This window comes from Saccopteryx leptura, chromosome 6 (assembly GCF_036850995.1).
Source record: "Saccopteryx leptura isolate mSacLep1 chromosome 6, mSacLep1_pri_phased_curated, whole genome shotgun sequence".
NCBI lineage: Eukaryota > Metazoa > Chordata > Mammalia > Chiroptera > Emballonuridae > Saccopteryx > Saccopteryx leptura.
Window position 1 is genome coordinate 156,835,567 of NC_089508.1, and position 71,029 is coordinate 156,906,595.

The window sequence follows — 71,029 nt, forward strand, 5'->3', positions numbered from 1 at the left end:
GAGTCTAACCTCATTGGCTGTTAACGTATACCACATACAGCACACTAGAGAAAGCAGGGTATGACTTGTAATTGCAATGGCGAAGACCTGAGAATGCAGCTACTAATTAGCATCTACATGGGAGTTGGACATAAGGTTCATGTTAAGGGTGTCACATCTGCTGGAGCTCACAAACTTTAGAATCAAAGGTCCCATACCAAGTCTATGGAAATACTCATTGTGGTAAATTTCAACAGAATGAGTCCCCAGACTTGCTTCAAGTAACTGACATTTCAACTTAAAAGAGACATTGGCAAGGTTGTTAGGCCCCCAAGTTCCCTTCTGTTCCAAATCTTTGTGTGATGGCACTGGTGTCTCTGATGTGGTGAGTTTTAGTTTCTCTTCATTTTCTTTCTAAATGATCCCTGGAGTAAAAAAGAGTTAAATAGACATGACCTGTGACCCCTTGCATGACCTCCATAGGTAACAAACCAGGGCTAGCATGTTTGACAAGTGTCCTTTCCTAAGATGAAGTTAATGAAAGTTCTGAAAATAATGGTTACTTACTGACATTGATAAGATTTAGGAAATCTTTGGATTCATCGAATAGTCATGTTTTTATGGTTTTGCTCTAGAAAAAAGAAGTAGCATGTATGTTTTTTTTTTTTTTCTGAAGCTGGAAACGGGGAGAGACAGTCAGACTCCTGCATGCGCCCGACCGGGATCCACCCGGCACACCCACCAGGGGCGACGCTCTGCCCACCAGGGGGCAATGCTCTGCCCCTCCGGGGTGTTGTTCTGCTGTGACCAGAGCCACTCTAGCACCTGGGGCAGAGGCCAAGGAGCCATCCCCAGCGCCCGGGCCGTCTTTGCTCCAGTGGAGCCTTGGCTGCGGGAGGGGAAGAGAGAGACAGAGAGGAAGGAGGGGAGGGGGTGGAGAAGCAAATAGGCACTTCTCCTATGTGCCCTGGCCGGGAATCGAACCCGGGTCCCCCGCATGCCAGGCCGACGCTCTACCGCTGAGCCAACCAGCCAGGGCCGCATGTATATTTTTGAGCATAAACCTGACCTTTATTAGTGTATTGACGTATCTAGTGTTGGTATGAGGCAGCCTTTGTACTGATTTAGCATTAAAAAAGATACTAATTGAACTTAATAACTTTCAGTTTTATAAAATTTCCTGCAAAACAGCAAGAGCTGTAATAGAGTTTGGCTATAATATGTGAGCTTTGTGTTTCAGGGCCGGTTACTTGGGACTAGTAAAGGAATGACTCTTGGCCAAAAGACGGGTCACCAAGCTGCTGCACCTGCGGACTGATGACTCCCTGCCTGTGCAGCTGAGGTGGAGCTGCTCAAGTCGGGCAGAGTGTGAGTTGCTGCTGAGGGGCAGGAGGTGCCCCTCTGGCTTCTCATCCCAGGATGCTCACGTCTCTATGAAAGGATCTGGATGACAGCAGAGCCTGATAAACTCATCACATCTGATTCTACTCACCAGCCAGAGTTCCAGTCCCAGATGAGAGATCTTCATCAGTAACTTCAGAAACCACATTTAGCTGTGGTTGGCTGTGCTGACACAGTGCACTCTGGGCAGCTGGGCTCTACTCTGCTGCTCTCAGCTGGACATCTTTCCTTATGCCTCCGAGCATTGTGGAGCATTCTTTACTTTCTCATTCTCTTCTCCATCTCTCCCCCAAAGCGTTGCTTGGGTGCTGAAAGAGGCAAGGCATAGAAGTGTACCATTGGGTCCCTGGGTATGGAATTCACTGTGCTCAGCTACTCAAGTGAGCATAAGGATCCCTGGTGCCATTCATTTGTATATTGATATAGCACAGACTTTCTGAGGGCTGTCTAGATGCCCCCAGTGGGATTTGGCATATTGATAGATTGGGGCAGGTGGAAACAGAACTGATTCAGGCTCTCTCTGCGCAGCTGCTCTAGGCCAATGTGGGGATGTTGGGCAGGAGCCCAGAAGGCGTTAGGGCAGGGGTCTCAAACTCAACTCAGCATGTGGGCCGCAGAGCAAGATCACAGCTGTTCGGCGGGCCGCACTAGGTCTACAAAAGGCAACTGTTACGCAACACTTTTCTCACTGCAGTTGAAAACAAAAAAAAATCAGTACAACAAGCACAATCGTACATGCAGTTTACTCAGTGTCACAAAACGACCAGAAACTGTAGTTTGCATCACAACTGCTGTTAACTAAGCTAATATCTAGCTAGGATGCTAGAGAAATGAAAAATACAAGTAGGCCCCTAGGCTTACTTAATTTTATCCAAAATATTTTGAACTTCGTGGATTAGTCTGCGGGCCGCACAAAATTGTTCGGCGGGCCGCATGCGGCCCGCGGGCCGCGAGTTTGAGACCCCTGCGTTAGGGGCATATGACCAAAGGGGGAGGAGGAGGGGCTAATCCCCAAGGGAGAGAATGTGGACTGAGAAGATGAGAGTGAAGTTTGAATTGGAGACATTAATCAAAGTGATTCTTGACGCTTGACTGTTGATGAGTTTAAATGGAGAAATTGAGTAAATAAAATGCTATTTCCCAGTTTTGCATATTGGTTGCCTACAAGAGTATTTTCCTGTGAGGAATGGTTGTATATACTTGTTTTAGAACACCCAGGACAGTGAAGTTGGTGGGTGATCACCTCCTTTTTTTGTGGCCCAAGAACTTCGGTTTCTAGGAATTTGACCAATTTAGCCACTAAAGATTTAGTGGCTACCCAGATGCCTCTGTTTTGATTTGCCTTAAAAACCAAAGGGGTAAGGAGAAGGAGAGCAAGGAGAATGTATTAATCCCAAGAATTGAACAAGACAAAAAAGTCCTATTGCTCTTGTACCTAAAACAACTGTGCCCCATGAGCTGATCCCTTACACTGTAGGTGGTTCATGCCCGTACACTCCATGCCCCCAGCTAGCCTTCTGTAATCTTCTAGCTTGCCCCTTCCAGTTGTTTCCAGTGCTGTGCCCTTGCTCTTAGAACCCCAGAGAGCTTCACTTTACCCTGTCCTATGACCCTTAACATATTGTAACATTAAGGGCCTTTGTCAAATGAGGGAACTACATGAAGAAGGGATTTTCATTTGGCCTATCTCTGGTATCTCCCAATTTTAGCCTGGAGCTTCACAATTGCTAGGTACTCATAAGCCTTTTACTGAACTGAGGTACCCAGTCTCCTTGGGAGGAGGATCTGTACGTAGGTCAGTAGGTGAGCGTGCCCCTCCCCCACTGGCGACCTGAGGAATAGTAATACCGGAATGCCCAAGAGTGATCTCATAAACAAGGATTCTTCTTGTGGACACTTCTGTGTGGCCTCTGGAGTCTAGACATTGAGGAAATCCCTAAGCAGAGATTTTCTGTTGAATGATAAAAGCAAGGATTAAAACTTGAAAATTTGGAAAGTGTCTCAACACAGATCCCCAGATTCACGCAAGAGTCATTTCTAGTAAATGAATTGATGATGTTTTTTGAGAGATTCAGAACATTTCAGTAAGTAGTCTTTATTTCTGTTGCTTGTTAAGAACTGTGCAGTGGCAGTGGGGGCAGGGTGCCAGTACTCTCCGCCTCTTCTCACAGCCAGTCCTCCATTTCTCAAAGTGGGGTGCATGTTCTCAACCTGATTTCTCTTGACTGGTGATGTTGGTGAAGGCTCAGCCAAACATGCACTTCTTTGGCTTTAGTATCATGACTGGCTGGTTAAGTCAAACATTCAGGCATGCTAGTGTCATTATCTAATTAAATTAAATTAATTAACTAATTTGAGAGGGAGAGAGATGAGAAGCATCAACTCATAGTTGCATCACTTTAGTTCATTTTTTTTCTTTTTTTTTAATAAATAAAATTTTATTTTAATGGGGTGACATCAATAAATCAGGGTACATATATTCAAAGAAAACATTTCCAGGTTATCTTGTCATTTAGTTCTGTTGCATACCCATCACCCGAAGAGAGATCGTCCTCCGTCACCCTCTATCCAGTTTTCTTTGTACTCCTCCCCCTCTCCCTCCTTCCCTCCCCCCACCCCCCGTAATCACCACACTCCTGTCCATGTCTCTTAGTCTTGCTTTTATGTCCCACCAATGTATGGAATCATGCAGTTCTTGTTTTTTTCTGATTCGCTTATTTCACTCTGCATAATGTTATCAAGATTCCACCATTCTGCTTTAAGTGATCCGATGTCATCATTTCTTCTAGCTGAATAGTATACCATAGTGTATATGTGCCCCATCTTCTTTATCCAGTCTTCTATTTTTTTTACAGTGATTAAAAGCCTTTAAGCAAACTCTTGGCCAATACAGCAAGAATCCATAAAAGAGTAGTGTCCTTAACATGTTCACCAAGTCCAAGTTGGCCCCATCACCATGCCAAATCCCTGAAAAATGCAACCCAACCACAGTTCAGTCTGTTAGGAGCTGTCACAGGGAGCAGGAGTCCAGGAAAAGTCCACATCCAGGAAAAGTCCACATGGCACTGGAATTGTCACCATTCTATACTTTGCAGCTCATGTTCAAGTCCCAGTGACCACTGCTTCTAGCTGGTAATGATTCAGGTAGACTGGAAAAGCCATCTGCAGCATGTGTGGATATGGAGCTTCTTTTCTCCTCTGCCTGGAGAGATGAGACCAGGTTGCTTTTCCCTGGAGCTCTGTGACTTTGGCATGGTAAAGAGAACCTTGGGATACACTAAGCTGGGTGGCAAAGGTAGATTCATAATAGAAGTTGGCAAAAGGGGGAAAGAGAGCTCTAAATTAGGAGTAGGTCCCAGCCTGAAATATGAGTGGGGCATTGAGGTAGGAGGGATAAAGGAAACACTATATATTAAGCAAAGCAGCAGAAAATAGGACTATCAACACCCACAACAGAGATCTTTGAGGGAAGAATAAAAAACCTGACTATTCAGGCAAAACATAGTTAAGTGGCCCTTGTGCAAATGAGATCAGTTACCTGCTTCTTGGAAGAAATACCCTAGGCTCGTCCACAGTGTCGTAGATGGGGCCGACGGCCCTGGGCACCTTCAGCCTTCAGTGGCCAACCCCAGCTTTCTGGGCAAGGTTAGGTCATAGGTGGCTGGAGCAGGGCTGGAAGAGACTGAACCCTCCCTTAGCGAGGGGGAAGCCTACCTTCCAGTGTCCCTGTTTCCTCACAGCAGAGGCATGTAAGTCTCGCAGGCTTTAGCTCAATGACCTTCCTTTCCACTATTGAAGCAGGACCCAGATGGCATCCTATGAGACCCCTTTGGGGCGTTGGAGCCTTTAAGGGCGTATCCTAAAATCTGGTAGTTCCCCTGATCTCTATTGGGCTTTTTCTGCCTCTAGGTATCTTAAAAGCCTTGCTCAGAAGATCTCGCTGAGGGGTTTGAGGATCCCCATCTGCCTATATAAATCTTTTCCATATATCTGGAGCTATTTGGAAAAAGACAAAACAATGTTACTAGCTGGATCTAATAAAGAAGGTAGTAGTTTGCAGGTGAAAAAGATTTGGTGTCTCCTGTTCATCAGCATTCAAAAGAAATGTAAATTTTTTTTTTTAAGTAAAAAGCATGATATGGTAGACCCTTAGGGGTTCCAGGATATGACTACCCCCTTTAAAATTTTTTTTTAATTGACCTTAAAATGTTTGCTGAGTATACTTTAATAATACCTTAACTTTAAAGATTGTAAGCATGACAAAATACAGTAAATGCTTTTGCTCCATATGCAGGAGCATTTTCAGTTTAGCCAGTTTAGGAAATCCAATAATAGAACAATGCATACAGACAATGAGCTATAACATGCTTAGCAGCCTCTCCTGTTCTGACAGAGGTTACTATAGATCCGGAATATGTATCCACTGTAATGTGGACATACGACTGTTTGCCAAATGAAGGTATATGAGTAACATCCATCTGCCAAAGTTGTCCTGGTAGGGGTCCTTGAGGTTAACTCCAAATGAAGGGGCAGTATAGGACCCCTTGGACAGGATTTCTCAATCTGCCGTGCTGCCTCCCGAGAAAGTTGAAAGTGTTTACACCGGGCTGCAACGTTCTGGTGATGAATAGTATGAGACTGACTTGCTTGGCCTGTCATGGTTGCTCCATATAATTTTCTTTTGGGTAGCTTGATCAACAAGGACATTCCTAGGCCCTGGCCAGTTGGCTCAGTGGTAGAGCATTGGCCTGGTGTGCAGGATTCCCGGGTTCGATTCCCAGCCAGAGCACACAGGAGAAGCGCCCATCTACTTCTCCACCCCTCCCCCTCTCCTTCCTCTCTGTCTCTCTCTTCCCCTCCCGCAGCCAAGGCTCCACCGGAGCAAAGCCACCCCGGGCACTAAGGATGGCCCCATGGCCTCTGCCTCAGTTGCTAGAATGGCTCTGGTTGCAACAGAGCAACACCCCAGATGGTCAGAGCATTCCCCCCTGATAGGCATGCCAGGTGGATCCCGGTCGGGTGCATGTGGGAGTCTGTCTGACTGCCTCCCCATTTCCATCTTCAGAAAAATACACAAAATAAATAAATAAAAGAAAAATACAACAACAACAACAAAAAAAAAAAGAAAAGAGGAAAAAAAAAAAGGGGGCATTCCCTTGTGTTAAAGCTCCAGGGAGCATGGAGTGAGCTTGAGTATGTCCTATGAAACATGGAGCTCTATGTTGACATATAAGTCTTTGAAGAAGGAGGAACTGCTGAAATAGTTCATCAGCATTTGTCCCTAAGACAGCAGTCTTTAGAGTGGAAACACCATAAGTAAATATTTGCTGTCTGTCTATAGATTAAAGGGGGAATATGGCAAATGCTGCAAAGCCATGATCTTTGTGCCCCTCCCCTCCCCCAACCCCCTCTCTCTCCTCCCCCCACCCTGTATCCCCAACACTGTTGTCCATGTCTCTGAGTCTCATCTTTATGTCCCACCTATGTATGGAATCATCTAGTTCTTAGTTTTTTCTGATTTACTTCTTTCGCTCAGTATAATGTTATCAAGGCCCATGCATGTTGTTGTAAAAGATCCTATGTCATCATTTCTTATGGCTGAGTAGTATTCCATAGTATATATATACCAAAGCTTTTTAATCCACTCATCCTCTGATGGACACTTGGGCTGTTTCCAGATCTTTGCTATTGTGAACAATGCTGCCATAAACATGGGGGTGCATTTCTTCTTTTCAAACAGTGCTATGGTGTTCTTGGGGTATATTCCTAACAGTGGTATAGCTGGGTCAAAAGGCAGTTCGATTTTTAATTTCTTGAGGAATCTCCATACTGTTTTCCACAGTGGCTGCACCAGTCTGCATTCCCACCAGCAGTGCAGGAGGGTTCCCTTTTCTCCACATCCTCGCCAGCACTTATTCTGTGTTGTTTTATTGATGAGCGCCATTCTGACTGGTGTGAGGTGATAGCTCATTGTGGTTTTAATTTGCATTTCTCTAATCATTAGTGAAGTTGAACATTTTTTCATATGCCTATTGGCCATCTGTGTGTCCTCTTTGGAGAAGTGTCTATTCATTTCTTTTGCCCATTTTTGGATTGGATTGTTTGTCTTCCTGGTATTACGTTTTAGAAGTTCTTTATAAATTTTGGTTATTAACCCCTTATCAGATGCAATGTCAAATATATTCTCCCATTGTGTAGTTTGTCTTTTTATTCTGTTCTTATTGTCTTTAGCTGTGCAGAAGCTTTTTAGTTTGATAAAGTCCCATTTGTTTATCCTGTCTTTTATTTCACTTGCTTGTGGAGACAAATCAGCATATATATTGCTGTGAGAGATGTCAGAGAGCTTACTGCCTATGTTTTCTTCTAAGATGCTTATGGTTTCACGGCTTACATTTAAGTCTTTTATCTGTTTTGAGTTTATTTTTGTGAGTGGTGTAAGTTGTTGGTCTAGTTTCATTTTTTTGCAGGTAGCTGTCCAATTTTCCCAACACCATTTGTTGAAGAGGCTGTCTTTACTCCATTGTATTTCCTTACCTCCTTTGTCAAATATCAGTTGTCCATAGAGCTGTGGGTTTATTTCTGGGTTCTCTGTTCTGTTCCATTGATCTATGTGCCTGTTCTTATGCCAGTACCATGCTGTTTTGAGTACAGTGGCCTTATAATATAACTTGATATCCGGAAGTGTGATCCCTCCCGCTTTATTCTTCCTTTTCAAGATTGCTGAGGCTATTCGTGTTCTCTTTTGGTTCCATATAAATTTTTGGAATATGTGTTCTATATCTTTGAAGTAAGTCATTGGTATTTTAATCGGTACTGCATTGAATTTATAAATTGCTTTGGGTAATATAGACATTTTAATGATATTTATTCTTCCTAACCATGAGCATGGTATATGCCTCCACTTATTCGTATCTTCCCTGATTTCTTTTATCAATGTTTTATAATTTTCTGAGTACAAGTCTTTAATCTCCTTGGTTAGATTTATTCCTAGGTACTTTATTTTTTTGGTTGTAATGGTAAAGGGAATTGATTCCTTGATTTCTCTTTCTGACAGTTCATTATTAGTGTATAAAAATGCCTCTGATTTCTGAGTATTGATTTTATATCCTGCCACCTTGCCGAATTCATTTATCAGGTCTAGTAGTTTTTTGACTGAGACTTCAGGGTTTTCTATATACAATATCATATCATCTGCAAATAATGGTAGTTTTACTTCTTCTTTTCCAATTTGGATGCCTTTTATTTCTTTTTCTTGTCTGATTGCTGTGGCTAGGACTTCCAGAACTATGTTGAATAAGAGTGGTGAAAGGGGGCACCCCTGCCTTGTTCCTGATCTTAAGGGGATTGCTTTTAAATTTTGCCCATTGAGTATGATGTTGGCTGTGGGTTTGTCATAGATGGCCTTTATCATGTTGAGGTATGTTCCCTGTATTCCCACTTTGCTGAGAGTTTTGATCATGAACGGGTGCTGGATTTTATCAAATGCTTTTTCTGCATCTATTGAAATTATCATGTGGTTTTTCTCCTTTCTTTTGTTTATGTGATGAATCACATTGATTGATTTGCGAATATTGTACCAGCCTTGCCTCCCAAGAATAAATCCCACTTGATCATGGTGTCTGATTTTTTTTTTTTTTTTTTCATATATTGCTGGATCCGGTTTGCTAATATTTTGTTGAGGATTTTTGCATCTAAGTTCATCAGGGATTTTGGCCTATAATTTTCTTTCTTTGTGTTGTCTTTGTCTGGTTTTGGAATCAGAATTATGCTCGCCTCATAAAAGGAGTTTGGAAGTCTTCCTTCCTCTTGAATTTTTTGAAATAGCTTGAGAAGGATAGGAGTTAGTTCTTCTTTGAATATTTGGTAGAATTCACTTGTGAAGCCAATAGGTCCAGGACTTTTCTTTTTGGGGAGTTTTTTGATAGCTGTTTCAATCTCATCTGTTGTAATTGGTCTGTTTAGGTTTTCTGATTCTTCCAGATTGATTTTTGGAAGATTATATGATTCAAGGAATTTGTCCATTTCATCTAGGTTGTCTAGTTTTTTGGCGTACAGTTCTTCATAGTATTTTCTTACAATATTTTGTATTTCTGTTGTGTCAGTTGTTATTTCTCCACTCTCGTTTCTAATTTTATTTATTTGAGTCCTCTCTCTTTTTTTCTTGGTGAGTCTCGTTAAAGGTTCATTGATCTTGTTTACCTTTTCAAAGAACCAGCTCCTGGTTTCATTGATCCTCTGTATTGTTTCTTTAGCCTCTATGTCACTTATTTCTGCTCTGATCTTTATTATTTCCTTCCTTCTACTAGCTCTGGGCTTTACTTGCTGTTCTTTTTTTAGTTCTTTTAGATGCAGGGTTAAGTTGTTTATTTGAGCTTTTTCTAGCTTCTTGAGGTATGCCTGTAATGCTATAAACTTCCCTCTCAGGACTGCTTTTGCTGTGTCCCATAAATTTTGAGTTGATGTATGCTCATTATCATTTGTTTCTAGGAATTTTTTAATTTCTTCTTTGATCTCAATGTTAACCCATTCATTATTTAATAACATGCTATTTAGTTTCCAAGTGTTTAAATGTTTTTCAATTTTTCTATTGTGGTTGATTTCTAGTTTAATGCCATTGTGATCAGAGAAAGTGCTCAATATGATTTCAATCTTCTTATATTTGTTGAGACCGCTTTTGTGCCCTAACATGTGGTCTATTCTAGAGAATGTACCATGAGCACTTGAAAAGAATGTATATTCTGCTGTTTTAGGGTGAAAGGTTCTGAAGATATCTATTAAATCGAGTTGATCTAATATGTCCTTTAAGTCTGCTGTTTCTTTGTTAATTTTCTTTCTTGAGGATCTATCTAATGATGTTAATGGGGTATTGAAATCCCCTACTATTATAGTATTGCTGTTGATCTCGCCCTTTAAGTCCATCAAAGTCTGCTTTATATATATATTTAGGTGCTCCTATATTAGGTGTGTAGATATTTATAATGGTCATATCTTCCTTTTGGATTGCTTCCTTTATCATTATGTAGTGACCTTCTTTATCTCTAACTATGGTCTTTGTTTTAAAGTCCATTTTGTCTGATATAAGTATTGCTACCCCAGCTTTTTTTTCATTTCCATTTGCATGAAATATTTTTTTCCATCCTTTTATCTTCAGTCTGTGTGCATCTTTTGATTTAAGGTGTGTCTCTTGTAGACAGCATATGTATGGGTCCTGTTTTCTTATCCACAGCTACCCTATGTCTCTTGATCGGATCATTTAATCCATTAACATTTAAGGTTATTACTGATATGTAATATGTAATTTTTTATTGCCATTTTTTTCTTTAAAACTGTATTCCTCTTTTGCTATATTCTTTTTTTCCTTTGATCTGTTTACAACAGGTCCCTTAGCATTTCTTGCAGCATTGGTTTGGTTGCAGTGAATTCCTTGAGTTTTTTTTGTCTGTAAAGCTTTTTATTTCTCCTTCAATTTTAAATGATAGCCTTGCTGGATAAAGTAGTCTTGGTTGTAGGTTCTTGTTCTGCATTACTTTGAATATTTCTTGCCATTCTCTTCTGGCCTCAAGTGTTTCTGTTGAGAAGTCAGAAGTCATCCTGATGGGGGCTCCTTTGTAGGTGATAGTCTTTTTTTCTCTAGCGGCTTTTAATATTTTCTCTTTATCATTTAGCTTTGGTATTTTAATTATGATGTGTCTTAGTGTTGGTTTCTTTGGGTTTCTCCTTAGTGGAGTTCTTGTGCTTCCTGAACGTGTGAAATGTTTTCCTGCCTTAATTGGGGGAAGTTTTCCACTATGATATGTTTGAACAAAGTCTCTATTTCTTGTTCTTTCTCTTCTTCTTCAGGAACCCCTATGATGCGGATGTTATTTCTCTTCATGTTGTCACAGAGCTCTCTTAGAGTTTCCTCAGACTTTTTGAGTCTCTTTTCTTTTTTCTGCTCTGCTTCCGTGCTTTTATTTATCGTGTCCTCTAACTCGCTGATTCGATTCTCTGCTTCATCCATCCTGCTTTTAATTCCTTCCATTGTATTCTTTATTTCAGATATTATATTTGTCATTTCTGACTGATTCTTTTTTATTATTTCAATGTCCTTTTTTATATTTGTTATCTCTTTATTTAGGTTTTCATAATGGCCATCTATGGTTGTTCTAATATCTTTGAGCATTCTAACAATCGTTATTTTAATCTCTGCATCTGGTAATTTGGTTATATCTGATTCACTTAGGTACTTTTCTAGGGATTTCTCTTGGTTTATTTGTGTTGTAATTCTCTGCCTCCGCATTTTCTCTTCACGGGAGTGGCTGTGATCACGTGCTCGGGTGCACAAGCGTTGGTGGCCTTGGCCTTTGCCCTGCCCCCGTGTGTGACGTTATGCTCGGTCCTGAGGGCACTGGCGAGCACCTTTGCTCAGCTGCGGGTCTCCGCCTGTTTCCGGGCTTTCGCCCTGCCCTTGCAGGAGGAATGGCTGCTAGCCTTGGCTCTACCGCCTGGCAGGACTGCGGGCCCAAGCTCAGCTCAGTAGCGGAACTCCGCCTCTTCTGGGCTTTTGGCTCCACCCCTGCGGGAGGAGCCGGCTACCAAGTCAGACCGCAAGCCTGGGTTGCACGGTCGGGGCAAGGCTGTGCTCCTGTGCCCTTGCTCAGGGGCTGGTCTCCACCCTTTCCTGGGTTCCCGCCCTTCTCCCACAGGCTGGATTACAGGCTGCTGGCAGCTGAGCTTGACCGCTTTTGCACACCCCCTTCTCCCCAGCCAGGCAAGATTGAGCTCACACCTGAGCCCAGTGGTGGCCAGCTGGCTTCCGCCCCTGCCAGCAGAACCGCGCTTTTGTCTCCTGCTGCCGCCCGCCCTCCGGCGCGCCCTCAGCCGCGTGGGTGGGGGCGTTGCAGCTCAGACCCTAAGACTCACTACTGTAGACCCAAAAGTTCCCTCCTTCTATGCGACTCTGCTCTGAGTGCCACGGGGGAGCTTGTTTGGCTGCTCTACTCCTTCCCTTTGCTGGTATTGCTGTTTCCGGGGGAAATATTCACTTCAGCTTTGGGGAGTGACTCGTCCCAGGGGTTAGGGTGGCTATCTCCCAAAATGTTTCTCCCTATGCCTCCTAGATTACACTCTCTTCTTGTTACTCTGGTCCTCTCCTCTCTCCCCGTCCCCAGGAGCCCCAGGTGAGTGGTTGTGAGAGAGATGTTCTGTGCAGTCCCTTTAAGAAGGATCCTGGGTCTGAGAAATCAGACTCTTTCTCACAAACAGTATCCTGACTTGTTTCCAGCTAAATACTGTCCTTACGCCTCTTCTGGGCTCTGGGGCTGCAGGCTGGGGCTTTGTTCCTGGGGCTCAGGACCCTTCTCCCTCTGCTAAACTCACTTTCCACCACGTGAGTCTCTCCCTGCTGCCGTTCGCTTGGGGGAGCTGGGCAGCCCTCTCCGCGTTTCCGCTTTTCCTACCAGTCTCGGTATGGCTTCTTCAGTGTTCCTTGGTTGAAGAGTCCTCTTAGTTTAGTCCCCTTTAGTTGTTCATTGATTGCTTTTCATACATGCCTTGACTTGGGGGCTCAAGTTGAACCAGTGACCACTTGCTCAAGCCATTGACCTTGGGCTTCAAGCCAGAAACCTTTGTGCTCAAGTCAGTGACCTTGGGATCATGTTGATGATCCCACGCTCAAGCTGGCAACCCCTGCTCAAGCTGGCAGCTTGCACTCAAACTGGATGAGCCTGCATTCAAGCCAGTGACCTTGGAGTTTCAAACCTGAGTCTTCAGCATCCAAGATCGATGCTCTATACATTGTGCTACCACCAGTCACGCAGGCATGCTAGTTTCTGACTTGTAGAATGAATCACTAGTTTGACTTCATTTTGTCCTTTTTTTGGAACTACTGTGTTAGATAATTGGACACTTTTAAAAATCAACCTTATCTCAAATCACATAATGAAAATTACACATCTTGTTTTATACATTATAAAAGAATATACATTCTGAATTTTTTACTTTTATGAGAATGTGTTCATTTGTTACGTATAATGGGGGAAAAGTAACACTGAGAAAAATTGCAAAGCACAGATAAGTATAAAGAAACAGGAAAAACAATTACCTACAACTTCATCACTATCAACATTTTGGCATGTTGCCTGCCAAGTTTTTTCTACCCATTTTTGCACAGTTGAGACGATTTTGAATGGAGAATTTTGTATCTTGTTTTGTTTTTTACTATCCAGAGAATCATAAACATTTTTCTAAATGATAAAAAATGCATAGGTGGCCCTGGCCGGTTGGCTCAGCGGTAGAGCGTCGGCCTGGCGTGCTGGGGACCCGGGTTCGATTCCCGGCCAGGGCACATAGGAGAAGCGTCCATTTGCTTCTCCACCCCCCTCTCCTTCCTCTCTGTCTCTCTCTTCCCCTCCTGCAGCCAAGGCTCCATTGGAGCAAAGATGGCCCGGGCGCTGGGGATGGCTCCTTGGCCTCTGCCCCAGGCACTAGAGTGGCTCTGGTCGCGGCAGAGCAATGCCCCGGAGGGGCAGAGCATTGCCCCCTGGTGGGCAGAGCGTCGCCCCTGGTGGGCGTGCCGGGTGGATCCCGGTCGGGCGCATGCGGGAGTCTGTCTGACTGTCTCTCCCCGTTTCCAGCTTCAGAAAAATACAAAAAAAAATGCATAGGCATATTTTAGTATCTGTATAATATTTTGCAATATGAGGTAGATATGCTATAATTCACTTACCCAGTCTTTTATACTTTTAAATCATTTCTAAGTTATCATTACTGTAAATAATGCTGGGATAAACACACTTGGCACATCACTGTTTGCGTTTCAGATTGTATTCTCTTGTGGTAGACTCCTTGGGTCAGAGGATACAAACAGTTCTAAGGCCAGAAAAGTGTCAATTTACATTCCCTTTGGCAATTTATGAGACTGCTCCATCACACTACACTCTTGCCAGCATCTATAAGCAAAAAGAATAATTTTACTTAATTTCCATCTCCCTGATTAGTAATGCTGCTGAACATTTGGGGGAAAGTTCATTGCCATTAGTATTTCTTTCATGAATTGACTGTGTTTGCTCATTGGTCCCTTAGAGCAGTGGTCCCCAACCCCTGGACCGCAGACCAGTACCGGTCCGTGGGCCATTTGGTACCGGTCTGCAGAGAAAGAATAAATAACTTACATTATTTCCATTTTATTTATATTTAAGTCTGAACGATGTTTTATTTTTTAAAAATGACCAGATTCCCTCTGTTACATCCGTCTAAGATTCACTCGTGATGCCTGTCTCGCAAGTTCAACAATTATATTTTAAAATACCACAGTTTTTACGCCGGTCGCATAATTTTATTTTGTGCATTTATCCGTCCCACCCTAAAGGCCTGTCCGTGAAAATATTTTCTGACATTAAACCGGTCCTTGGCCCAAGAAAGGTTGAGGACCACTGCCCTAGAGTGTTCAGTTTTTCATTGTTGATTTGTAAGCATTTATCTCTCGGTGATTATTTGATTATCCATTTTCCTTACTAGACAATATTTAGTTTTGCTCACATTATATCCCCAGTTCCCACTGTAATGTCTGGCATGTAATAGTCACTCAGAAATTTGTCAAATGAGTAAATAAAGATGATGCTTTGTTTTGGTTGAGGAGTGGTAATCATTCTGTTGCAGAGGTCTAGAGAGAAAGAACTGAAACACTGAATGAGGAGAAACCACTCAATGATCATTATACATATTTCAGTGGTCATTCAGTCAGTATTTCATTGCAATTTAAAAATGTATATAAACATACAGAATTGGGAAAGCAGACCCCAGTTCCTATAAAAAAGTATGCATCATTTGGCGATCTAGCTCTGTTGTGAGATAATCATACCTCTTATTCAACTTTTTGACAGGAGGAAAGATACTGAATTTCAGGCATTTGTGAAGAGAGTCACAGAGAGTTCTCTGTTCAAGATAATTATGATTATGACCATCTCACTGAATGCTTTTTTGTTTGCCTTGTTTACTGATTATAACATAAAATACAAGTTGTACAGACTTCATGAGGTAAGCAGACAGAGTAGATCTATTTTTTTTTTCTGTTTCACCTGTTTAATTCTGAAAATGTTATATAATTTTAAGGCCTTTTGTTCAAGAAAAGTTTCTGTAGAAAAATTCTAGGGGCTTTAAAATAATCTTTATAAAAATGTTTCCATTGAGAGAGAGAGAAGAAGGGAGAGAGAGGAGGTTGGGAGGAAAGAGAAAAAAGAGAAAGGAGCATCAATTTGTTCTACTTAGTTGTTCCATTTAGTTGTGTACTCATTGGTTGTTTCTCATTTCTGTCCTGATCAGGGATCAAACCCATAACTTTGGTGTGCTGGGACTACACTCCATCCACTGAGCCACCTGACTAGGACCTAAGGGCTTTAAAAATACACTCTAAAATATGGGAATATGGTGGCAGCAGTAACATGATTTTTTAATTTCCCTGAATCCCCTTTAAAAAAAAAAAGGTAGAGCAACCAAATAACAAAACCAAAAACTCACGAGCAGCATTTGCATCAAAACTAGTTAACAAGGTACCTTTACCAAGATCCACAACTGTGTAGTATTAGCCTTGGTGGGAGAGGAAGCAGTAAGAGACAAGCAACTTGTCACATACAGGGAATCCTCAATAACAGTCTCAATGACTGAGTTCTCAGAAATTCCAGGGACAGAAGGCAGTGAAATAACATTTTAAATATTGAAAGAAAAACATTATCAATTAAGAATTTTATATTCAGAGAAACTGTACTTTAAAAGTGAAGGAAAAGTCAAGATATTCCTAAATAAACAAAAGCTTAGGGAGTTTTCTGCTAGTAGATCTGTTCTACAAGAGTTCTAAAGGTAGTTCTTTAGGTAGAAATGAAACTAGACAGTAACTTAAGCCATATGAGGAAATAAAGAACACTGATAAAAGGAACTACATAGGTAAATATAAAAGCTGGCATTGTATTTTTGGTTTGTAACTCTTTTTTTCCTACATGGTTTAAAATATAAATGCATAAAACTAGTCACAGATTGTTAATGGGCAAACAATCATAAAGATGTATTTTGTGACAACAGAAACAAAGGTGGGGATGGAGTTGTATAGGAACAGTGTTGTTATATACTATTGAAGCTAAGGTTGTATTAGTTAAAAAATATTGTCCTAAATTCAAGAGGTTAATTGTAATCTCAAAGGTAACCACCAAGAAAACAGAAATATACAGAAAATAACAAATGACAACAGGATGAAAATGTTCCACTACAATAAAATAAAATTAAAAAGTCAAACACACAAAAAAGCCATAATGGAAGAACTGAGGAACAAAAAAGATGTGACATATATAAAACAAATACCAAAATAGCAGGAAAATTTTCTTATCAGTAATCACCTCAAATGCAAATGAATTAAAGTATGCAACTAAGACAGAATGGATCATCAAAAAGTACACATAGTCTTAGAGATTCACTTGAGATCCAAAGATAAAATATGTTAAAAGTGAAAGAATGAAAATTATCTTATGCAAATAGAAATAAAAAAAGAGCAGGGTTGGTTATATCAACATCAGACAAAATTCACATTAAGGCAAAAACTTACAAGAGGAAAGAAGGACATTGTATATTGAAGAGGGCCAATTCATCAAGAAGATATGAGTTTTTTTCAAGTACATATAGGGCATTCTTCAGAATAGACCATGTTAGGCTACAAAACAAGTCTCAATAAATAAAAGATATTAAAATCATAAAAGACTATTTTCTCTGACAATGGAATGAAACTAAAAATAAGAATAGGAACCCTGGAAAAAATTTGTCATATATGGAAATTAAACAACACGTTCTTAACTAAAAATCTAAAAAAAAAAAAAAAAAAAAAATCCCACCACAAAACAAAACCACACTCTTAAATAACCAACAGGTCAAAGAAGACTTGACAAGGGAGATTAGTAAATACTTTTAAGGCCCTGGTTAGTTGGCTCAGAACTTTGTCCTGGCGTGTGAAGGTCCCTGGTTCGATTCCCAGTCCAGGCACATAGGATAAGCGACCATCTGCTTATTCACTCCTCCCCCTTTTCTCTCTCTCTCCCTTCCACAGCCATGGCTCAAGTGGTTTGAGTAAGTTGGCCCTGGGCACTGAGGATGGCTCCATGGCCTCTGCCTCAGGTACCTCAGGTGCTAAAATGGCTCCATATCTGAACAATGGAGCAACGGCTCCAGATGGGCAGAGCATCGCCCCCTAGTGGGCTTGCCGGGTAGATCCCGGTCAGGGCACATGTGGGAGCCTGTCTCTGCCTCCCCGCCTCTCTCTTAATAAAAGAAAAGAAAATACTTTAAGTGAAAATGAAAACAACATAATAAAACTTACAGGATGCAGCAGAAGCAGTGCTCTGAGGAAATTTATACCTTTAAGTGCATGCATAGAAAAGAAGGAAGATCTCAAATGAATAACCTAACTTTACACCTTAAGAAACTAGAAAAAGAAGAGCAAACTAAACCCAAAGCTACCCAAAATAAGGAAGTAAAAAGATTAAAGTGAGATAAACAAAAATAGGGAATAGAGAAAAGTGAGATAAACAAAAATAGGGAATAGATTTTTCAATTGAGAAAAATCAAAATTTTGTTCTTTGGAAGGATCAACAAAATTGACAAGCCTTTACTTAGATTGACAAAGAAGAATAAGAAAAGATTCGATTTCTAAAAATAGAAATGAAAGTTGGGACATTACTACTGACCATATAGAAATAAAAAGGGTTATAGTTGAATACTATGAGCAATTATGCCAACAAATTAGATAACCTAGATGAAATAAACCAACAACTAAACTGACTCAAGAAGAAATAGAAAACAATACTGGAATAGAGCTATAACAAGTAAAAAGACTAAGTTAAAAATTAAAACCTCCCAAAAAGAAATGCCCAGGACCAGATTGCTTCACTAGTTAATTCTACTTTGCATTTAAAGAAGAATGAACACCATCCTTCTCAAACTTATTCAAAATATAGAAGAGGCAAGAATACGTTAGAACTCATTTCATCAGGCTAGCATACCCTAACATCGAAGACAAAGACATTTAAAATAAAAACAAACAAAAAACTACAGGCAAATATCCCTTCTGAACATAAATGCAAAAATCCTCATTGAGATACTAACCAACTGAATCCAACAGCATGAGCAAGTAGGATTTGTCCCAGAATGCAAGGTTCATGGTAAAAAAAATCAATGTAATACACCAATAGGATGAAAAGGAAAATCCACTGTTGAGGCTGAAAAAAATCCAACACCCTTTGATCCAAAGATACAAATAGGTTGAAAGTGAAAGAGTGAAAAGATATTCCATGCAAATAGAAACACCCCACCCCCACCAAAAAAAAAAAGCTTTGTTGGCTATACTAAACAAACTAACAAACTAGAACTAGAAGGGAGCTTATTTAGACTGGTAATGTATATTTATGAAAAAATCCACAGCTAATATTATATTCCATGGTGAAATACTGAAAGCTTTTCTAAGATCAAAAACAAGACAACAATCCCTGCTTTTACTATTATCCAGCACTGTACTGGAAGTTCTAACCAGAGCAGTTAGGTAAGGACAAGAAAAAAAAGGTATCCGAATAGCAATGAAAGAGCTGAAATTATCTTTGCAGATGACTTGACCTTATATATAGAAAATTCTGAAGAATACACAAAGACACACAACTATTAGAGCTATTCAACAAAGTCAGCAATGTTGTGGGATACAAGACCAACAACAAAAATCACTTGTATTTCTGTACACTAATAACGAACAATCTGAAAAGGAAATTAAGAAATTTCCATTTACAATACCATTCAAAATAATAACATAAGTTTATCCAAGGAGATGAAAGATGTGTATAATGAAAGTTATAAAATGTTGCTGAAAAATTAAATAAGACCTAGATAAGTGGGAAGACCCCTATATCCATGGATTAGAAGACAAGATTTAAAGCTTTCCAAAATAAACTACAAATTCAATGCAATCCCTATCACAATTTTAACAGCCTTTTTTGAAAAAAAAAAAAAAATCCGAAATTGAAAAGCAGGTTCTCAAATTCATATGGATGTGCCAGGGGCCCTAAGTGACCAAAACAATATGGAAAATGAAGAACGAAGTTAGAGGACTTGCACTTTCTGATTTCAAAATTTATTATGAAAGGCCTGACATGTGGTGGCGCAGTGAATAAAGCGTCGACCTGGAATGCTGAGGTTGTGGGTTCAAAACCCTGGGCTTGCCTGGTCAAGGCACATATGGGAGTTAATGTTTCCTGCTCCTCCCCCCTATCTCTCTCTCTCTCTCTCTCTCTCTCTCTCTCTCTCTCTCTCTCTCTCTCTCCTCTAACAGGAATTTAAAAAAACCAACCCCCCCCCAAAAAACGACTTACTATGAAAGATAAAGTAATCAAAACAGTGTGGTACCGACAAAAAGACAGACATAGACCCATGGGATAGAATTGAGATTCTAGACATAATTTCAACTACCTATGACTAATTGATTTTTTACAAGATTGCCAAGATCATTCAGTGGGAAGAAGAATAGTCTGTTCATCAAATGGTGCTGAGACAACTTGGTATACACATACAAAAGAGTAAAGTTGGACCCCTATCTCACACCATATAAAAAATTAACTCAAAATGGATCAGCATCCTAAATTTAAAGCTAGAACTCTTTTTTTTTTTTTTTTGTATTTTTCCGAAGCTGGAAATGGGGAGAGACAGTCAGACAGACTCCGGCATGTGCCCGACTGGGATCCACCCGGCACGCCCACCGGGGGGCGACGCTCTGCCCACCAGGGCCACTCTAGCGCCTGGGGCAGAGGCCAAGGAGCCATCCCCAGCACCCAGGCCATCTTTGCTCCAATGGAGCCTCGCTGCGGGAGGGGAAGAGAGAGACAGAGAGGAAGGAGAGGAGGAGGGGTGGAGAAGCAGATGGGCGCTTCTCCTGTGTGCCCTGGCTGGGAATCGAACCTGGGACCCCTTGCATGCCAGGCCGACGCTCCACCACTGAGCCAACTGGCCAGGGCCTTAAAGCTAGAACTCTTAAAAGAAAGCATAGGGGCCTGGCCTGTGTTGGTGCAGTGGCTAAAGTGATCTGGAATGCTGAGGTTGCTGGTTCAAAAACCCTGGGCTTGTCCAGTCCATGCACATATGACAGGCAATCAGTGAACAACTCAAGTGAAGCAACTATGAGTTGATACTTCTTGCTCCACCATCCCTCTCTCCTCTCTCTGTAAAATCAATGAGTAAAATCTTAAAAAAAAAGAAGAAAACATAGGGGTAAATCTTTATGACCTTGGATTTGGCAGTGGATTCTGACACCAAGAGCACAGGTAACAAAAGAAAGAAATGGATAATTAAAAACATTTGCGAATCTAAGAATACTATTAAGAGAGTATAAAGGTAACCTGCAGAATGGATGAAAATACTTGCAAATCATATATCATATGGGGTTAATATCCAGAATATTGAATGAACTTCCACAATTCAACAATCTAAACAACCCTAATTTTAAAAAATGGGCAAAGGACTTGAATAGGCATTTCTCCGAAGAAGATACAGAACTAACCAATAAGCACATGAAAATATGTTCAACATAACTAGGCATTAGAATAGGAAATGCAGCCTGACCAGGTGGTGGCGCAGTGGATGGAGCGTCGGACTGGGATGCGGGGGACCCAGGTTCGAGGCCCCGAGGTCACTAACTTCAGCGCAGGCTCATCCGGTTTGAGCAGAATCCCACCAGCTTGAGCCTGGGGTCGCTGGCTCAAGCAAGGGGTTGCTCAGTCTGCTGAAGACCCGCGGTCAGGGCACATATGAGAGAGCAATCAATGAACAACTAAGGTGTTGCAACGCGCAGTGAAAAACTGATGATTGATGCTTCTCATCTCTCTCCGTTCCTGTCTGTCTGTCCCTGTCTATCCCTCTCTCTGACTCTCTCACTGTCTCTGTCAAAAAAAAAAAAAAAGAATAGGAAATGCAAATCAAAACCACAGTGAGATACAACTTTATGTCCATTAGGACAGCTAGTATATAAAAAAAGGAAAGTACATGTTTGTGAGGATATGGAGAAATTAGGACCCTGTGCATTTCTTTATTTTTCTTCTTTTTTTTTTTTTTTTTTTTTTACAGAGACAGAGTTAGAAAGAGGGATAGACAGGGACAGACAGACAGGAATGGAGAGATGAGAAGCATCAATCATTAGTTTTTCGTTGTGACACCTTAGTTGTTCATTGATTGCTTTCTCATATGTGCCTTGACCGCGAACCTTCAGCAGACTGAGTGACCCCTTGCTCAAGCCAGCGACCTTGGGTCCAAGCTGGTGAGCTTTTTGCTCAGACCAGATGAGCCCACGCTCAAGCTGGTAACCTTGGGGTCTTGAACCTGGGTCCTTGGCATCCCAGTCCGACACTCTATCCACTGCGCCACTGCCTGGTCAGGCAGACCTTGTGCATTTCTAGTAGAAATATAAAATGTTTCAGCCAGTATAAAAAAGTTTGTCAGTTCCTCAAAAAATTAAAACATAGAATTACCATTTGACCCAGCAATTCCATTTCTAAGGTGTATACCCAAAAGAATTGAAAATAGGGAGTTGAACAGATACTTGTGCACCAATGCTTACAGCACCATTATTCACAGTAGCCAAAAGGTAGAAGCAACCCAGGTGTTCAAGTGTTGCATGGATAAAGGAAATGTGGTACACAAATGGAATAATATTCAGCCCTAAAAGGAATGAGATTGTGCTACATGCTACAATGTAGATGAATCTTGAAAACATGTTAAAAGAAATAAACCAGATCCAATAGGGCAAATATTGTATGGTTCTATTTATATGAAGTACCTAAAATAGGCAAATTCATACAGACAGAAAGTAGAATAGGGTTTACTGCTATGGGGGCTGGGGAGATAAACAGTATTGTTTATTGGGTACAGAATTTCTGTTGGCGGTGATAAAATAGTTCTGGAAATGGGTCATGGTGATGGTTGCACAGTATTGTAAAAGTACTTAATCTCAGTGAATTAATTATACAACTAAAATGGTTAAAAATATAAATTCCATGGTATGTATATTTTACTGCAAAGATAAATACTCAAAACTAATCCTCCACACACTGAATTCTATAGTTTAAAAAGATGAATTTTATGGTACATAAATTATATCTCAATTTTAAAAATTAATGAACTGACCTATTGGAAAGTAGTAATGAAATAAAATAAAATTAAAAAAAAAGAAAAAGGAGGGAAAAGTAGAAGGGAAAAAGAAGGAAAGTTGGTAAAGGGAAATAATGAAGATAACAAAAATGAATGAAATAGAAATCAAAGACTCAATAGAAAGTATCAATAAAGCTGAAAGTCAGGTCTTAGAAAAATAATTAAAATAATTTACTGGCCCTGGCCAGGTAGCTTAGTTGGTTAGAGCATCGTCCTAATGGGCCATGGTTGCGTGTTCGAAATGTCAGGGCATATCCAATGAATGCACAACTAGGTGGAACAACAAATCGATGCTTTTCTCTCTCTCTGAAAAAAGAAAAGCCTGACCTGTGGTGATGCAGTGGATAAAGTGTAGACCTGGAACTCTGAGGTCATTGATTCGAAACCCCAGGCTTGCTTGGTCAAGGCACATATGGGAATTGATGCTTCCTGCTCCTCCTGCTTCTCTCTCTCTCTCAAAATGAATAAAATCTAAAAAAAATCAATAAAAAATATTTAAATAACTTTCTTCATAAGACAAGCAAGCTAAATGGAAGCCCTGAAACACGTTAGGGATTATAAAAGGAAATTACAGATATAGTTGATAACAGAAATCTAATACTTTTATACCAGTAAATTTGAAAACCTAGCTGAAATAAGACAATTTTCTAGAAAAAAAAGATATAAAACCGACTCAATTAAGAAGCAAACTTTCAATAATCTTATATGTTCATGTATGTCCTTTAATGTCTATAAAGTGTAATTGCTTCTCAGCCTTTTGGCTAAGATCAAGTGTAGTATCTGTTCTTATCAGTTTAAAGTGTTGAGTTAGTAGGGTGTTTTTTGTTTTTTTTTTAATTTTTATTAAATGAGAGGCAGGGAGGCAGACAGACAGGCTCCTGCTTGCGCTCAGACTGGGATCCACCCAGCAAGCCCCCTACTAGGCGATGTTCTGCACATTTGGGGCTGCTGCTCTGTTGGCTTGGCAACCAAGCTACTTTAGTGCCTGAAGCAAGGCTATGGAGCCATCTTCAGTGCCTGGGGCCAACTTGCTTAAACCATTCGAGGAGCCGTGGCTGCAGGAGGAGAAGAGAGAGACAGAGATGGGAGAAGGGTAGAGAAGCAGATAGTCGCTTCTGCTGTGTGCCCTGACTGGGAATCGAACCTGGGACATCCATATACCAGGCCTATGCTCTACCCCTGAGCCAACCAGCCAGGGCCTGAATTAGTAGTTAAAAATTTTCATCTCCCAAAACTAACGTGGACTAGATGGTTGTATATCCATGGAAGGTGTAGTTCCAGACCTATAGAACACTTTAAGTAATTAAATAAATAAGATATCTGCCCTGCCCACAGACAATTTATTCTGTGAACCTTCATGGCAAAACTAGACAAGGACAGTGTGAAGGAAAATTACACCTGATTTATGAACTTGGACACAAAAATTTCAAACAGAATATTAGGAAATTGAATTTTAAAAATGTATCAAAAAGATAACAGACCATTACCAAGTAGGGTTTTTTCCCCCAGGAATGCAAATATTAGAAAAATCTACACATTTTATTAACCAGCTTAAAACATTAAAGGAGAAAATAACTTGATAAGATTATTTCAAGAGATGCAGAATATTCTTCATGAATAAAAACTTAGGAAACTAAAAAAAGAACAACAAACTGGGGATAGAAAGGATTTATTTGTAACCTGATTAAGGGTAACTATGAAAAACCTATATCAGAATTTATATTCAGTGGTGAACTTTAGCAGTATTTCCTTTAAAGGTGTATTTCAGTTATTGATAAAATTTGTGTTGGTGTCCTAGCCAATGTATAATACATAAAAAGAAAGAGAAAGAAAGAAAGAGAAAAAAGAAAGAGCATTAAGAATTAGAAAGTTTAAAAAAACCTCATTATTCACAAGTGATATTTCTGCATAGAAATCCCAAGAGAATCTGAAAATATTAATTAATAAAGTTAATACTAATTAATAAGGTTAATAAGTCCAGCAAGTTTGTGGATATATGATTAATAAACAAAATTAAATATATTTAATATAACCACAATAAAAAATGATGCACCTCTAATAAAGTTTAAAAAGTACTTAAAGGCAAAGCTAATAAAAGATTTGTGTGATCTTTAAAGAGGAAAAAAATACATAAAGGTTGTTAAGGCAAGGAAATGAGAATGTATATCAGATCATGAATGGAATGGTTCAGTTTCTTAAAGATACAATTTCCCCAAATTAATCAATAAAATCAGTGCAATTCCAATAAGAAGCCTGCAGGATTTTATATGTTGCCAAATGTGCTAAAATTCAGATAAAAGAATGAAGGACAAAGAAAAAATCAAGATGACCTTGAAAGGTAAAAGGAGAAAAGGCTTAACTTACTAAAGATAAGATTTTTAAAAATAAAGCTTTAGTAACTAAGGCAGGGTAATGATATATGAATAGACAAATGGACCAATGGACCAGGAGAGAGTGCTCAGAAACAGACCCTGGCTTGTCTGGAAACCTAGTACCTGTCAGATGGCACTGCAGATGAACAATGCAAGAATAAGGTGGTACTTTTCATTAAGTGGTACTAGAATGATTGATTGTACATATGGAGGAAAAATACAATTGAATCCCCACCTCACTGCACACATGGCTGGATTAAAGCCCTAACTTGAAAAATGCAACTTTAAAATGCCCAGAAGAACATATAGAATATTTCTGTGACCTCAGGAGGAAAGATAATTTTAAGATACAAAATTTATAAACCATGAAGAAAAAGTTTGGTTAATTGGTGCAGTGTATAGAGCACCAACTTAGGATGCTGAGGTCCCAGGTCCAAAATTCCAAGATCGCTGGCTTGAGTGCAGGATCATTTGGTTTGAGCATAGGCTCATGAGCATGGGGGTCACTGGCTTGAGTGCAGGATCATTGACATGATCCCATGGTCGCTGGCTTGAGCCCAAAAATCGCTGGTTGTAGCAAGAGGTCACTGGCTCCACTTGAGCCCCCTGGTCAAGGCACATATAAGAAGCAATCAATGAACAACTAAAGTGACACAGCTGTGAGTTGATACATCTTCTCATCTCTCTTCCTTCCCCTTCTTGCTTAAAAAAAATTTTTTTAGACTTATCTTCATCTGGCCCTGGCTAGTGGCTCAGTGGATAGAGCGCCAGCCTGGTGTATAGACATCCTGGATTCAATTCCCTGTCGGGGCACACAGGAGAAGCGACCATCTGCTTCTACCCCCTTTTCTTTCCTTCTTCCCCTCCCACAGCCAGTGGCTTGATTGATTCAAACATGGCCCTGGACACTGAGAATAGCTCTGTTGGAGTATATCTGCTTCAGGCAGTAAAAATAGCTCGGCACTCAAGCCTCAGCCACAGATGGGGTTGCCGAGTGGATCCTGGTCAGGGCATATGCTGGAGTCTGTGTCCTATTTCCCCTCCTCTCACCTAAACAAACAAACGAACAAACAAAAAAACTTCTATTCATCAAAAAATCATTAAAGAGGTGAAAAGTCAGTGTAGGTGATATATATATATATATATATATATATATATATATATATATATATGTATAACACACCTTTAACAGGTAAAGGGTTAGGATTCAAAATGTATGAAATACTGATTGTAAGATAAATTTCTGAAATACTGATTGTAAGAAATTTATCTTACAATCAGTAAGAAAAAGGCCAAATAATCCAGTAGAAAATGTGACAAAAGGTTAGAAATAGGTAGTTTACAATTTAAAAATAAAAAGATGTCCAACTTCATGATAATTAGAGAATTGACAAAGTAAAACAATCAGATACTATTTCATATTTATCAGGTCTGACAAAAATTAAGAAGTTTTGCAGTAGGAAGAGTTGATAAGGACGTCAAACGAGAGGAACATTGCTAATATGAAAGAAAATGGGTAGAATAGATTCAGAAAACAAATTGGCAACATTTAGTGAAGTTGAAGATGCTTATATCCTACAACCCAGTAATTCCACTTCTAGGTATATAACAGAGAGAAACTTTATATACATATACAATAAAATATACAAGAATTGCTCAATTTTTTTTTTTTTGTATTTTTCTGAAGCTGGAAACGGGGAGAGACAGTCAGACAGACTCCCGCATGCGCCCGACCGGGATCCACCTGGCACGCCCACCAGGGGCAACGCTCTGCCCACCAGGGGGCGATGCTCTGCCCCTCCGGGGGGGGGGGGGGTTGCTCTGCCACGACCAGAGCCACTCTAGCGCCTGGGGCAGTGGCCAAGGAGCCATCCCCAGCGCCCGGGCCATCTTTGCTCCAATGGAGCCTTGGCTGCAGGAGTGGAAGAGAAAGACAGAGAGGAAGGGGGGGGGGTGGAGAAGCAAATGGACGCTTCTCCTATGTGCCCTGGCCGGGAATTGAACCCGGGTCGCATGCCAGGCCGATGCTCTACCGCTGAGCCAACCGGCCAGGGCGAATTGCTCAATTTTTTTGTACTATTGTACTGTTTGCAATAGTAAAAATTTTACAAACTAAATATCATTCAGTGGGACCTGAATAAATAAATGGTAGTATTTTCTTTTTCTTTTTTTTACAGAGAGAGAGAGTCAGAGAGAGGGATAGACAGACAGGAACGAAGAGATGAGAAGCATCAATCATCAGTTTTTCGTTGCAACACCTTGGTTGTTCATTGATTGCTTTCTCAATGTGCCTTGACCGCGGGCCTTCAGCAGACCGAGTAACCCCTTGCTTGAGCCAGCAACCTTGGGTCCAAGCTGGTGAGCTTTTTGCTCAAGCCAGATGAGCCCACGCTCAAGCTGGCGACCTTGGGGTCTCGAACCTGGGTCCTCTGCATCCCAGTCCGACGCTCTATCCACTGCGCCAGCGCCTGGTCAGGCAAATGGTAGTATTTTCATAAGTGGAATTGTTAAATAGTAGTGAATCAGTAAACCAGATTTACACATGTCTATCAACATGGATGAATCTCATAAACATAGTTTTAAATTTTAAAAAGTTTCTGAAGACTAGTGTATATGCTATTTATATAATGCATAAAATACAAAACAATACCACATATACTGTTCACAAAAATTAGGGGATATTTTATTGCTTCATATTCATTTTGAAATATTCCCTAATTTTTTTGAGCAGTGCCACGGACCAGCGTGGCTAGTAATTGTCCAGGTCCTGAGTGAGAATGGTGCCGAATGAAGAAATAAACTCAGAGAGAAAAAAAGATGGGATAGGGAGGTCTCTTTGCAAGACTAAGATAGCTTGTAAAAACAGGAATCCCCCCACCATGCATATGTGAAATCAACATCAGAACAAACGGAAGGTGAGAAGAAGGGCAGGTAAATTGCATCTAGCAACTTAAGCAAGTGAAGTGGGGGGATGGGATGAGTATCAATACTCAGCTTCATAGCTAATATGGAGGTGTAGGGGAAGACCTTAGCCTTTGGCTAAGCCTTAAACCGCGAGGCTTTGCCAGCTTGCAGTCTTCCACAGAGCAGTATAGTTTTGGGTATACAGTGGTACCTTGAGATACGAGCAGACCAACATACAATTTTTTAAAATTATTTATTTATTTATTTATATTTTTAAGATACAAGCTGCGACTCGGTCCGTATTTTTGTTCGAGATCCAAGCAAAATTCCAAGATACGAGTCATGATTCGTGATTCGGGAAGCTGCCGCTAGTTGGCGCGTTGGCGCACGGGTCCAGTATCGGCAGTTTGATGTTAGTTGACTGACTTACAAGCTTGGTTACAGAACGAATTAATTTCATATCTCAAGGTACTACTGTATACATATGGTAAAGTATAAAATGCACAAACATAGTTCAGGTTTTTGTTTTGTTTTGTTTTGTTTTTGTATTTTTCTGAAGCTGGAAACGGGGGGGAGAGACAGTCAGACAGACTCCGGCATGCGCCCGACCGAGATCCACCCGGCATGCCCACCAGGGGACGACGCTCTGCCCAGCAGGGGGCGATGCTCTGCCCCTCTGGGGCGTCGCTCTGTTGCGACCAGAGCCACTCTAGCGCCTGGGGCAGAGGCTAAGGAGCCATCCCCAGCGCCCTGGCCATCTTTGCTCCAATGGAGCCTCTGCTGCAGGAGGGTAAGAGAGAGACAGAGAGGAAGGAGAGGGGGAGGGGTGGAGAAGCAGATGGGCGCTTCTCCTGTGTGCCCTGGCCGGGAATCGAACCCGGGACTTCTGCACGCCAGGCTGACGCTCTACCACTGAGCCAACCGGCCAGGGCCAAAGTTCAGATTTACAACAGAACTACCTTTATGGAAAGGGAAGGGGATTTGAATAATGAAAGGTCTACAAGAGACTGCCGATAATGGTAATACTTTATTTCTTTTTAAAAAGATATTTTTAAAAAGTTTTTTTAAGTGTTTATTTTATTGATTTTTTTTTTTTTTTTGAGAAGCAGAGAGAGAGACAGGAGTATCAATCTGTTTCTGTATGTGCCCTGACCAGGAATTGAAACGGCAACCTCTGAACTTTGGGACGATGCTCTAACCAACCGAGCTATCCGGCCAGGGCCCACACTTTATTTCTTACGCTGGGTGGTGGTATATGGTTGTTCACTGTATTATTCTTTATACATTTTTGTGTATTTTAAATGTTACATAATGTTTTTTAAAAGTAAATGGTTGCACCTGACCTGTGGTGGTGTAGTGGATAAAGTTGTCGACCTGGAATGCTGAGGTCATTGGTTTGAAACCCCAGGCTTGCCTGGTCAGGGCACATATGAGAAGCAATAACTGTGAGTTGATGCTTCCCGCTCCTCCTTCACCCCCCTTTCTCTCTCTCTCCTCTCTCTAAAATTAATAAATGAACCTTAAAAAAAAAAAAAGGTAAACAGTTGCAATGTAGAGACCACAGATAGAAGTGTACAGGACAGCCCTGGCTGAATGTCTTGGTTAGTTAGAGCATTGCCCTGAAGCACAGAGGTTGCTGGTTTGATCCCTGGTCAGGGCAAATATAGAACAGATTAGTGTTTCTGTTTCTCACTCACTCTTTCACCCTTCCTCTTTCTAAAAAAAAAAAAAAAAGTTTTCAGAACAGATAAAAACACCAGCTACTTTGCCTGACTGATAATGGTGCAGTGTATAAAGTATTGACCTGGGATACTGAAGTTGCAGCTCACTGTCCCGTGGCTAGAGCATGAGCTCATCTGGCTTGAGTGCAGGGTCTCTGTCTTGAGCATAGATCATTGATGTAATCCCATGGTTGCTGGCTTGAGCCCAAGGTAGCTGGCTTGAGCAGGGGGTCACTGGCTCAGCTTGAGCTCTCCGGTCAAGGCACATATAAGAAGCAATCAGTGAACAACTAAAGTGCCACAACTATGAGTTGATGCTTCTCATTTCTCTTTCTTCCCATCTCTCTCTGTCTCTCTGTCTCTCTCTTTCACACAAAACAAAACACCAACCACCCTACTGTTATCCAAATGGATAGTTGTGGCTACAGTTACAATTTCCAGTGACAGCCTCTGACATATATATATAAAAGGTGTATATCTCAGAAATATTTCTATTTCCATCCAGAAACTCACTCCAGCCCCCTTTCAACCCAACCCAAACTCATCTGAGTTAAAGGTATCACCCAGTTTCTTGGAGATAGGGGAGTCTTCCTTGCCTACTCTCTTCCCTGTGCAGCCTTGAGTTCACTGCAAAGTCCCTTCATTGCTGCCTACAAAATACATGCAGAATCTGCCCTCTTCTCCTCAACTCCACACTATCCCCTGGTCAAATCTAACCAAACCTCATCTCATGCCTGCATGACCGCTAGAAAAAATTCTAATACCCATTGCCTTCTCCCTAACCCGCCTCCCAGTCGCCATGCTTGCCAGCTCCTCCAGTCTCTTTTCCACTGAGATCTCTTAAAAATATAAATCAGAACATATCACTTCCTTGCTCAAAATCCTCCAAGGCTGAGATTAAAATTCAGAGCCCCCACCAGCCTGCAATGCCCTTCCTCCATGGCCTGCACCTCCTGCCCTGCTCCCCTTTGTATTCTAGCCATGCTGACATTGCTATCCCTTTGCCACCTTCCTTGGCTTAGGGTTCTCATGCTTGCCATTGGGAAGCATTCTCCCAGTGTTTGTTATGGCTCCATTCCTGGCTTCAGTGGGACCTCCACTCACCACCTTTTCTAAAATAGTTGCCGCATCTGCCTCTCTCCCACCTGACCAGTTCCTCTATCCCCTTTGGCTATTTCATTTTCCTTCCTATCTGCTGTAATATTATGTATGAATTTGTTTAAGCATTTAATTGTCTCCCCTACTAGGCTGTAAGCTTCCTGGAGGCTGGACATTTTCTGTCTTACTCATTGTTGCATTTCCCAGCGCCCAAAGTGGTGCTTGCTTGACACACAATCAATGCTCAACCAGAGCATCTTCCATGATGAATGCGTTGATGACAAATAAAAGTTTAAGTGACTTAAATAGTGCCTTTTGGTTAAAACAAAGCCACTGGAGTTGATGCATAAGAATTTGAATAAGATTATTTCATAAAGCATAACCATGAAAAAAAAAGCAAAATGTTCTTTAGAAACAGATTAGTTAACATGTTTAAGTATGTGTAATTAAGAGGGTAAATGTAAATAGATGAGTATTTCATCTATATATAGAAGTTTGAATATTCAGGTTGGCCAGAAGACTCTTGGGATCTTGTCTCTGGGAAACCTCACATACACATTCCTTGTCATGTTTAGTTGCCTTATACTGGAGCTCATCTAATCATTCAGCCTGTTGGTCAGTCAGTCATTCCCAAACACCCTGGGTTAAACCTAGCCTCAGGCCGTGGGTAGGGAAGACACAAGAGCAGAACAGAATCAGGCACATTGTGTGTGGACTGTATGCCTGCATATGGGTGACTTAGGAGCCCCCCCCCCCCCCAGCCAGCACACACCTGATTGGGTGGCCTATGTGGAGAGAGGGCCAGGACTATAGTCTGACCCTCCAAGCCTTGCCACCCCTGCAGGTCACGGATATCTTCTTTGTGGCTATGTATAGCGCTGAGTTCTACCTGAAGCTCTACGTGGACCCCATCAACTACTGGACAGATGGCTACAACCTGCTAGATTTGATGATCATCATCATTCTCTCCATCCCCTACATTTTCAGCAAGATTCTGGGCAAGCATTATTCCTTCCGCCACATTACTTATGGCTTGCAGTCCCTGCGCATCCTCAAGCTTATCCGCTATAGCCGTGGCATCCGGGTGAGTAACTTGGGGGCACCATGGTTCTGGGAGGGCAGGTGACATGGTGATGAAATAAGACTTGTACTACTTGCCTCCAGTTACTGAGTCCTACTGTGTGGCAGATTGAGCTTCACTGATATTGTCTCATTTGATCTTAAAACAATTGTAGGAAAGGTATTGGCTCCATTTTACAGATTAAGAAATTGAGGCCCAAGGTTACTCAACAGGTAGATGCCAGAGCTGAGATATGAAAGTTGTGTCTGACTCTAGAGGCCATCTGAACATCTCCTTTCTCCCATACTGCAAAGTGTGCCATCTCATTATGGCACAGATTCTTCAAACGACCGGTCTGGGGGGCTCCAGCTTTCTGGTGGCCTGGCTCACTCACTGCTTTCCAACAGCTAAAAGTCTGCTGCTTTAGAGGGCAACAATCTCATGACTTCGTTCAGGCAGCTCAGCTCTGGAAATGCTGCTCCCACTGAGAAGTCATGGGGTGAGCAGCGTTTCCTTAGCTTACAGGTTTCAAAGCAAACCTCAGAGCATTCAGCCTGGACAAAGGATGTTTATTTACCCTGGCTCTGCACCGGTGTCCAGGTTTCTCCGGTAAGGGGCTGGTTTGGACCTATTTGACCAGTTAGGGTGTGTCAGCGTGTTCAGCTGAGAGGTTCCTGCTGGCTTAGCCTGGGTGTCTGTCTAGGGCTGAGGCCTGACACTCAGGGCACCCCTCCCCTAGGTGGAGAAGATAAGGAAAACATTAACTCCTCCTGCCACAGAGCCCCATTTATTCATTTCTTGCTCTCATGTAGTCACAAACATGTGTTCCCTCCCACCCTTCGACCCAAACAACATACTCTGGCCCTCCTCCTCCTCCTAGTGGTGAGGCTTTTGGAAAGAGGAGTCTATACTCCGAGTTCCCACTTCCTTATCTGTCTTTATGCCCTGACTTCTTCCATCCACTCCAAAGTAACTAGTTTCTCTGAGGTTGCCAACAACCTCCTTGTCACCAAGTCCACTGGCCGTTTCCCTTGGCATCCTTGTCACTACCTTCTTTCGGTGTTCGTCCAGCCTCTTAGGCATGACTTCTCGGGTATATGTTTCCTTTGCCTGGCTCATAAATTTTTTTCTCAGGACTGTGTCCTGAGTTCTCTTCTCTGCATATTTTGGGGCAATCGTTTCCACATTTCAGGAGTCTACCAGCCCACGCCTCTCTCTTTGACCTTCAGACCCAGCTGCCTCTGGACATCTTGCATGCTCCTCAAACTCAACATGTCTAAACTGGAAGTCATCACTAACCAACCACCACTCTCAAATCCCCAAACCCTGTTCCTCCTCCTGTATTTTGTATTTTGCTGAAAGGCAATCCCCCAACCCTATTGAACTTCCAAGTAATAGATTTGAGTGTTAGCTTTGACCACTCTTTGAAAGTTCTGTTGCATGGCCTCCTAAATAGCTATTGACTGTCTGCTTTTTTTCATCCCCATAGTCATCATCTTTTCTCAATCACCTTCTACCTTCACCTACATTCCCTCAGTGGCTTCCCACACTACTGAGAGTTTTAGAATAGAAATGTCCCTTCCTGACTGATAGTGATGCAGTGGATAGAGCGTTGGCCTGGGACACTGAGGTCCCAGGTTCGAAACTCCAAGGTCATTAGCTTGAATGTGGGCTCATCTGGCTTGAGCACAAGTTCACCAGCTTGAGTGTGGAGTCACTGGCTTGTGTGGAATATCATTAACATGATCCCAAGGTCACTGGCTTGAGCAAGGGGTCACTGGCTTGCTTGAGCCTCTCAGGGCATGTATGAGAAGCAATCAGTGGACAACTAAAATGCTATAACTATGAATTGATGCTTCTCATCTCTCTCCTTTCCTGTCTCTCTCAAGAAAAAAAGAAATGTCCCAGCAGCAGAAATATCTAAAGTGTACATCAAATAATGACACCTTCCCTTTTTTTAAATTGTTTTTTATTTGTTGTTGTTGTTTTTTAGAAAGTGACAGAGTGAGAGAAAGCGAGACACAGGAAGGGAGAGAGATGAGAAGCATCAACTCATAGTTACAGCACTTTAGTTGTTCATTGATTGCTTCTCATATGTGCCTTGTCCAAGGGGCTCCAGCTGAGCCAGTGACTCCTTGTTCAAGCTAGCAACTATGGGATCATGTCTATGATCCCATGCTTAAGCTGACAACCCCACACTGAAGCTGGGAGCCTGCACTCAAGCCAGTGACTGTGGGGTTTTAAACCTGGGACCTCAGCGTCCTAGGCCAATACTCTATCCACTGGACCACCATCAGTCAGGCCCTTTTATTTTTAAATTTTTTATTAATTTTAATTTATTGTATTTATATGGATTCAAGTGTCCCACCAAATATAACTCCCTCACCCACCACTCCTGTGTCCCCCTTTATACCTCACTTGCCCCCCCCCCACCACTCAATACCCTCTCCCCTTCCCTCTAGGATTTGCTGTCCTGTTATCTATATCTATGTGTTATGTATATATAATTTCACAAATCCCTTTACCTTCTCTGATCCCATCCCCTCACCCCCTTCCCTCTGAACTATGTCCCTCTGCTCCCTGTGATCCCGCCTCTGCCTCTAGTCCGTTCCTCAGTTCACTTTGTTCATTAGATTCAACATATCAATATAAGTGAGATCATATGATATTTGTCTTTCTCTGCCTGGCTTATTTCACATAGCATAATAGTCTCCAGGTCCATCCACGCTGTCACAAAAGGTAAGATTTCCTTTTTCATGGCTTCATAGTATTCCATAGTATATATGTACCACAGCTTTTTAATCCACTCGTCCACTGACTAACACTTGGACTGTTTCCAGATCTTGGCTATTGTAAACAATGCTGCCATAAACATGGGGGTGCATATTTCTTTTGAATCAGTGATTTGGTGTTCTTAGGATATATTCCTAAAAGTGGGATAGCTGGGTCAAAAGGCAGTTCCATTTTTAATTTTTTGAGGAAACCCCATACACTTCTCCACAGTGGCTGCACAAGTCTGAATTTCTACCAGCAGTGCAGGAGTGCAGGAGGGTTTCCTTTTCTCCACACCTTCACCAGCACTTATTGTGTGTTGTTTTGTTGATGAGCGCCATTCTGACTGGTGTGAGGTGATATCTCATTGTGGTTTTAATTTGCATTTCTCTAACGATTAGTGATGTTGAACATTTTTTCATATGCCTATTAGCCATCTGTATGTCCTCTTTGGAGAAGTGTCTGTTCAGTTCTTTTTCCCATTTTTTAATTGGATTGTTTACCTTCCTGTTGTTGAGTTTTACAAGTTTTTTATAAATTTTTGTTATTAACCCCTTATCAGGCATATTGGCAAATATGTCCTCCCATTGTGTGGGTTGTCTTTTTATTTTGTTCATATTGTGTTTTGTTGTGCAAAAGCTTTTCAGTTTGATGTAGTCCCATTTGTTGATCCTGTCCTTTATTTCACTTGCCCGTGAAGATAAATCAGCAAAGATATTGCTACGAGAGATGTTGGAGAGTTTACTTCCTATGTTTTCTTCCAAGATGTTTATGGTTTCATGACTTATATTTAAGTCTTTTATCCATTTTGAGTTTATTTTTGTGAATTGTGTAACTTGGTGGTCTAGTTTCATTTTTTTTTGCATTTACCTGTCCAATTTTCCCAACACCATTTGTTAAAGAGACTATCTTTACTCCATTGTATGCTCTTACCTCCTTTGTCAAATATTAATTGTCCATAAAGGTGTGGGTTTATTTCTGGGTTCTCTGTTCTGTTTGATTGATCTATATGCATGTTCTTGTGCCAGTACCAAGCTGTTTTGAGTACAATGGCCTTGTAGTATAACTTGATATCAGGAAGTGTGATACCACCCACTCTATTTTTCTTTTTCAAGATTGCTGAGGCTATTCGTGTTCTTTTTGGTTCCATATAGTTTTGGAATATGTGTTCTATATCTTTGAAGAATGCCATTGGTATTTTAATAGGAATTGCATTGAATTTATAGATTGCTTTGGTTAATATAGACACTTTATGATGTTTATTCTTCCTAACCATGAGCACAGTATATGCTTCCACTTGTTTGTATCCTCCTTGATTTCTTTTATCAATGTTTTATAATTCTCCGAGTACAAGTCTTTAACCTCCTTCGTTAAATTTACTCCTAGGTACTTTATTATTATTTTTTTTGTTTCAGTAGTGAAGGGGATTGTTTCCTTAATTTCTTTTTCAGACAGTTTATTGTCAGTGTATAAAAATGCCACTGATTTCTGAATATTAATTTTATATCCTGCCATCTTGCTGAATTCATTTATTAGGTCTAGTAGTTTTTTGACTGAAACTTTAGGTTTTCTATGTATAGTATCATGTCATCAGCAAATAATGATAGTTTTACTTTTTTTCCAACTTGAATGCCTTTTATTTCTTCTTCTTGTCTGATTCCTGTGGCCAGGACTTCCAGAGCTATGTTGGATAAGAGTGGTAAAAGGAGGCACCCCTGCCTTGTTCCTGATCTTAAGGGGTTGCTTTTGATTTTTGCCCACTGAGTATGATGTTGGCTGTAGGTTTATTGTAGATGGCCTTTATCATGTTGAGGTATGTCCCCTATATTCGCACTTTGCTGAGAGTTTTGATCATAAATGTGTGCTGGATTTTATTAAATGCTTTTTCTGCATCTATTGATATTTTCATGTGATTTTTATTCTTCCTTTTGTTTATGTGATGAATCACATTGATTGATTTGTGAATATTGTACCAGCTTTGCCTCCCCAGAATAAAATCCACTTGATGTATGATTTTTTTTATGTATTGCTGGATTCGGTTTGCTAATATTTTGTTGAGAATTTTAGCATCTAGGTTCATCAGGGATATTGGCCTATAGTTTTCTTTCTGTGTATTGTCATTACCAGGTTTTAAAATGAGGATTATGCTTGCCTCATACAGGGAGTTTGGAAATCTTCCCTCTTCTTGAATTTTTTGAAATAGTTTGAGAAGGGTAAGTGTTAGTTCTTCTTTGAATATTTGGTAAAACTCACCTGTGAAGCCATCTGGTCCGGGACTTTTGTTTGTTTGGAGTTTTTTGATAACTGTTTCTATTTGTTGTTATTGGCCTGTTTAGGTTTTCTCATTCTTCCAGATTGATTTTTGAAAGATTATATGTTTCAAGGAATTTATCCATTTTACCTAGGTTGTCCAGTTTTTTTGGCATACAGATCTTCATAGTATTTTCTTATAATCCTTTGTATTTCTGTGGTGACAGTTGTTACTTCTCCACTTTCACTTTTAATTTTATTTATTTGAGTCCTCTCTCTTTTTTTCTTGGTGAGTCTGGTTAAAGGTTCATCAATCTTATTTACCTTTTCAAAGAACCAGCTCTTGGTTTTATTGATCTTCTGTATTGTTTTTTTAGCTTCTATGTCATTTATTTCCACTCTGATCTTTATTATTTCCTTCCTTCTACTTCCTCTGGGCTTTTTTTGTTGTTCTTTTTCTAGTTTTTTTAAATGCAGGGTTGTTTATTTGAGCTTTTTCTTGCTTCTTAACATATACTTGTAATGATATGAACTTCCCTCTCAGGACTGCTTTTGCTGTGTCCCATAGATTTTGAGTTGTTGTATGTTCATTTTCATTTATTTCAAGGAAATTTTTTATTTCTCCCTTGATCTCATTATTAACCCATTTGTTATTTAATAACATGCTATTTAGCCTCCAAGTGAATATTTTTCAATTTTTCTATTGTAGTTGATTTCTAGTTTCATGCCATTGTGATCAGAGAAGATGTTTGATATGATTTCAATCTTTTTAAATTTATTGAGACTCATTTTGTGTCCTAACGTGGTCTATCCTAGAGAATGTACCATGAGCACTTGAAAAGAATGTATATTCTGCTGCTTTGGGATGAAAGGTTCTGAAGATATCTATTAAATCCAGTTGATCTAGTGCAGTCATAGTCAATGTGGTCCCTACTGCCCACTAGTGTGCATGCCAGCTTTCATGGTGAGCAACCAAAGTATAAATAAAAAGATAGATTTAACTATAGTAAGTTTTTTTTATAAAGATTTATTCTGCCAAACTTAGCGAAAATTTGACATAAAGTATATACTTGGTAAGTAATTATTATTATATGCTTTAACTTGCTGTAATTCTGCTTTATAAATTTTATAAAGTAAAGTTACTTCCCTACTTTATAAATCACCATTACTGTGGAACCGGTGGGTGGTTAGAAAATTTTACTACTAACAGAGATACAAAATTGGGCGGTAGGTATAAAAAGGTTGACTACCCCTGATCTAGTGTGTCATTTAAGGCCACTGTTTCTTTGTTAATTTTCTATCTGGAGGATCTATCCCTTGATGTTAGTGGGGTATTAAAGTCCCCTACTATTATTGCTGTTCATCTCACCCTTTATGTCCATCAAGATCTTTTTATATTTAGGTGCTCCTATATTAGGTGCTTAGATATTTACAATGGTTATATTCTCCTGTTGGATTGCTCCTTTTATCATTATGTAGTGACCTTCTTTATCCCTTACTGTAGCCTTTGTTTTAAAGTCTGTTTTGTCAGATATAAGCATTGCTACCTCAGCTTATTTTCATTTCTATTTGCATGAAATATTTTTTTCCATCTCTTCACTTTCAGTCTATGTGTATCTTTTGTTTTGAGGTGGGTCTCTTTTAGACAGCATATGTACAGGTCCTGTTTTCTTATCTACACAGCTACCCTATGTCTTTTGATTGGAGCATTTAGTCTGTTTACATTTAAGGTTATTATTGATATATAGTTGTTCATTGTCATTTTATTCTTTAAATCTACATTTCTCTTTTTCTAGATTTTATTTTCCTTTGCTCTGTTTACAACAGGCCCCTTAATATTTCTTGCAATATTGGTTTGGTTGTAATGAATTCCTTGAGTTTTTTTTTGGGGGGGGGTCTGGGAAGCTTTTTATTTCTCCTTCAATTTTAAACAATAGCCTTGCTGGATAAAGAAGTCTTGGTTGTAGGTTCTTGTTTTGCATCTCTCTGAATATTTCTTGCCAATCCCTTCTGGCCTCAGGTGTTTCTGTTGAGAAGTTGGATGTCATTCTTATGGGGGCTCCTCTGTAGGTGATTAACTGCTTTTCTCTCGCAGCTTTTAGTATTCTTTCTTTGTCTCTTAACTTTGGTATTTTAAGTATGATGTGTCTTGGTGTAGGCCTCCTTGGGTTCCTCTTTAATGGAACTCTCTGTGCTTCTTGCGAGTCCAGTGGGTATGGCCTCTGAGATCCAGAGATGTGGTCTGTCTGCCAGCCCACTGCCCATGGGCCCCCGCTGCTGGCCCACCTGCCCTCTGGCAAGTACATAGCAGTGCGGGGGCAGGTGTAGCTCAGGCCTCAGCACTCAAAACCTGTGTCCTAACTTTAAAAAAATTTTATTGATTGACTTGACAGAGAGAGAGAGAGAGATAAAAAAACATCATTTGTTCCACTTCTTTATGCTTTCATTAGTTGATTTTTTTTTTTCTGAAGTGAGAAGCGGGAAGGCAGACAAACTCCCACATATACCCGACTGGTATCCACCTGGCATGCCCACCAGGGGGCAATGCTCTGCCCATTTGGGGTATTGCTCCGTTGCAACCAGAGCCATTCTAGTGCCTGAGGTGGAGCCCATGCAGCCATCCTCAGCACCCAGGACTTTATTCCAATGGAGCCTTGGCTGCAGGAGAGGAAGAGAGAGATAAAGAGAAAGGACAGGGTGGAAGTTTGGAGAAGCAGATGGGCGCCTATTCTATGTGCCCTGGCCAGGAATCGAACCAGGGACTTCCACACGCCAGGCTGACGCTTTACTGTTGAGCCAACTGGCCAGGGCAGTTGATTCTTTTTTAATTGAATTTATTGGGGTGACAATGGTTAGTAAAATTATGTAGATTTTCACTTCTATAACACATCATCTGTATATGGTATTGTGTGTTCACACCCCAAGTCAAGTCTCCTTCCATCACTTTTATTCTCTTCTACCCCTTCCACCCCTCTTCCTTTCCCTCTTGTAATCACCATACTGTGTCTCTGAGAGTTTTTTTTTGTTTGTTGTTGTTTTGTTTGGGGATTGAACTAGCAACCTTGATGTATCAGGATGACACTCTAACCATCTGTGCTACCTTGCCAAGGCCATACCCTTCCTTTTGAGACCTGAGCCTGGTTCTCCTTGTTTGTAGGCCTAGAAGTAGCAAGGGCAGTGTCAGAGGTGCTGGGCATTGGAATCAATGCCATGTAGGTTCAAGAGTAAGGCAGGTGGTCAGGAGAGAAAACTGGAGGTTCTGGGAGGTAAGTGCCAGGTGGTGGACGCTTCAGAGTGAGGGACTGACAGACAATGAAAAGCACAGCCTGATCTTTCCAGATGTTGGGCTCCACGGGAGGAGAGTTCTAAAGTGGCACAAGGATCACTGGAGGTGAGGAAGTCAAGGGCCAAGGAGCCTGGGGAATGGTGGGTATTCCATAGAGGTATTGAAGGCCCCCAGGGTGACACAGGCTGGGCTGTAGCCAGCAGTACAGACCCTGTGACACTAGCTAGGGGGGGAAGCTGGAAGGCATGTCCATGGAGGCGGAGGCCCCAAAGGGAGGGCAGGGGGAGGCCTGCTGAGTCAGGTCTGTAGCGGGGAGCCAGCCTCCCTTGAGAGGGCTGCAGAGGAGTGCTGTCCTTGGGTAAGAGAAGACTTTCAGGGGAGGTCAGGAAAGGGCTCACTATGGAATGAAGGTGCCAGAGACCTCCAAGTCACATGAGAAAGGAGGTGATGATGGTGAGCCGAGGGAAAGGAATCCCACGGGCTGCGCAGGTAGGAGGAAACAGAGAGGACTAGGGCAGGAGGGGCTTCCGTCTTGGGGGTTGGGAATAGGGCAAGGACAGTGACCCATATTGGCACCTTGAGAGGCTGAGGGCACTAGCTACCTGCTGAATGAATTGTCTTGTCCATGTCGCAACAGCTTGCTCAAAGGCAATGCCTAGAGGTGTCAGGGCCTTCGGTCCTGGCAGGGACAGCCCGTCCTTCAAGCCTAGGGATCCAGTGAAGGGTGCACAGCCTGTCCACTGGCCCAGGTTTATCCCAGAGCTCAGCCTGGCCTGCTTGGTGACTGCAGGCTCTGCTTAGCCATGGTCCTTATAGACATGCCCAGAGATCTCCAGGCATGCAGACACAGCATGTGCACTGACCTAGGGTCCATGTTTGGCCCCAGGTTTTCTGTTATTAAGCAGAGCCTTATATCCAAAAGTTGTTTCCTAGGGACCACCAGGTCCCTGGCTATGGCTCTTCTGTGGCCTTTGGGATATCACAGGACTGCAGATCCCCAGGGGCACAGAGTGATTCTAGATTATATGCTCTTAAGACACCAGTCTGGCCAGCTAGCCAGGGGGAGCTGGAGGTGCCAAAGGCAGGGACCTCTTTACTGGCTGGAGCGTGGGCTTGCCGGCTTGAGCGTGAGTCACCAGCTTAAGTGTGGTATCATAGACATGATCCCATGGTTGTTGGATTTAGCTCAAGGGTCGCTGGCTTGAAGCCCAAGGTTACTGGCTTGAGCAAGGGGGTCACTGGCTTGGCTGGAGTCCCCCAATCGAGACACATATGAGAAAGCGGTCAGTGAACACCTAAGGTGCTACAACTATGAGTTGATGCTTCTCATCTCTCCCTTCCTGTCTATGTGTCCCTGTCTGTCCTTCTCTCTCAATCTCTCTGTCTCTCTCTCTTGCTAAAATAAATAAATAAAAAAATAAAAATAAAAAAAGGCAGGGACCTCTGCCTCCTTGCTGTTTATAGTCGCTGAAGTCTAAATGGGGCTTTAACAGAGCCATTGTCTCAATGCACAGAGCTGGCACTTGGCACATTCTTAGTTTCTGTCCCCTGCTTAATTAAAATGATACTCTATCTCCCACCTCATGTCAATGAATCTGCCTCATGAGGAAATAGTTTCTTGTTGTTTTTCACAGAGAGAAGTTCCGGTAGTTGAGCACTCAAGGGCCACACTGCCCTGTTTATCTGCATTTCAGTGTGAAGAATGACCTTAAGAAGCTGGTCTATGGTGGGAGCACCAGTCTTTCTTCCTCCCTGCCTCCTCCTTTGGGTTCATCACTGTCCGCACATCAGAGCAGCTGGGCCTAGCCATGTGCTCTGCCTGGATGGCCTCTTCATACCCAGAATGCTCCAGGGCCAGGAGGACAGCTTTGGCTTGACCCAAAGCCCAGGAAGGCTGAACTGGGGGCTAGGCAGGGTTTCCTTAAAGAATTTAGGAATTCAAAGTCAAGTACTTACCGGGGGGCCAGGCTGTGGGCCTCAAAGCTCAGGGCTTCCTCCGGGAAGGAACTACAGGCCTTTAGGGATCTGAGCAACCATCCCTGCACCTAATAGCTCCTGCCTGGTTGCTTGAAGAACATGGCCAAGGCCTGCTGTCAGGAGTCAGTCCCACGTGCGCTTCCAGTGAGCATGACCTCTTCCCCATGGCGTTCTTAAGGCTGCTTAGCTTTGACTTCAGGTGACTAGTGCTAGGCCTGCAGCTGGCCTGAAGGTAAAAGACCCAGCCGGGCTTATCCCCCACCTTTCTACAGTACCTCAGCTTCTACCACTCTGAGCGCCCCTCCCCCGCCTGTGCCGACCTCACCTGCCAATGGCATCCCATGCATTGCTCTGCGGACTTACCTCTTCAGTCTTCATAGTTCTTGGAAAAGAAGTTCTGCCTCTGTCTTGCAGGGAGGGAGGCAATTTTTCACATCTCAGCTCTTTTGGAATTAATCTTAAAACACTGATATTTCCCCCCAATGATGAGGAGCCATGGACTGTGCTTCCCAAAAGTGGACAATCAGGTGGGAGATAAGAGTGAGGTCACAGCCTGACCAGGCGGTGGTGCAGTGGATGGAGTGTTGGACTGGGACGCAGAGGGCCCAGGTTTGAAAACCCAAGGTTGACGGCTTGAGCACAGGCTCACCAGCTTGAGCATGGGGTCGCTGGCTTGAGTGTGGGATCATAGACATGACCCCATGGACACTGTCTTGAAGCACAGGTCACTGGCTTGAGCCCAAGGTCACTGGCTTGAGCAAGGGGTCATTTGCTCTGCTGTAGCCCCACAGTCAAGGCACATATGAGAAATCAATCAATGAACAGCTAAGGTGCCACAATGAAGAATTGATGCTTCTCATCTCTCTCCCTTCCTGTCTGTCTGTCCCTATCTGTCCCTCTCTCTGTCTCTGTCACACACATACACACACACAAAGAGTGAGGTCACAGACAGACGTGCCTGTGAAATGCAGCCCAAGAAGAATGGGAAGCATGTTTCTCTCAGCCATCTTTGTTCCCACTTCCTGAAGGGCTCCCTGCTTCTGCCTGGGCCTGGAAGAGCATTCCGGGCCAGCCCTCAGTGAGAAGCAGAAACAGGACACCTTGCAATGACCATGAAGTCAGGCAGGGGTTCAAGTGGATCAGGGGTTAGTGGTGCTGCTGGGGAGACTACCCCAGACCTGAGACAGCACACATGTTCTGCCTATAGATAACAGAAGGTAGAAGACAGGCATTGGGATAATTGTGAAACACGTCCAGCTCTCAATCTGGGCAGAGTTCCTCTCCCTCCCTCCCACTCTGCCTCCTTCCCACCATCTCTCCATCCAACCATTTTTGGAGCACCTGCCACATGCAGGCATGGCACTGGATGCTGGGGACAGCTGTGGTCTGGACCTCTGTCCCCCGAGCCCCACGCTGCCTGCAGCCTTGCCTAGCCCCAGTGCCTCTGCCTTGCAGACACTCATCACTGCCATCGGGCAGACAGTCTACACTGTGGCCTCTGTGCTCACGCTGCTCTTCCTTCTGATGTACATCTTCGCGGTCCTGGGCTTCTGCCTATTTGGAAGTTCAGATGTGGGTGATGTGAATAACTGGGGGAACCTGGCTGTGGCCTTCTTTACCCTCTTCAGCTTGACAACGGTACTGTGTTTGGGAACAGTGGACAGGGAAGGGGCATTGAGAAGGAGCTGTCAGCTGATGTGAGTGTGTGGACATGTTGGCCCCCATGGGGCCTTCCCCATGTTCAGATACTTCCTTGGGCCGGGGAAGCTGAGGCAGAAGCCAGTGCCCTGTCAGGGGTCCAGCTCTGTCTCTAATCTTGTGAGCGTTCCCATTTGTCTCACAGGGTTGCAAAAATTTCAAGGAGTTCTCAAAAGATGATTCATTTGGATTGATTTTAATTTAGAAGTGAAACCCATGTCACATAGCTGTTTTGGAACAGACTGCAAAGCCCAAGTCTAGAAGTCTAGACTCTGTTGGACTCTGGAAAGATTGGAAGCTTTTAATGGAGGGTCTGGCAGAGAGGCAGTGTCTTTTTGGGAAGGATGGGAAGCCTTTTGGAGAACAGCCTCCAGGACACCAGGGCCAGGAATACTGCCATCCCTCAGGCCACCACATATGCACTGGAGTCAGTGGATTTGGGGCTTGCTGAGGGGCTGATATGGAGGCAGAGCCAATCTCTTTTAGTGGGGTGAGGACCTCCCTAAGGTGGGTGTATGGGAGGCCTACCCTGCTGGGCCTTGGCACTCAGCATGCCCTCCCCTGCCCGAGCAGGTTGATGGCTGGACAGACCTACAGGAGCAGCTAGACAAACGGAATCTCGCTCTCAGTCGAGCATTCACCATCATCTTCATCTTGCTTGCCTCCTTTATCTTCCTAAGCATGTTCGTGGGTGTGATGATCATCCACACTGAGGTGAGGCTATGTGTGTCCACACTGGGGTGGGGGCTGCTCAGATGGGACCAGCTGTCCAGGGAAGACCCTGAGCCGTCTCCTTCCTGAAGTGGAGGGGAGATGGCCAACCCACTTCTCCTCCTAAGCCAGTGTACTTCCCTGCCTCATGATGGTGGCCAGCCAGACAGGGGCTTGGGAAGTCACTGCAGCCACACTGGCAGCTTGAATTGGGATATGGCCCTGGATGAGGCTGTCCTCCTGCTGAGGGGTCTGAGCAGCAGCGCAAAGCTAGGAAAGAAGAAAGACCGGGGGTGGGGGGTGCAGCGAGAGCCCTTAGCATACCTCACCCTGCACTCTCCAGGACTCCATCAAAAAGTTTGAGCGGGAGCTGACGGCGGAGAGGAACATGACACTCCTGAAAGCAAAGCAGGTGATCATGAAGCAGCAGCAGGAGGAGTTCAGCAGGCTGCTGCAGGCACAGGTGGGTGAGCTCTGCAGGCGGGTGGACAGACAGATGCATAGACTGTCAGGGCTGAAGGAATGGCCGTGAGGAAGAGCCTGGGCGGTATACGGTGAGGGCCGGTGGCCTCAGGCATCTGTGGCCTTGGGTAAGGGAGGTAACTACTTCCTGTATTTTCCAGAGCCAAGCTTCTTTCTCTGCACTGTTGTATTTATGTGGCCCTGTGAGGGTGTGGGCCCTGGGATTATGATGGCTCCCTCTTTCCGGGGAAGACGACATGCTTGGGCCCTTTGCTGGAGCGCTCTTGTTACTGAGGGCTCACGGGTGCAAGGTGAGCATGGCCTCCATCCTCGGAGTGGGTGAGGCCACAGAAGCCCGACAGGTTTTACTAACCTCAATTTTTCTGAACTGAACAACAGTGAGCACAACAGGTTGGAGATTTTGTCAGGCGGTACAGGGCTCGGGGTCTTCTCCTCTGAGCCCCAGTGCTCTGAGCTCCTCATGCTGTTCCCAGGTGCTCTGCTGGGTCCCAAACGCGGCCTTTCTCTCCCCCAATGGGGACAAGTGTCCCTCCTCAGCCTCTTCTTTGAGGCAGAGACTCTGCCTTTCTTGGCTGTGTGAAAGGTTTGTTCAGGGCAGGTGGGGCCAGTTGAGCCACACTGGGCTCTCCCCGGCTCCTTCCTGTGTTATCTGTCCTCATGACAGTGATGGTGGCTCATGAGGTTACCTCCAGAAGTTCAGGCTCAAAAGGGGTCAGGGTGAGCCTGTGCTTAGGCTCAGGACTCATCCTGGGGCCAGGGCTAGCTCCCTGCCTGGGCCCCTGTGGAGGCCCTCAGGCCTCTGTGCATCTTCAGGGTCACCTCCTCCTTGTCATTGATCTCTTTGTGCTTCTCTCTAGGAAAATGTTGACTGCAGAAGTTTCAGTGAGCTGGTGCTAAACTTTAAGAAGACCCTGCGGCACACCGACGCCATGGTCTTGGATGATTTTGGCACTAGCCTACCCTTCATTGACGTCTACTTGGCCACTCTGGACAATCAGGACACTACAATCAACAAGTCAGTCCCCGCCCTGCCTAGCCTGGCCCAAGGAGGCCAACCTTTCCTGGTCTCCCCCCACTTTCTTGAGGTCAGGTGCCCATGGCTGATGTGCAGAGTGGTAGAGCGAGGCCCTTCTTGGGGGTGCAGGATTCCATGTGTGCACAGGAGCTGGGCTGAGGTGGGGTAGGCCTATGGCTGGGGGGACTCTGCTCCCCTGAACCTCCCCGGCTGCCCTGGCCTTTATTGAAATGCTGGCTCCTTGGACTCTCAGGCCCACCCTCACTAACCCTTTGTCAGGGGCAGAGGAAAGTGTACAGCTGGCGAGTCAGGCTGAGGCTCCTGGCCCGGTTCTGCCACCTCTTTCTCTGTGGCTCTGGGCAAGGCCCGGCCCCTTTCCCACTGCTGTTGTGGGGCTGCTGGGCCGATGCTATGAAAATGTGAGCGTGGCCTGGCTCAGAGAAAGTTAGCTGGGTTCTAAGTGGCCAGTGCTGTAGGATGGGACCTGGGCATGGGCCCTGGAACGAGGAAGGACACAGTGAGCCTGGCTTCTCGACAGAAGTCTTTTGGAGGGCTTCACAGACTGAAGGAGCTAACAGGAGGGCATCAGGGAACACCTGCTCTGGGCCCAGAGTGGCCCGGGCCATGTCTGGTCATCTCCACATGTCACCTCGATCAGAGCCCAAGAGTTTGTTGTCTCCAACTTAGTCCAGGGGCGGCGGGTAGAATGGCAGACCTGGAGTCCAGTCCAGCCTCCTGGGCTCTGAAGTCCTTGCCTTTCCCTGACCCCACACGTGCTCGATGTGTGCATGCCCAGGGGCGAGCGAGCGGTGGGCCCGGGTGGGGGGCAGAGCGCATCTGGCTCAGGCTGCCCCGCCACCCCCACTTCCAGGCTTCAAGAGCTGTACTACGAGATTGTGCACGTGTTGAACCTGATGCTTGAAGACTTGCCCCAGGAGCAGCCCCACTCCTCAGAGAAGGTTGACAACTAGCTTGGCGTGGGCACCCAGGCACTGAGGGTGGGTGGCCCCCCATTAAACACAGGCTTTCTGAATTGGCCTCTTCACGGCTGCCGTGACCAGAGCGTTTCCCCACCTTTGGGGGTTGGGTCTGGATAGTTACCCATGAAGCCCGACTCCCTGAAACCACCCACCTCATGACACACCCAGGCCTTGGGAGTAGGGAGAGGGAGGCTCAGGGATCATCCTGTCCAGGGCCACATCCAAGGGCCACACTGGATCTCTCCTCCCTGGACCCCAACAAGAAGGACTCACTGTATTCCTGGGGAAGCCGCCTAAGGACCCCAGACCAAGAAGAGCCCCAGACCTGAAGCCCCCTGAGACTGTACAGGTCCTGTGAGATGGTGCAGCCGACGTCCCTCTTGGGACCTCTGCTGGGCCCGTCTGCAGGGGCACCATCTCTCTGTGGGCCCACTGCTCTGGAGACCCCTCTTTGGACGTTGTCCCTGCTCTCCTAGGCTCACAGTGGTCATGGTGCTCTGAGGGGTGCAGCCATGACCGCAGGTCTGTTGTGTGGGTATGGAGCTCAGGGTCAGCTGGTCCGGCCGGCCAGCATCAGGTGTTTTGAGGCTGCTTCCCCTCTTATGGTTCTTTGTCTCTTCACTGGAATGGTGGGGTTTTCTCTTCCTAGCCAAATGACTGCCAGAGCTGCTGAGGTCCTGGCACCACCCTGGTCCAGCCACGATGAACCACGCGAAGGCCCGGCACCCCTTGCTACCAATGGGCCAGGCCAGAAAGCTGGCTGTTTCCCCTGTGCTCCATTGCTGGGGAGTATTCTTGAGGCCTTTCACCTTGGGAGGGATGCCTCAGACAGAGGGAGGAGTGGGTTCTGGGTAGAGCTGGGTGGGAAAGGACCAGCACCTGTAACTGAGTGCAGAAAGGCCCCAGATCCACATTGGGGCATCAGGTGGTCAGGAAACACATGGGGTAGAGTTGAGAGGGCTGGACAAAAGGGTGCCATGGGTAGACCCATGGGTTCCAGGCCTGAGTGACAACACCTCTGAAAGCCACAGGACAAGGGCAGGTGGAAGCTTATGTTCATAGTTTCATTGATACAATGATTGCTACTTACTGAGCTATATTGGGTTCTGGGGGTTCTGTGAAGAGAAGCCCCCAGTCTAGTCCTGGCCGCTAGGTGCCCACAGTTGTGAGAAGAGACAGTAATGCAGTCAGACTGGATGAGAAATTTTCCCTGAGAGGTGACTGTATGCATCTGAATGCAGAGAGCACGGATCTCTAAGATACTCAAATCATTTCCATTTGCAAATGTTTACACTCTCAGGGCCAATATGAGAATTGTGTGAATATGCCAAGGATTGCTCTATAGCATGACCTAGTGCCATATTTTGGGGGAGCCCTCTGAGGGCAGGGAATGTAACCTAGCAGCTTCTTGGGGTGGAGAGAACTTTGGGCCAATGCTCGGGGAGGTGGGCCTGGAGTAAGCAGGTGTCTGCCTTTTGTGGCGGAGGGAGAAGCTCAGGGCCTTATGCATTTGGTGCCTAGTTCCAGAGGTGCCCTGGTGGGTGCAGTGCAGTCAGCAGGTAAGGCAGGCCTTAAGCAATGGCTCCGTCCAGGGCGGGCACATAGCAGACATCACCAAATGCCCACACTGGCTGTGCCAGCCTCGCTCAGGGAAACGTGAAAACACACCCATCTGCTTTAACTGGGAAGTTTTTAGGCATCTGGGAGTGAGCAGAATATTTGAAACTTGCCTCAGGGAGTCACATTAGAAAGTACTGTGATTTTGGAGTCAGGAGACCTGGATTCCTTCATCTGGTGATGTTGGACAAGGTGTCCAGTTTTTGGAAACCTCAGCTGTTTTCTCTGAGAAATGAGCTGAAACACTGACCATGTAAGGATCAAATAAAATACACGGGAACGTGTGAAAAGAGATGCAGTCAACTTACGGTTTGTGCTTTCTGGCTGTCAGCTAGCTCTACTCTGCTTGGTGGCCAGTTGCAGAGTGGGCTATGCTAGTCAGGGGCTGACAGCGACTGGGTCAAGTCGCATGACAGGAGGACGGAAAGGAGCTGAGAGCAGGGAGCAGAGGTCAGGAACCTGCGGGGTGGGTGAATGGGCCTCGCCTCACCAGACAGAGCTGGTGCAGGATGGGAAAACGTCCAGGCAGGCCTGGATCGGGAAATTTGGGACCCAGGCACAGCAAGGAAGTCATGAGCATGGGCCACAGGGCTGTGGCAAGCTGCTTTTAAGGGCACAAGCAGAGGCTGTCCCAGAGCAGACCGCTGTGAGTGGGTGACACGCAGAGCGCTGACCCCACACTGCTGGCAGAGCACACGATGGCTGTTTGGCGTGAAGTCCCGAAGCAGCATTTCTGTTTGGCTCTCTTTGCCTGCAGAGCAAACACTGGCAGCTTGGAATTCCCACTTGGGCTCTCACCAACTCAAACAGGCTTGGCCAAGGCTTTCAGTTGATTTGCTTGGGGCAGAAGTGGCTCTGCTTGTCCAGGCCTGGAGAAAAGCAGGACCCTCCTCCCAGTCCCCAAATCTGGGATCCAGCGGAGTCCCCAGATGGCTTGCTCATCTCCATCCTGCCAGTCTGGGGGTTTGGGGTCTGCAGTGGATGCAGGGGGATCCTGGGCCTGAGTCTGCTGGTCACAGCCAGGCCCTCCCCCAGCTCCTGTGAGAAGGATCTGGAATCCAAGGCTGGAGGTGTTTGGAAGGTGACCAGACTTTTTTTTTTTAACTGCTGTTGATTCCCCCAGCAGGAAGCAGTCCCTGTATTGTGGAGACCCAGGCGGACCCTGAGAATATAAGCTCTCCTTGTTATTCCAGCAGTCCTTGGAAGTCCACTGCTGAGATGCCAGAACCTGTCCACTCTGTTTTCTTTAAGTGTGGGTGAGACAGGACACCTCCTAACACCAAACCTCCCTTCACCAAGTCAGGCTTTGCTCCCAGAGGTATCTCTCTCTAACTGCTTTGGTCTCTGTCCCTAGCCCCAAACTGCCTGGGCCTGCTCCTTTGTCACACAGACTCAAGAGAGATGGCCGGAAATGTCTAACTGGGCTACTCAGAAAGGAAAGGTGATGGCTGCCGATTCCAGTCACAGGGTGGGAACCAGGGAGAAAGCAGGATGGGACAGATTCATTACCGCGGGAGTGCCCACTTTTCCCCATCACTCTGCCGCCAGGGGTTTCATCTGCCTGGCTGGCCACCTGCCTCACCATTCCCAGGTTGCAGCTCTGATTTTTGCCTTCAGTATGTTGTGATGCAGCCCCTGGGGGATAGAGAGCCGGGTTGCGGAGCTGGAAGGATAGCCAGTGTAAGGTCAGTGGATAATGGGGGATGGTCACGTGGGGAATTCAGACCCGCGAACTTTGGCTAGAACCGCCCACAACCAAGTGTGCCAAAAGGAGGCTTCACAGGAACCGTTTGGAAAAAAGAAATCGTCTACCAGCCAGTGGTATTTCACCACGTCATGTTACCTCCACTTCCCTAGAGGGACCCTTTAAATATCTCCCACGCAGTATAATCTGTGCAACTTCCCTGGCCTCCATCTTTTCTTTCCTCAGGGCCAGGGAACCTTGCCGGGCGGATGTGTGCTCTGTACTCAATAAAGCCGTTTGCTATTCCACACTTTGTGGCTCTGGCCTCTTCCTTCCTTCTCGGCGGGGAAAAAATACCTTACATTTTGGTGCCGAAACCCGGGAGGAGTTAGAAGTCCGCAAGGACCACTCCTCTTCCTCATCCCCTCGGAGAAAGAACCAGGATCTCCGACCTTCCACCCACTTCGGCACACGGTGCGGTAAGTCCCCTGCCTCCAGCCTTCCTCTCAGTTCTTTCTTCCGAGACTCCCTGTCCGAAACCGTAGCTATGTCAGGGAAGTCTTTTCCATCCGTCCGAGTGCGTGTGCTTGTCCTCAAGCACATCCACTTTACCTTTTTTGTTGTGGCCAGACCTTGAGTTTTTAGGACGCTAATACTCAATACTGACCACTCCAAGGACTGAGGGCAGCTGTTGGGGCACAGGAATCTCCCTCTCTAAAGAAGAAGAAACTGTTCTTCTTCTCCACTGTGGCCAGGCCAAAGAACCCACTGAATTAGCCTCCTGAAGGGACTTTCGGTGTTAACACCCTCACCAATTTAACTATCGCCAAAAAAGCTTGGAACTGATTGGAGATCTCTTACATACACGGCTTCTTATTCGCACACTTGTCTTTAATCTCTGTGCCACCTGTTCCACACTGCGCAGGTCTTTTTCTGGCCAGAGAAACCTCACCTAAAACCTCCACTCCTGATCTTTCCTTCTCCGCAGACTCCCAACTCTCTCTCCCTCCTGTCTGACCTCCGGGGGCGCACCTCTCTCGGGACTTTTCTCTGGTCCCTCTGCCGACCTCTTTTGTGCTCGGTTCTCTTCCCTCTGAAAGCCCCCTCCCCTCCCTTCTCAAAAACCTGTTTCTTATTCACCACTACCATCTCTCTTTCTTCTCCCCTACTGGCCAGGGGCCCCTCCTTTCACTGTGTTCTTAAGTCCCTCCTCCGTCAGGCCTTTCTCAGCCTGGCATTGGCTCTTACACCAGTTTTCAGGAAGTCCAACCCTAATTTTCTTGCAGGAAGTTCCTGCCCTGTCCAGTGTTTCCTGCAGGATCTGGGTGCTGGGCTCTGCACGAGCCCCCCTCCTCTTATTCCCAAACCCCCAAACCCCTATCCGGAACCTGTGAACATGGCATTTAAAGTTTTTAATGGTCCCAACTAGTAGAAACAGGCCAAGACTGTTCTCCAGGCCCCCATGCAGCAGAAAGTAACGCTCCAAACCCAAACTCTTGTGGCAACCCTGAGACCAGCAGAGCCACCAGCAGCTTGCTTTAAGTGTGGCAAGCAGGACCACTGGTCCCAGCAGGGCCCCTGCCGGCGGCTGCCCACTGAGCCCTGCCCTGACTGCAAGCAGCCTGGTCACTGGTGGAGTGATTGCCCCTTTGGGCAATAGGTTTTTCCTCAGCGCCTCTACATGGAGGACAAGCCACCCGAATGGGAAGGCCAATCCAGCCAGGTGGGTGCATCGCTCGAACTCCTAGGACACAGCCTGGACTCGGAGAACCCAGGGTTCTGCAACAAGTGGGTAAGTCCATCTCATTTCTTGTGGACATGGGGGCTGCCTTCTCTGTTTTGCCTTCATACTCTGGACCTCTAGTTCCCTCACAGGTTTCGGTTATGGGAATGGATGGGACCCTCTTCCTTTCCCCTTTTTACACCACTCCTGACATGCAGTTCTGCCTCAAGCTTGCCTCCTTACAGGACCACTGGCAGTTGGAACCACTGGACTCCATCCATCTCCAGCTCACCAAAAGGCTGGACCCTGCAAATTCCCCCATTACTCCTCTCTTTTTTAAAATCCTTACAGGACCGCATCCGTGAAGTTTCTCCAATCATGGCCACACAGATATTCCTCCTAACACCCCTCAAAGCCACCATTTTCTGATCTCCCCCTCCCCACGACACCCCTATTCAGCAGGAAGTAGCCAGACAAATAAACAGCGCCCCTTTTTCTATTTAACACAAAAGGTCAGAATGTAAGGTCGGTGGATAATGGGAGATGGTCACGTGGGGAACTCAGACCCACGAACTTTGGTTAGGACTGCCCACAACCAAGTGCGCCAAAAGGAGGCTTCACAGGAACCATTTGAAAAAAAGAAATCGTCTACCAGCCAGTGGTATTTCACCACGTCATGTTAGCTCCACTTCCCTAGAGGGACCCTTTAAATATCTCCCACGCGGTATAATCTGTGCAACTTCTCTGGCCTCCATCTTTCTTTCTTCGGGGCCAGGGAACCTTGCCAGGCAGGATGCGTGCTCTGTACTCAATAAAGCCGTTTGCTATTCCACACTTTGTGGCTCTGGCCTCTTCCTTCCTTCTCGGCGGGGAAAAATACCTTACAGCCAGCATTGGTGCTTTCTCGGTCAGCTCCCGGCTTCTCCTCCAGAGTGGAGGTTCAGGGAAATGGGAAGAACAGGGAGAAATCTCCCTGGGTGCCAGAAAGGCTGGACAGACACAAAAGGAGCTGGGACAACAGGGAAGGAAGTAGGTAAAGGCTGAGGACTGGGAGTCAGAGACTTTTGGACAGAGGCTCTGACGCAGCGGGACTGTGAGATCTGGAATGGGGAGGGAGGGGGATGACAAGTGTCCTTGTGGGATAAGAACTGGATCTTCACTGATGTTCTTTGAGGAGGAAAATAATGACTGGCATTGTTTAAAGGTGAGGTTTGGCTGTTGAGCTGTACCTTTAAAAAATGGAGCCCCATGAATACATTTGACCATGGGGGGGGGGGTCTGGGATATATTTGGGTGACATAAAGGTCAGCCTGCGTAAGAGAAACCTCTCAGGCTAAAATTGGGAAATATTAAAGAGCTTTATTTACAAACCACTGGCAGAGCCCCAGCTGGGTCCGAGACCCTTAGGTGAAGTACCCCATGGGCGATAGCGCCAAGTGCGACTGGCTTTCTGCAAAATGAAACCGAAGTCTCAGAATGGAGTGTGGAAGAGGTCCGAGGGGGTGAGGTCTCGGGAAACTGGGATTGATTCCAACCTTTGTAAACTGGGCCAGGGGGGCATGACAATGACATTTTCATAGCAAAGGCATCCTCATTGCCCCCCAGTTCAGTATCCTGAGACCACAACTGCCGCTTGACTCCCTCCTTCCCCATTGGGACCTTGATACCTGGGATTGGGGTCTGAGATGAAAAGACTCTTCAAAACTGGCCACCAGACTGGAGGAGGAGTCCAAGCGGAGTTCAGGCTCAGCCTCCAAAGGTAGAGCCATTGTCTTTATTGACCAAGGATATAACGCCTTCTGCTTAGTTAGTATTTCTGTGTACAAGATATTTCACCCACATGATTTGAATTCTAATTATTCCCATTAAACAGGTGGTAAAACTGAAGTTCAGAGAGGTGATGTGACCTGTCTGAGACCGCACGACTAGGGGGAGCCAGGGTTCACAGCCAAGCGTGCCGGGCTCTGTCACTGCTCTGCTGTAAGGCTGTGCAACAGCCTTCTGAGAAGTGTTACCCGCAGGGGTCCCCAAACTTTTTACACAGAGGGCCAGTTCATTGTCCCTCAGACCATTGGAGGGCCGCCACGTACAGTGCTCCTCTCACTGACCACCAATGAAAGAGGTGCCACTTCCGGAAGTGTGGCGGGGGGCCGGATAAATGGCCTCAGGGGGCCTCATGCGGCCCGAGGGCCATAGCTTGGGGATGCCTGTAGGGGCAGGCCGGCACTCGGAGAGACTGTCTCTTGGCCAGGATTGTGATTGTAAGGCAGAGTCAGCATTCAAAGGCAGGCCACAAGCGTGCCCCTCTGCTCTGCAGCCTCACAACAACCTGGTTCTTTCAGATCAAAGCTATTTTTTGAACTTTAAAAATCAAGCCATTATTCCTTTCTGAGCAGGGCCTGACTCTGGGAGGAAGGTGGGTAGTCTCTCAGACGGGCCTCAGTTTGCCCGTTTCCTGGCACCTTCTCACTGCCTGGTCAAGGCTGTGGCATTGGCTGGCCCAGGGAGCCCTGGGAGCTCCAGCGATGGTGAGGACGGCAGGAAGCAGTCAATGTGTGCCGATGGGGCGGTGACTAGGGCTCCTAATCAGGAAATCACAGCCTGGGCAGAGAGGGCCTGGCCTGGGTGCCACCCTGCCCTGCATTTCCCTGAAGCAGACCCATGTGGGGGCGTGGGCAGCAGGTGGGAGGTGCTGGGCGGGCAGGGTGAGCCAGCCCTGTCAGTGCTCTGCAGAGCAGTCCCCACGCCTGGAAAGTTGGCCTCTCAGGTGGTGACATTATGGTGTGTCCTTTCCAGCCCTCTGCCTGCTTGTGCACTCACTGATAATGCTGTGGGCATCTAGAGGGGCCGCTTTGGGAGGCTCTTGGCCCAAGTAGGTGCTTTTTACCTGACCCTTGAATGAGCAAGTGGAAAAAGGGTGAAAGAATTGTCAGGTGGGAAAAGCCAGTTGCAGTACTGTACATAATGACACCATCTGTGTTAAAAAACAAAAACAAAACAAAAGAAACAAAAAACAAAACCCAAATAAAAACATACACAAAGTGGCAGTGAGAAAGTTTTCTCTTTCAGGTGACAAAGATGGTAAACAAACCCTGTACTGGCCAGGGTATGCAGAATGGGCACCCTCGTCCCTCAGGCAGTGCAAACAGGTGTGGCCATCATCAGGCAGTGTGGGTTAGGTTTTAGGTGTGTGTTTCCATAGCCCACAGTCCTGCTCTTTGAAATCATTCTAAAGAGTCAAATGACAAGCACAGATGCATGGATAAGTATGTTTATGCTAGTCTGTTATAATAAAAACACAGCAAAAGAAAACAGGGTTACCAAAATGTCCATTAGTGAGGAAACTGATTAAAGTATGAATCCATACATTAGCTTGAGTGTGGGATCACAGACATGACCCCATGGCTGCTGGCTTTAGCCCAAAGGTCGCTGGTTCGGCTGGAGTCCCCCTCCCCCCCAAGGCACATATGAGAAAGCAATCAGTAAACTCAGGTGTTGCAACTATGAGTTGATGCTTCTCATCTCTTTCCCTTCCTTTCTGTCCCTCTTTCTCACTAAATAAAAAACAACAACAAAAAACTACATAAAAATACATACTTAAAAATAGTCATATTATACTGAGTGGAAAACATGGCTTCTAGAGCAACTTGTGGCATGATACCCTTTATGCAATAGCGAGGGAGCATATATAATGTATTTGTACCCACAGGGGTGGGTGCTGAGGGGATGCCTGCAAGGGTAACCCTATTAATAGTGGTTTGGCAGAACTGACTTTTTGTCCTACAGTTTTCTGAACTTTTTGAATTCTAAGAATGAATATGTGTCAAATATTTTGTGATAAGGAAAGAATCACAATTTTTACCTTGAAGAAAAGTTAGGCGTTGTATGTGCCACACTGAGGTGGTGGAAGTGGGTTCTAGGCAGAAGGAGCACAGGCACACAGGAGGGGCCAGGAGTGCTGGGGACAGGTGTGGCTGCGGCCTCTGGCATGGGTGGGGTTTGGACCCTGGTCCTGAGGCCTCGGAGTGCTCAGCTTGGCAGTTGGAAGCAGGGCAGAGATCTGGCCAGATCTGATTCCCACTGCCTCTCTGAGAGTGGCCTTACCCCCTCACCTGGCATTGAAGGCTCCCCTGTTTTGTCTCCACCTTCCTCTCCTCATATCTCCCAGGGCTCCCCTTTGCCTGGCTCAGTCTCACCTCCATTCCTGCCACTCTTTCAGCACTCTGCACCAGGCCCCCTCTAACAGGAAGCCTTTCGGATTGCTCCAGTTAGCCTTGACTTTTCCTTTCCCATACTCTCACCCTTGACTTCAGACATGACCTTAAGTCATACCTCCATTCCTTCACCATAGATATTTCTTCTTCCAGCGCCAGTTGGGGAGGGCCATCGACTGAGAGGTCATGCCTCAACACGTGGTGGCAGTGATGAACTAGCTGAGATATGCCAGCTTCAGAGTCATGACGGGACGAAACAGGCAGAGAACCGGGAGTTCTTTTGAGCCTGTTAGGTCGCAGGCACAGTGCCAAACCCTGTATATACATTTTCACACTTATCCCTGTTTTATAGACGTGGAAACAGGCTTAGAGAGGTTCTGTGGCAGTCAGTGGCAGCACTGAGTTGGACCCAGGATCTAATTCCAAATTCCGTTCTCTTAACTCTGGTCTACTTGTCCCAGGCTGTTATTCCCCTGGAGGCTGACCTACGAGTGAGAGGGTGATGCCATCGCACCCAACTGGTGGTTCTTGACCCTGTGGGGGCTCTGGGGCAGTGCAGTTTCCCTGTGGGGGCTTCTGGGGTGCCATTATCCTCAAGGAAATAAAGCGAGGTATTTCCCTGTGGGCAGCTGGCAGGGGCACCATGAAGGAATGTAGCAGGGCGGGACCTGGGCACCTTGACTAAACAACTGCTTCCCCACTCAGAGCTTCTCCAGCGAGAGGGGTCAGTGAGATGATCTAGGACAGTTGTGTGTCTGTGAAGCAGCAGCCCACCTGAAAGCCTTACCTGTTGGTCACATCCGGAGTCTTTCCAAAGCCTGACAGCAAACCCCGAGGGGCAGCAGGCAGGTCCAGTGCCCATTTGATGGAGGGGAAACCTGAGCTCTGGGAGGGCAGGCCGTGTCCCATGGAGGAGCCCTGGCCTCTGCCAATCACCTCTGTGAGCCTTGCCCCAACAAGCTGGCCAGTCTCTCTGAGCCTGAGGGCTTGCTGGGCGTGGCCTCAGTGGCCCCGCCCTGGGGTCTGGGCTGTGAAGGAGTAAGTACCAAACTCAGGAGAAACCAGGTGTCCACAAATTGTGGGTGTCAGTGCTTGATACCAACCTTGGTGATTCAACAGGGTGGAGGAGGGGTCCTTGGTGTGTGTGTGTGTGTGTGTCTTTTGTGTGAATACATTCTTTATTACATTGGGTTTACCCAAAGGGAGAAAGAGGTGTGTGTGTGAAAGGGTGCAGTGAGGGTGGGGACAAGCATCCACCCCAGCACGTCTTAGAAAGTGCTCAGAGGCCACAGGCGGGAATAGTTTGGGGAAACCCTTGCAGGCTCTGCCATAGCCTGGCGAGCGGCAAAGTGGCTGGTGCTTTATGGCTGCAATGTCTTGGAGGGTTTGCCAAGTGCTTTCCGTGAAGTCATTGGGACATTAAGCCCTTGGTTCAATTAAATGGGTTAATACGCTGTGTCCGACTCTGATGAATAATAATAATATAATGTGATAATAGCAATAATGGTGCTATTAGCTGCGGTTCTCACACGTGCCCGCACTGTTCAAGGCACAGATGGAGGTGCAGGACACATTCTCACACTCAGGCCTCATTTTCCACTCATAAAACCCCACTCTTCAAAGCCTTTCCAGCCCAATTCCCCATATCCATTTTCAGGACAAATTACCAATACTTAAAAAAATTGGCCCATTTTGCATGGAAGCCAAGTCCAAATTACTGTTACTTTCCCCTCTGTGTTTTGAAATTTTAAAAAGGGCAGGGGTGGGGAATTGATGGGGACATGGATGGAGAGAGAAGGAGAAGAGGAAGAAGGGGAAAGAGGGAGAAAAGTGTATGAACAAAGAAGAAAAGAACAAGCCTTCCTGTCTCAGTAAAAGTGCATTTCTGGAATGATGTTTCAGTTTACTCAGGCAGAAAAATTAGAAATGGTGTGCTTATTAAACACTAAGCAAGGCTAAGTAAGCATGACTATTTTTAGTGGTGTAGTAAAACTTTAGTAATTTGGACCTCTTTAATAAAGATTCCATGATCATGCTGGCTGGCAGGCCCGTGTGTGTGTGTGTGTGTGTGTGTGTAGGCGCATGTGTGTGCACGTGCATGCACATGCATGCTCACACACACACTTGCAAGGTAGAGGGGTGCAGAGAGGTTGCTGAAATGCAGGATGGGGAGTGCACTGAGGAGACTCGGGAGAAAGATGGCTAATAACAACCATTTTAATTTTTCTTTTATTAATTTTTTTTAGAGAGGAGAGAGAGAGAGAGAGAGAGAGAGAGAGAGAGAGAGAGAGAAGGGGGAGGGAGTAGCAGGAAGCATCAACTCCCATATGTGCCTTGACCAGGCAAGCCCAGGGTTTTGAACCGGCGACCTCAGCATTCCAGGTCGACGCTCTATCCACTGCACCACCACAGGTCAGGCTAATGACAATCATTTTAAAACTCTAAGCCCTCTTTGCTTAGAAATAAAAGATCATGACAGCCCTGGCTGGGCGGTTCAGCTGGTTAGAGTGTCGTCCTGATACACAAAGGTTGTGGGTTCGATCCTCAGTCAGGGCACATACAGGAACAGATCAATGTTTCTTCTGTCTCTTTCTCCCCCCCAATCGCTCTCTAAAAATCAGTAAATAAAAATATAAAAAAAGATCATTACAAATTATTCTTTGAATATTCCTCTTGCCACCTACTAATTTGACATCTGTTTAAAGGTGAATGTATTTGAAAACAAAATTTCATTTCTGTAAATCTGTAAATGTTTACTTGACACCTGTCACCCTGGCCCAAATGAAGCTGAAACCCAAGGGTTGACACATCATCCCAGGTAGGTGATGACCGACACCTCTGAGGACAGGGACCTTTGCGCAGAAGGTCACTGCCTGTCCTAAGGACTACAGGTTTTCATATTTTAAAAATGATATTGATTGTCTCGTTTCATCATTACAAAAGTAGTATGTGCTCAGTGCAAAAAACTTGGAAAAGACAAATGGTAATAAAACCCACAAAGTACAGGTGTTAACACTTTGTGCACATCCAGAAATTTCTCTGTACATAGATAAGAACAAAAATAGTACTGCGCTTATATACAGTAGTTTTACAGCCTGCTTTGTTTACTTTTTTTTTAGCTAGGGAAACTCAGTTTAAAAAAAGGCATTGGCAAAACATTTAATTTTATGCTGAAGTTACAGAGAAAAGTCACCCACACACATTGTAGATACTCAGTAGGCAGCCCCTCAGTACCTTGTTCAGTAGAGAAAGTATCCCTGATAAGATCCCACTGCACACTGAACAGGGATGGAGAACGTGGTGACGGTCATGCACAGGTCAGCTGTCACTGGGTCTCCCAAAGTCTGCCAGGTGAAGAGGCTGCAAGGAAAGGTTTTTTAACAAGAAGTAGACCAGCTCTGATGGTGGGCGTTCTGGGCGTCAGCCTCTGATTGCCTCTCTGGATAAGGTAGGGGCATAAACACAGAATTTTTAAAAAACAAGTTGTGGGAAAATACAGCATAAAATTTGCCGTTTTAGCCTTTTAAAGTACCTGTATACAGTTCAATGACATTAAGTAGATTGTTGTGCAACCATCACCACCATCTATCTCCGGAACTTTGTTATCATCCCAAAATGAAGCACATTAAATAATACCTCCCCACCCCACCCCCTGCTGCGGGCACCCCCAGCCTGTTTTCTGTCTGGATTTGGCTACTCTAGCTACCTTCTGTATGTGGGTTACAATAGTTGTCCTTTTGTGATTGGCTTATTTCACTTAGTATAATGCTTTCAAGGTTCATCCATGTTGTAGCATGTATTAGAATTTCCTACCATTTTAAGGTTGAATAGTATTCCATTGTATGTATCTGCCACATTTTATTTATTCATCTGTTGATGGATACTCAGCTGCTCTTACCTTTTGGCTATTGTGAATCATGCTGCTATGAACATGGCTGTGCGAATATCTGTTTGAGTCTCTGCTTTTGTTTCTTTTGGGTATATACCCAGAAGTGGATTTCTGGGTCATATAGTAATTCTATGTTTAATTTTTTAGGAACTGCATACTGTTTTCCATAGCAGCTATACCATTTTACATTCCTACCCATAATGCACAGGGTTCCAGTGTTTCCACATCCTTGCCAACACTTGCTATTTTCTGTTTTTCTTCTTCTTTTTTGCATCAGCCATCCCAATGCATTTCCCTAATGACTAATGATGTTGAGAATCTTCTCATGTACTGATTGGCTGCTTGTATGTCTTCTTTGGAAAAATGTGTATTCAAGTCCTTTGCCCATTTTTGAATTGGGTTATTTTTTTGGTTGTTCAGATATACTTCTAAAAGCAGTTCCAAGAGCTGGCTGTGCCGAGCGGGAGGAGTGAGAGAGTCGAGAAAGGAAAGCACGAGGAGAGAACGGAGTGGAAAGAGGGAGGAGGGGCAAGTTAGAGTTTGTGGAGTGAGGGGTAAGCCCCTCAATACTTTGTTCAGCAATTACTTATTGAGCACCGACTGTGTGCAGACCCTTTCTCCAGGTGCTGCTGTCTGCATCTGTTTGCCTCTACATCCTGGCTCTCCATGACTGCAGCAACCCTGCCCTGCTGCCTGTCCCCTGTCCCGAGCTCTGTGGGCAGACAGGCCGGCCTCCGAGTCCCTAAACTTGCCTTTGGACAGGTTACATGCTGTCCCTGAGCCTTAGCTTCCTCGTCTGTGCAATGAGGCTCATAAGAGAAGTTAGACATGTACAGTGCATGGCAGGGGATGGAGCAGAGTGAGACGTGGTCACGTGACCGGCACAGCCAGAGCAGCTTTCCTCTTTCAGCGAGTCTGTCCTGCCCTCGGCCTCCACCCCACTCCAAATGCAGTCTCCTACACCCTGACCTACTCCTCTACAGCCCCCTGACTCACAGGACTGCAGCCCCTCCAACCTGGCTAGGCTCTAGCAATTGTGGCTCCTGGGTGCCCTACAAGGGGCAACACCTGCGCAGGCAACCACAGACAACTGGGAGACAGGACCAGGGCACTGCAAAGTCCAGGAGTGTGAAGAGTGGTGTTTTCATGGTGATAGGGGCAAGGAGGCAGGCCAGCGAGGGCTGGCAGGAAGTCTGGGAGGGCTTCTAGAAAGAGGCAGACTGGAATCACCCGTCTAGAAAATGAGAAGCTCATAATACTGAATGATATGGGAGTTTGATTTAATGGTTGTTATATTCCAGGGTCCTGCCTACCCACCCCGTTCTGCTGCTCCTACCCTAGGGTTTCCTCAGTCCCCATTGTCACCCATGTCCCCTGCTGCTCTCTCACACAGTTAGCGGTGTGAGCCTGGTGAAGGCAACTCTCATGGCCTGGTGCCTTTGGTTCTCTCCCCCAGAGTCCAGTGGAGCCCAGCCTCTGGACATGAATTATAATTGCTTATTGTCCCACCGCCAGCCCCACCGCCCAGTACAGTGTGATTCTCTGCAGGAGGGTGTGTGGTACAGCAGATGGAAGCGTGGACCTTGTCAGAGGGCCTGGGTGCAGGTCCTGACTCTTTCCCAAATGTTTTATTTTATTTTATTTTATTGCCAGATGGCAGAATTTTATGGTTTTATTAAGACAACCACAGTGTGCACACAAGCCGTCTGTATTCATTTCCTTCTCTGAGTAGCCTAGCATTGGGGTCAGTGTCTCTGATGGCCAGCTCCGCTGCCCTTTCCACAACGGCTTTGCGGTTCTTCAAGGAGACGATGTGAAAACTCTCGGCACAGTGAGATTTGTTGCTCATGAACAGCACCTTAAGCTCCTTGTCCTGTGAACCAGGAACTTTCAAAAGCCACTGGGCAGCCTGTGCTTTGTTTTCTTGTTGCTCCCGTAACCAATGGTGAGCATCAAGATCGGGCCCTTGAATCTTCTCTGCACTCTATTGTCAATGCTCTGGGTTTCCACCAGTTCTGCTTAATTTTGACATATCAGTCTGACGGATGCTGAATGAACTTCTTGGCTCTTTGACTATCTTGGATTGTCTGAAGGCTGCCATGTGCCTGGGAGCATGGAGGAAGAGCGACTGTCTCCCAAATTCACTGTGTTCTCTGAACATCCCTTTCTTCCAGTGTAAGAATAACAAGCCCTGCCCTCCTGTGGGGGGGGAAAATGCTGTAATTCTTTCTCTCTTTTGAGAGAGATAGAGAGAGGGGAGAGAAAGAGAAAGAAAGAGAGAGTGGGACAGAGAGACAGGAAGGGAGAGAGATGAGAGCATCAACTTGTAGTTGTGGCACTCTAGTTGTTCATTAATTGCTTTCTCATATGTGCTTTGACGGGGTAGGGGGCACTCCAGCTGAGCCAGTGAACCCTTTGCTCAAGCCAGCGACCTAGGGTTTCAAGCCAGCAACCACAGAATCATGTTGATGGCCCCATGCTAAAGACAGCGACCCCACGCTCAATCTAGTAAGCCAGCACTCAAGCTGGCAACCTTGGGTTCTAACCTGGGACCTCAGCATCCCAGGTTGACGCTCTATCCACTGCACCACCAGTCAGGCAAATGCTGTAATTCTTATAAAGTGCTTGCATGAGGCCTGGTGCTCACTTGGTAAGGGCCTGATGCTAGCTATTGAAAGAATTAATACAAAAAGAAGTGTTCAGGCATCTTCATCCCATGTTGCAGGGAGCCCTTTACAGACTACTAACTGCTGATCTGCCCACTCTCCTGGCCTAGTGCACAGCAGGGATTGGGTCTGGTTCCTCTGGGTCTCCCAGGCTGGGTTACTGAGGACTCAAGTTTTGGATGGTTCCAGGGGTAGGATGGAGGGAAGGTTGAGTAGGATGGGGGAAATCACCAGGACTGTCAATCATGACTTGCATTCATGACACCCAGCAAAGCTGGAGGGTGAACCAAGTTGGACCGCAAATGATATTTAATAATAACAACAACACCATCAACAATAACCACTTATTGAGCGCTTACTATAGCAGCACTCCAATTAATGCTTTATGTGCATTATCTCATTTAATCTGTTAACTGTGTGAGGTGATTGTTATTATTCCCTTTTATAGAAGAGGAAACAGAGGCTCAGTGACTGTTAATTAAGGCTCTTGCCCAAGGCAACTCAGAGATGGAGCCAAAACTCAAACCTTTGCTCTCAAAGACCACAGCGGAGCTTCCTGCGGATATCAGAGTCACGTTGAGTGGGGCATAAAACCAGCCTGACTCATTTCCGAGACTGGCCCTTTTGGTCTCTGAGGCCCTGTTCCACCTCACAGGGAGCTGAAGGGCATTACAGAGCCCCCACCAGGACCTGGACTACCTGGCCAGTGCCCCGCCAAGGCAGATCTTCAAGCTGTGACTTTCCTTTGGATGCTGTGGCTTCAGGGAGTCCCACAGCCTGGCTGGGGCCATAAGGCTGAGGGCGGGAAAGCTCAGTATGTCTGCCTCAGTGGCCAGGCTTGCGGGTGTTGTGTACAGTGCCTAATCCCATTTTTCTTTGGTGCCTCACAGTGCCTGCAGACAAAGTGCTGGGCACCGGCCTCTTGCCCTCCTGCCCCTAATTCATGGCCTCCCTAAACCTGCAGCAGCCCTTTGGGGGTTATGTTGTCAGGACCAGGTAAAAACAAATCTGCCCTTCTATTTCCTGGACGCTAGTCCTGTGTTGCTAGCTTAAACTATGACCTCGTCACAGTCACCCCCCCCCCCCCAGTTCATGTTGCCCATGGTGCTTGGCATGGGGCAGCCCAGTACAGAGAATGGGCAGTGACTAGGTTTGAATCCACTCATTACTTTGGGCTGTGTGACCTTGGGCAAGAGATCTGACCCCTTTAAGCCTCAGGGCTTCGTCAGGGAAAGGGGATAATGAAGACCCTTCCTTATAGGGTTGTTGTGCAGGTGAAGAGGCTCATCAATGAGGAGTGTACACTTAGCACAGGACCCTGGACCCCAAACAGGCTCAATAAATGATAGCACTTGCCACGGAAGACAGAAGCCTCCTCACCAGGACAGCCTTCCCTGACCATCCTGTTCAAAGCAGGACTCTCAGTTTCTCACTCACAGCACTTTTTCTTCAAAAGCACTCAGCCCAGTTTGTTATTATACATGTGTTTGTTTACTTGTCCGGGAGAGCAGGGACTTTGTCTGTTTTCCCCTGCTCAACCCCTAGCACCAAGGGCAGGAACACAGTAAATGTTGGCTGAATGAATGACACCCTCTCCCTGCTCTTCTGCAGGCAGTGCAGGAGAGGGCTTTCTGCCTTTTCTCAGAGGACTTGGCTTTCAGAGCCCTACATACTCCTCAGTCCTTCCTCCTGGTGCAGCTGGAAAGGGCTGGATACTAACTGCTGTACCAGCCATATAACAGCTGGGTTGGAGTAGGTGGGTGGAGCCTGAGGCTGGGTCTTATACTCACCTTGTTGGCCATATTCCTTGATGAATGATGGGGTCATTCTGGGGCTGCTTCTACCCTTTCACCCATCTGCAGCTGTCTGGCCTGTGGCCCACAGCCACACTGAATCTCTAGCAGGGCCCCTGGTCAGCTCCTCTCTCACCTGGAGCTGGGCCTTTTCAGAGAAGGTTCTCTGCCTCCCACTTCCCTCCAGTCCCACATCCTTCTAGGTCTCCCCTGCCTCCTGCCCTCCACTAAGACCAGGGCCCCTTGGCCTTGGCAGATGTGTGAGGCTGGGGAAGGCACTCTGAGTCCAGATGTGATTGTGTTTATGTTTCCAAAGAGTGAGGGGTTGGAACTCTGGACTGGAGCTGTTGGGGGAGGGTGGTTGGGCTCCAGCCCCCTACCCCTGCCTTTCCTCCCGACATCCCTCTTCCTGCCTGTGTATCTGTCTCCGTCCCTCTCAGAACCCCACACTACAAGTCCTACAGCATCAGGCTGGGCTACCCTCCAGGAAGGACCCTTTCCACGCCTCATCTGAAGGTGAGAAGACCAGTGGAAAGATGCCTGGCTTTGGAATGAAAGACTATTGTCTGCGAGTGAGGTTGGCCCAGTTACATCATGTGGTAGAGACTCAGTTCCATCATCTGCGTAACAGGGACAACACTCCTGACCTCAGAAGCAGGGCTGACCTGGTTTGAGAATGTGTACACAGGACTCTCCAGCTATTAGCTCATGACTAAGCCTATGGATGTACCCTACTGGCAACGAGGGCTTGCCTGGGTCCAGCTCCAGGGCAGTGCCAATTCCTGTCAGGAGGTGATTCTAAAGCAGAATTACCAACCCCTCCCTCCTCCCTCACTGCAGCTGCAAACATTTTGTTTTGCCATTAGAAGTGATTTACTTAAGGAAAGCAGAATTTTACAGGCAGTTTACAGGCTGGTCTTGTTCAGTAGTTTCCAAAAGCTGGGGAAGTTGGAGGCAGCCGCCAATAAGTTGGGATGGAAGTGAGAAGTGAGTCCTGTGTGGTGGACACTTTCTCTGGCAAGCCACATGCCCCTGGGTAGGATATGGGTGGGGGAGAAGGAGGAGGGAGGCCCTGGCTAGACTCTGGCCCGTCCAGCACTCTCAGTCCTCCTGGAATAGCTGGGGAAGGGCTCCAAGGAGGGGATGCCCGGCCCACAGGAGAAAAACCCCAGACCTAAAGAGGCTCTCAGCGGTCCCATCCCAACGTTCTGGGCAGACAAGGGTCGTGCACACCCTAAGAGCCTGCAGGGTCATCGCAAACCCAGCCTAGAAAGAGCCTGCAAAGTCCGGTGGCTGGGTGTTGAGGGAGGCTGGGAGGAGGTCCGGGCACACAACAGCAAAGCTGAGCAGCCCAGCCGGTGAGCGCCAGGCAGCGTCCTCACGGAAGCAGGGCAGACAGTTCTAGAATGGTGGTGGGGTGAAGTGGGGTATGGATCCTGGCGGGGTCTGCAGTCACTCTCCCCTCCTACCCTCAGGGCCCTCGGTGCTGAAGTTCCCTTTCCACCCAACTCCCTCTTCAGCCGAAAGAAGCAGTCAGGGCTCGGCAGTGGTTAGCACGCTCGTACTATGGTTTTAATAGACGTACATGGACAAGTCGATATAGACAGATTTATAATTCTATACAGTCAGTCCGACATACACAGGGACGCTGTAAACAGGGGCGCGGGCCGGAGAGCGGGTGTGCAAAGTGGGCGCGGCGCAGGGCCCCGGCCGCGCCCCAAGCTCTCCCGGCTAGACTCTTGCACGGTGGGCGGTGAGGAGGGGGCTCTGCGCCGGGACCAGGGACCCACCTCAAAGCCCGGGAGCGGAGCAGAGGGGCCTGGACCTGCGACGAAGCTGGGGTGCTCGGAGACAAGCCCACCCCAATCCTCTTGCCGCGTCCACGCCGCCAGCTCCAGCTCCAGCTCCGTAGCCTTATCATGGTTTTCCCCGCCGCCAGGCTGGCGACGGCTCTTGGGGGCGCGACGGGGCCGTGTGCGGCTCCTCGGCGAGTCCCAGGTCCCGGGCTAGACACCGTTATCCCCAGCTCAACGCCCGCTCCAACTCGGATCCCGATCGAGCGAAGGTACGCTCGGCCGGGCCCAGCGAGAGGGGGCGTCTTGGTTCATACGGGACTGGAGCCGGGCACCCGGGGCCCGCGCCTCCAGTTCACAGGCGCGGCGACGCAGTCCGGATCCAGAGAGGCGGGAACGCGAGCTACCACGACGTCCTCTCCAGGCCGCCGGACCTCGGCGTCCGCCTCCCGCGCCGTGTCCCCTGCGCGGAGTGGCTCGCTGAGGCCCGAGGGAGCGCACGCACACCATCCGCGCCATCCCGAGGGAAATTGCAACTCATCCGTTTTATCGCGGCACTTCGCTCCGACGTCTTTTTGTTTTGTCTGGTTTTGTAGGGCAGAGTGGGATCCGGAAAAGCAAACACAAAACCAACGCGGAGGGGGGTGGGGGAGATGGGGGCTGCGCAGGCGCGAGGCCGGGCGCGGAGAGCGAGACCCCGCGTGCGTCCTCCGCCCCCGCGCCGCGCGACCCGCTTGGCTGGGCTGGGCGGTCAGCTGTTGTACTGGCAGGCGTTGAGGCCCGAGGCCGGGCCCTGCAGGCCACCGTAGCCGAAAGACGAGTGCTGCTTGGACTTGAGCCGCAGGCTAGCTAGGCTCGAGTTGCACGTGTCCCGGTAGACGCTGTAGGGCGAGGCGGGTGTGCCGTACGGGCAGGCGCCCGGGGACATAGCCGAGTTAAGCGAGGAGCCGGTGAGGTTGTTGATGTTGTTGAGGCCCGAGTTGGGCATGCCGGGCACGGCGCCCGGGCCCATGCTCGACGGCATGGTCATGGAGGAGATGGAGCTGGGTGCCGAGAACATGGACTGCGACGACAGCGGGCTCATGGAGTTGAAGAAGGTGAAGCTTTTGGTGGAGAGCGGCGCAGGCGCCAGGCTCTTCGCGGCCCAGTTGTTGTAGGAGTAGCCGGCGGCGTACACGTCCTCGTAGGGCTGCACCAAGCCGCTGAACTGCGGCACGTAGCCGCTCTTGCACAGGTCCAGCTGTTGGTTACGCTCGCGCTTCCGCCACTTGGCCCGCCGGTTCTTGAACCAGACCTGGAGGAAGGGGGCAGGACAAGGGTCAGGGCTGCAGTGGGCGGGAAGCCCCCCCCCCCCCCAAGTCCTCCGTTCTGCTGTCTTCTCTTCCAGTACCGTTTCTTTTCTTCGATATTTCCGCCCCCTGCCTTTTTTCTATAATGGTTGGTTTCCTGTCCCCAGGAAATTCTAGTCTTTCCCTTTTTCTGATCTTTAGCCTCTTCCCCAAATTAAATCCGTTTTCTTTTCCTAATATGGCCATTCTTTTGCTTTTTAAACAAATATTCGTTTTCCCCCCTTTCAGAATCAAGCCATCTCTGCTCTCTTCCCTCAAACGGGTCCCTATCTGTCACCTAAATAGCCCGTCTTTATTTTCTCCCTCAAATACTAAAAGTATTTTTCTTCCCTGAAATTTAGGATTTTTCTACTCCTCCCTCCACTCTTCAATCTGTTTTTCATTCCTTGCATGGTCTGTTTCCGTCTTTATTGGCAATATTTGATATTCTCATTTCTGTCCCAAATGTTTATTTTCGTTTGGCTCTACTATCTGAACGGCTTTCTTCCCTTTCAAACAGCCCATTTTCTTCGTTATCCCCTATTTTTATCATTTTGATTCTTCTCCAAATTAGTTTTTTCTCCTTTCCAAATATCCGACCTTCACTATTTCTCTTAATAGTTGATTCTTTATTTTTTCAAATACTTGATTCTGTTGTTTCTCCCTTAAATATTTTTCTTCTCTGCCGCCTAAGTATACACCAAATATGTTTCTCTGCAAATATTTAATTTCTTTTCACTTTTTACTAGTTTCTGTAATCTCCACTGTCTCTCACAAAATTTATTAAGAATCTTTCCTTTCCCCTCTCCTGGTCCTGGTGGACCCTCACCTACCTTTCCACCTCATACCCTCTGCCCTTCCCAGCTGTCCTCCAGCCCTGGCCCTAGTTTTCCCAGCTCTATTTGCCCGACCCCGCATCTCAGCCTTCTCCAGTCTCCAGCACCCACATTGCCTGATTCCACCCCCACCCCACCGCAAGCGCGGCAGGATTAGTGAGTTCAGGATTACTGAGTGCCTGTCTTCACTCTGTGTCCATTAGGCCGGCCAGCCTGACGAGGGAGGAGTGAAAGCTGGGGTTATAGCCGGGAGTCCGGGTGGGAGTTTGGCTTGGCTTGAGACGTGCTCCCAATATGATTAAATATTTGCACACTAGAAAAGAAATGGTTCTCTTGCTGCTCTGGCAGAAGAGCCTTGCTTTTACGGGGGACGAAAGTGTGTGAAGTAGGGTGCAGTCTGGTCTTGGTCAGAAACCTTCTGTCTCCAAAGGGACTCGACCTGATGGTCACTCATCCACCAGACTGCCTCCCGGACCCCCCACTTGACCCCAGCCCTACAGGAAAGGGAATTGGGGAAAGGGTCCAACTACTGACTGGCTGAATGGCTGGGGACTAGTCAGGTGACGAGTTTCAGAAAATTTGGAGAAGCTGGTACGGATGGGACCACCGTCCTGGAATTTTTGAGACCTCGAGCCTAGGCACCCCGTTCCAGGCCTCTCGCAGGCTACCAGGCAGGACCCGCCTTTCCCTTTCGTTTTTTGGGGAAGGCGCCAGCAACTCTGAGGTCGCCAGCAGTGGGGAACCCTCAGCGCTGTGTAAGGTGGTCCCATCTGAGTAGGCCGTGGGCCTTACAGGGCATGAAACGTTGCCTGGGGCGGAGACCTTTGGGCTGGGGCTGGGTAGAGCCGGAGGGTCAGGCAGAACGCTGGCGAGAGTGCTCTGGGACGGCAGCAGCCGTAGGCGCGAGCGGCCAGAGGGCTTGGCGGTAGCTGGGCGGACGTGGCCTAGGGTGGATTCTGCTACGGTGGAGGGAGGGAGCAGGTAGAAGTGGTGGGAAAGAATACAAGTCTGAGTGCGGGTCTAGGCTTTCTACGGCTGCAGAAAAGGCGGCCGGCAACCGCCTGCGCGCCCCCGGCTCACCCTCACGCGCGGCTCCGTGAGGTTGGTCCATACGGCGATCTCTTCCCGCATGCTCATGTCGGGGTAGCGGTTCCTTTGGAACGTGGCCTCGAGCTCTTGCAGCTGCTGGCTTGTGAAGTGTGTGCGTTGCCGCCGCTGCTTCTTCTTCTTGGCGGGATCTTCCGCACCTCCGCAGCCCGCGCCTCCGGCACCGCTGTCCTCGGGTCCCTTAGGTTCCCCGCTGCGCTCCTTCTCTGAAGCAGGCAGGATAGGGCGCTGGTCACCTCGGGCTTATGCCCCTTTGGACCCCATCCCGGCTCCATCGAAGAATCCGCCCTCAGTGCTGGCGGCCCTACCTCCCGCCAGGGGCCCTGGAATTATTCTCATTGGGAAGAGCCCGCAAGGGTGCCTAGTTGTCAGTAGTCACCTCCGGTTTGGGTGCTTGGAGAAGAGCCTCAGAGCCGAGTTGCAGACCCAGGCTCCTGGCAGGGCAGGGTTTGCTCTCCCAGCTTGGCTCAGGCTTGAGCCCTACTGCTAATGTTATTGATAAATACACACTTTTCAAGAGTTAGTCTAAATTTGAGGGAGGTCTCTGCTTTTCTGAACTAAGATCAATTTTTTTCTAGCCTGAAGCTATTGGTCAGTGGAGCATGATCTAGGCAGTGTGGCCTGCAGCCCCTCCACTTTCTCTTCCCCAGGGCTGTGGCAGAGTCCCTGTGGGCAGGTAGACAGCCCTGTTCTCAGCTTTAGCTCTAGGCCTCAAGTCCCAAGGCCCAGAAAATTTCTCCAGCTGCAGCCCAGACTGACGGACTCTGTCTAGGTGGCCTGGAGCTCTAGCCTCTCGTTTGGAGCTACACAAAATACATGCTGTCATAGAAACATAAAAAAAAAAAGAACTTAGAAGCAAAACACAGAAGCCCAAAAAAGTTCACAACTGTATGCCTAAATGCATAGAAAGGTCACAAACTCTTAAAAATAGTCAGGGAGGAACACAGAGCAGATGCAAAGAAACCAGAAACACACCCCTAAATAAATAGTGTTGTACGTATATGAACTCCAGGCAGACACAGGCATTTACTTCTCTGGGGTTTAAAAATCAATGCACTGTTGTAGATAGCTTTTTAACCCCTTCTCAATAATGCCCTTCTAGAAGTAATTTTTAAATCTCAGGGCAATACAACACTATAGTTAGATAACTTAAATTCCCAAAATAATACCGCTGTAAATGGGTTTTGAAAATCTACCCGAGAAACGCGCCATTTTGGATTGACTTTTAAAAATCTCCGGAAGAATAATGCATGTAGATATTTTAAATTCCAGAAAAATATACCTATTCTTTCTGTATCAAAAAATACTTAAAAATTTGTTTATCTTCATAGATTCGGTTTTAAAAAGCAACCTATATATATTTCTCTGGGTTTTAAAAATAAAGATCAAGCAAAGGCCATGCTTTAAAACCTTTGAAAAAAAAAGTACAGTCCAGCTTTTTTTTTTTTTTAAAGCCAAGCACACAGAACCTCTCAGA

At 45.9% G+C, this 71,029-nt stretch overlaps 2 protein-coding genes and 1 pseudogene across 3 annotated transcripts in view; 2 read left to right on the forward strand and 1 right to left on the reverse strand.

Annotated features, from left to right (window-relative positions):
• Positions 1-15,248: 15,248 nt before the first annotated feature.
• Positions 15,249-50,305, forward strand: CATSPER3 (cation channel sperm associated 3). The gene is made up of 6 exons (XM_066343116.1): positions 15,249-15,396; positions 31,515-31,754; positions 44,287-44,427; positions 44,768-44,887; positions 45,765-45,922; positions 46,794-50,305. The coding sequence occupies exons 1-6, from the start codon at positions 15,310-15,312 to the stop codon at positions 46,891-46,893; spliced, it is 846 nt and encodes a 281-aa protein (XP_066199213.1). The 5' UTR covers positions 15,249-15,309; the 3' UTR covers positions 46,894-50,305.
• Positions 23,317-23,495, forward strand: LOC136377703 (U2 spliceosomal RNA; annotated as a pseudogene).
• A 15,741-nt stretch (positions 50,306-66,046) lies between the features above and the next one.
• The window catches only part of PITX1 (paired like homeodomain 1), a 12,037-nt gene continuing 7,054 nt past the window's right edge, over positions 66,047-71,029 (reverse strand). For both annotated transcript variants that reach the window (XM_066341931.1, XM_066341930.1), the window contains 2 exons: positions 69,526-69,758; positions 66,047-67,575 (listed from right to left, as the gene is read on the reverse strand). In XM_066341931.1, the coding sequence (XP_066198028.1) occupies positions 67,033-67,575; positions 69,526-69,758 (776 nt within the window). In that variant the 3' untranslated portion in view covers positions 66,047-67,032. The remainder of the gene's footprint in view (positions 67,576-69,525; positions 69,759-71,029) is intronic.

Coding starts and splice junctions, on each gene's coding strand:
- CATSPER3 (XM_066343116.1), top strand. CDS start 15,310: ATGATTATGACCATCTCACTGAATGCTTTTTTGTTTGCCTTGTTTACT. Junction 15,397..31,514: donor AGTTGTACAGACTTCATGAG/GTAAGCAGACAG, acceptor CCACCCCTGCAG/GTCACGGATATCTTCTTTGT. Junction 44,428..44,767: donor TGATGATCATCCACACTGAG/GTGAGGCTATGT, acceptor TGCACTCTCCAG/GACTCCATCAAAAAGTTTGA.